Here is a 72,089-nt window from a genome sequence, read left to right on the forward strand (position 1 = left end):
ACCATCTTGGCATCTCTCCAACAAAGCACCTCAAATACTGCTCAATGCCTCGATTAACTACCTCGGTTTGGCCGTCCGTTTGTAGATGGTAAGCCGAACTGAAGTTTAATCGAGTCCCCTGCAATCTGAAAAACTCTGTCCAAAAGTCGCTCATAAATACACGATCACAATCCGAGACAATCGTGTGTGGCATGCCATGTAATCGAGCAATATCTCTAACAAAAATTTCAGCCACCGTCTTAGCTGAAAATGGATGTGACAATGCTGAAAAGTGCGCATACTTGCTCAATCTGTCAACCACCACAAAGATAATAGAATAACTACGTACAAGCGGAAGACCCTCTATGAAATCCATAGAAATGTTCTCGCAAACACGGTCTGGTATAGGTAAAGGCTATAGTAATCTGGCCGGTTTCAATGTGGTTGCCTTAGCCTTTTGAGAGACTTCCCAAGCACGGACAAAACTCCTCACATCCCGTCTCAATCCTGGCCTCTCACACCCTCATGACCAGCCTCTAGAGTTTGGTAAAAGTGCTCCAACAATATCTGCTGCAACCCGTCACTTGCGGGCACTCGAATGCATCCGCAGTCCAGCAGCAAACTGCCTCGATTCTCCAACTCGAGATGGTGCTCCGAATGATGCACCTCCTGCAACAATCTCAAAATATCTGGGTTAGATGTACATGCATACCTCATGGGTCTCCTTTGGACATTCTCCATCATCAACTACCTCATCATCCTCCTCAGGACCATCAATAAGCATCACGCTCCTGATTGGTTTAGAACAGCGATGACCGAGGGTGAAACGCTCATCACATCGAAATCAAAGGCCCTTCGCTCTTCGCTCCTCCACTTGGGCAGCTGTGAGAGTTCGAACGGGGGGTCTTGTGCCTCTAATGTCGGAAGGTCTCAAATGTGGTCGTGGTCTAGTAGTCGCGGCCGCTGTTTTTGAAATCGAAGAATTTCCAATCGACGTTCTAGGTGCAAACCGCCCATCTCGGTTGCCCCAATTGGTTTTCGCTACCATCTTTAGAGCCCTATGCTTTTGTTCCATCCTCACGGCCTTCTCAAAGGCCTCCTCAAGAGTAGTAGGACATAGTGCACGAACATCCGCTTGTATCACCTCTCGCAGCCCTGAAATAAATGTATTCATTAATGTACGTTCGGGCCACGGTGGCTCACAACGACTACTAATTCTTTCAAACTCAGCTTGGTACTCCAATACGGTAGTCCTATAAACCATTTTGCTTAATGTGGCAGCAAAATCTTCATATGCCGCTGTCCCAAATCTGCGTGTAATCCTCCAACAATAATCAGCCTATCCAGTAAATCCACCACCACGAATAACTGACCTATACCAATGCAATGTCGTTCCTTGGAGGTGGAAGCTTGCCATCTGGACTTTTGCATCTTCCGCTGTACCTTGACAATCAAAATATTGTTCAACTTGAAACACCCAATCCGTTAGATCACCGCCTTGGAATTTTGGAAAGTCCAAACGTGTGGTTCTCTCCCGAATAGCATTGTCGGGTTCGCGAAGGATTCTTAGTTCAGGTCTAAACCTTTGTGCATGTTGATCACCTTCTGTAAATCCTCGAGCACGTACATCACCATCTCCATAGGGATCAACCTCATCCTCATAGTGCCAATCCTCCTCATTGACGAAGCGCACCGGCGCCGCACGCCTCTCGGGTTCCACCACCGCCGGTCTTGGGTTTTGTAACGGAGGTAGGGGATGATGTGAAGGCATAGGTAGGAGGGGATCATTGACACCCATATGACGCACCTGTACCTGTGGGGTATCGGTTCTATGGAGTCCCACCATTGGTCCTTGAAACTCCGTTCGTCGTCGAGGAGATGACGAACCTAATCGATTCATGACATATTCCTTGAATTCATTGTGATTCTTTTGTATGTTGTCAACTCTATGCAACAATGTTTGGAACATGCCCCTTAGTTCATCCATATTCGAACCCATGGACGTTGGTTGACTCGATCTTGCCATAGTCACTCTAAAGGAATCGGCCTCACGGTTAGGATCATCGTGCATTGAGTCCTCTCTTGCCGGTGTGCTCTCCATAGGTCTCCTTGTTGATGTCATATTCCTTGTTTCCAACCATTAATGGAGGTCTGAGGTTCGCCTGCTCTGATACCAATTGATAGGCTCTGATACTAATTGTTAGGCTCTGATACAAATTTGATATGATCTGGAACCAAAGATAGGCTACGCTAAGATTCCTTCAAGATCTAAATTTATTACAGAAATCAGTCAACGCAATCGAGGAAAACTATTCGTGATATTCTCCGATTGTCAGAAAATTACGAAACCAATTGGGTTGGATCCGTAACTTCCTAATCTACAACTTTCTACGCCCTTCATAGATTCAAACTATAGCAGGGACGAAAACACAGAATAACGTGGGTGATGGTGGTGGTGACGGGTGGAGTGGATGTTAGGGTTATGGACGGGTATGGAGATGAGGGTGGATTGTGGAAGTGATTAAGGGAAGTAGACGAAGGGAACGAAGTGATCAAGATCCGAAAGAAAAGGTGTGATTCGACAGACGAGGGAGATTAGAAGCGAGGAGAAACTTTGCCAATGGTACATGTGGAAGGATGGTGAAGAGGGAGGAGGGAGGAAATCAAGAATCCAATTTCAATATGAAGTTGGTTGCTATCCACATATTTATAGAGGCTAGCCAACAAGTCCGAACGTGCCCGATCGCACTCAAAAAGCCCCTTCTCTGGGTTTGCGAACGCGACACAGGTGTTCACAAATCGTTCGAACGCGGGCGTTCACAAGGCGTTCATAAACGTGGGTGTTCACAAGGCCTTTCACAAGGCGCTCACAAGGTGTTCACAAGCGTTCGAACACGACCTATAGGAATTTTTATTTTAATGAAAATAAACACGTAATGTAATAAGAAAAGATCCTAAGTGTATACGATCTAACGACCACGATAAAAATGGTAAATGTGAGAATAAGAAAGTAACTAAACTTAATTAATTCTCAATGCTTGGATGATTAAGCCCAGCCCCTCTATATATAGAGGTCGGGTACAATGAGTTCGATTCGGACTTAGCCCTAAAAGCTTGTATAACTCGAATTAGGACTTGCCTTAGAGGCTTATATGACTTAATTAAACTTGCATTAGTGTCTTATATGACTTAATTGAACTTGCCTTAGTAGATTACATGACTTAACTAGACTTGCCTTAAGGGCTTACATAAGCATGAATCAATTAAAAGATAAATAGGCTTGATCTATTGAGGGAGGAAGAAGACAACGTCCAAGATTGGAGGCCGTTGGAGGATATAGAGAGGGTTGGGAAGGATAACTCCAATATTTCATCAATAATCCTCAATTAGGTTGCCTTCCACATATTTAGAGGCTAACCTATCAAATGAAACAATTAAAAGATAACCCTAGGATAAAGAAGTTCGCCAATTGTGCGAACGCGGATTTCGCATTCTCTGTCGTTGCAAACATGTGCAGGTGATCGACTGGCGCATTCGAACGCAGTCGAACGCACTAAACACATTCTCTGTTTTTGCAAATGTATGCAAGCGTTCGATTGTCGAGTTCGAACACGACTTCCTGGCATTCGATAGTTGCGTTCGAACAGGACTTCCTGGCATTCGATAGTTGTGTTCAAACGCGACTTCCTGGCGTTAGAACGCGACTGCCAGAAATCTTATTCTTCCAAAGCAAATGTTATCTCTAAAACACAAAAATAAACAAGTCATAACTAGCTGAAGCATGCCATCTCCAATCATGACATCGAACCCAACAGTAGTTATGGTTAAGCCCAATCCTCACACCATCTTCTCCTCTTCAAAGTTGTGGGTGCTGCCCGAGTCAATCAAAATATCAACTCAGCTTCGTTTGATCATTCCTTCTACCCGTAGTGTCCTAGGAGCACATGAGCCTGAATAGGCATGGAGATTCAACTCAGCGTGCATCATCTCCTCTTCTTCTTCCGCAGCCTCTTCATGTTCTTCATGCTCATCTTCCCATTGTTAAGTTTTCTCCTCCTCATCGGTCACATCAAGTAGCATGATGGCTGCTGGTTGCTTCTTGCACTTATGGCCCGGTGTGAACTGTTCGTCACAGTAGAAGCATAAGCCTTTGTATCTGTGATCGGCAACTTCAGCATGTGTAAGATACCGCTGGCTACTCCTCCTCTGCCCATCACCATTGGTCAAGGGTCCTTGAGGTGGTGGTAGGTGTGCACTCGGTGCTCCTCAGCTCAATCCCGTTCCAAACCTAGGGCTAGATCTGAATGGAGTCAAGCTTGATGTAGGACGTGTGCTCTTCAAATTCGAGGCCATACCTAATTTGCCCCATCTCAGCTCTCCTCCATGACCTCTGCACATGTATAGGTGTCCAAGAGGGTTATCGGATTCATGGCTCTCACCTCAGCTCGAAATTCAGGTTTGCGTCCCCTAATGAAAGCTAAACATACTGCGAGTCAGATCATCCTCTGGTTCGATTGCTGATTCGGTCGAACATAGCCTTGTACACTTGCACTGTGGTTTTCTGCTGGAGTCGGTGTAGAGCCTCCTGTCACGGAGTTTGCGATAGACAAAGACCGCGCGGCACTCAACTTTCAAGTAGCAAAGTTAAGTCAGCCGTTCGCTCCACAAGCGATGCACCTGTTTTGGATTGCGACAAAGCAAAGACAAGCAAAATACAATGTATGGCAAACAAGTTTGCAATTCTCTATTAATTGGAAAAGAAGTTACAAGACATGCCAACGACAAGAATTTAAAGGGGTAGGATAGCCATCGAGGGCAAAATGAACACCATTGAACCAGTGGCACTTCGGTTGCGAAGCTGGCTCACTTAATGCTTCTTGATAGTTCTCCTATACTACTAAGTATGAGCATCCTCAATTCTGCAACCCAGGGGGTTCAAAGGTCTTGTGGGGCGTTACGTTTTGAAAGTAAGCCCCGTTTGGGTTTTGGCCCATGAGTTTTATAGGCACGTTCGGGGAAAAACCCAAACTAGTGTTGCGACGACACTAATATTGCGATCCCAAGGTTGCTTCGCAAGGAGCTCTTGAAGGAAACCAAAAGACACCCAAAAACATAAAAAATACATGGGGTTGGCATCCCATTGACATACTCAAAAAGCGAAAAATACAATAGGACTGACATTGCGAACAAAACAGTCCTAACAGACTCCCCCACTTAGACTCTCGGCGTCCTCGTCGAGGTGATCTTCGGCCGCTACCAAGTGATGTTTGTCTTCATCTTGACGTGCTCGCCAAGTTCTTCTTCCGGTAGGCTTGAACTTTGTCTTCTTCATGCCGCAGAGATTCTTCAAGTTCCCAACTTGCTTCAGACATTGGAAGATTCTTCCATTTGACCAAGTATTCGGTCTCCGTTGCTCTATTGGGTAGAGTTCGCACTCTGTCCGCTAAGATGGTGTCAACCTGCCTTTCAAGCGACGCCGTTGTGGGGTTCAGCCGGCTTGACACATTGCGAGAAGGGTCTTCGCGATCGGCATGATACGGTTTGAGGCAACTCACATGGAAAACCGGATGGATTTTAAGCCAAGCGGGGAGTTGCACTCAGTAGGACACATTGCCTACTTTGTTGATGACAGGAAAGGGGCCTTAATATTTGCGAGCAAGTCCTTTGTGCACCTTGCGAAAGAACTTGAGCGATGCCGGTTGAAGCTTGACCAGCACCAAATCGCCTTTCTTAAGGTCTCGCGGCCTTCTATTCTTGTCCGCCCACTTCTTCATCTTTTGTGCTGCCTTCTCAAGATAGGCTTTGGCAATCTCCGCATTCCGATGCCACTCCTTGGCAAGGTGATATGCCGAAGGGCTGCTGCCTGTGTAACCCACCACCAAGGTATGCGGTATGGAAGGTTGTTGTCCCATGATAACTTCGAAGGGGCTTTTGTTGGATGCAGAGCTCCGCTGCAAGTTGTACAAGAATTGGGCAATGTCAATTAGCTTGACCCAATCTCGCTGATTGGCACTAACAAAGTGCCGCAAGTATTGTTCAAGAAGAGCATTTATTCTCTCCGTTTGGCCATCAGTTTGGGGATGAAGGCTTGTGGAGAAGAAGAGTTTTGACCCCAAGAGTTTGAACAACTCCGTCCAAAACCGACCCAAGAACCGAGGATCCCTATCGCTCACGATATTTTGTGGAACTCCCCAATACTTGGCCACATGCCTTAGGAACAAACGAGCTGCTTCATCAGCGGTGCAATGCAGCGGAGCCGGTATGAAAGTCGCATACTTTGAGAACCGATCCACCACCACCAACACTGAGCCAATGTCCCCGACCTTTGGCAAGCTCGAAATGAAGTCCAAAGAGACACTTTCCCATGGCCGCTCAGGAACGGGGAGCAGTTCCAACGACCCACAAAGCCTTGTACACTTGCACTGTGGTTTTCTGCTGGAGTCGGTGTAGAGCCTCCTGTCACGGACTAAGTCTTTACGATAGACAAAGACCGTGCGGCACTCAACTTTCAAGTAGCAAAGTTAAGTCAGCCGTTCGCTTCACAAGCGATGCACCTGTTTTGGATTGCGACAAAGCAAAGACAAGCAAAATACAATGTATGGCAAACAAGTTTGCGATTCTCTATTAATTGGAAAAGAAGTTACAAGACATGCCAACGACAAGAATTTAAAGGGGCAGGATAGCCATCGAGGGCAAAATGAACACCATTGAACCAGTGGCACTTCGGTTGCGAAGCTGGCTCACTTAATGCTTCTCGATAGTTCTCCTGTACTACTAAGTATGAGCATCCCCAATTCTGCAACCCAGGGGGTTCAAAGGTCTTGTGGGGCGTTACGTTTTGAAAGTAAGCCCCGTTTGGGTTTTGGCCCATGAGTTTTATAGGCACGTGCGGGGAAAAACCCAAACTAGTGTTGCGACGACGCTAATATTGCGATCCCAAGGTTGCTTCGCAAGGAGCTCTTGAAGGAAACCAAAAGACACCCAAAAACATACAAAAGACATAGGGTTGGCATCCCATTTACATACTCAAAAAGCGAAAAATACAATAGGACTGACATTGCGAACAAAACAGTCCTAACACTCCGTTGACATTGGGGTTCCATTGGCCCAATTACCGTCTTGGCCCTCTAGCCCACGGAACTGCTTCTTCTGGTTTGATGTTGAACCGTGCAACTTGTGGCTCAATCCATACGCCTGGTTCAGTAAGGCGAACCCAAGACTGAACTGATTCATTAAGAACCCTCGGCGATGGATCTGGCTTATAGGCTGCACGATAAGATGAACCAGGTGCATCTTGGGTTGGGCCTTAGGGAGCGCGCCCTAAGTTTTGGTCTACACGAAATCCTAGGGGCTCTTGAGTATTTGTTGCAGCCGTCACTGCTGCTGGTGCAAATGTGGAAGGAGATCCTAGATGACCAGAAATGAGGGAAAACATTATTTCAAATTTTCTTTCCAATCGTGCATCTCTTTCCTTCTCTCTCATATCTTGCGCTTGGGAAAGGAAGGCCAGCCACTCCAGTGATGCTGGTCGTGGTGGTGTGACCGGAGGTGGTGCTGCCATGGTCGGAGTTGGCTGGTCTCTTGATGGTGTCAACATTAGGGGAGAGGTATCTTCAGTACCCTGATGATTTATAGGTGTGGGGAACTTCATCTGCTGCTGCCCTTGTTGCTCTAGATTTGATTTGCACCATGGAAACATTCCAAGGAAAGGCTCTAATACCAATTGTAGTGGCCCAAATTCTAGGTGTGGCCACGACCTGGTGGAGTGGTGGAGGGGGGCTGCAATGGAAGTGTAGAGGGAAATTTCGGAGGAGCTACAAGCTATTTAGCTTAATTTACAAGAGTGAACTTATAATAAGAATAAGAATTAGAATAAGAAGACTCAAGTCAGTCTTCGCCAAATCCGCCACGAACTCTGGCTCATCTACAAATCTGAAAATATTTTCACCAAAAGGTGGTAAGCATAAAGCCCAACAAGTTTCTACTTCTACGGTCTAAAAGTAGTGCAATGAATAATGCTATGATAGGTAAAAATGAAAATGCGCATCATGATCAAATTAATCCATCAAATTTTCATACTCAACATGTTCATCTAATGCACACATGGAAGCAATCACTAACCCACCATGCATCAATCCAGACTATCAAGTCCTCAACTAGAGTGCACACTGAGCTCCGTCCAAAGACCACAAAATATGCTTAATCTCATACAACCAAGTCTGTAACATAGACTCATGCAGAGCTCTGCCCGTAGGCCACATCAATCCTTACATCGGACCACACACATACCCCAAGGGAGGGTAGACCCTAGTGGTATAATCGTCAGCCCATCACCCGACGAACAGCATGACCGATGTCTGCCACCGCTGACTAAGGACCTCAATCGTAAACCCATCATAAGGGTCAGTATCGCACATCGATTCTACCATCCAAGCCCTCAGCTCCACACCATCGCCCACCGTGCAAAAATTATGAGCTATCGCTCACGAACGTCCTCACCCTATGTCATCGGGTACCACAAGGCCTATGTCATCCTATCCTTCTCTCTCTCTATCTTAAATACCCTAAAGGCTATGACTCTTATCGATCGATAGTAAATCGCCCATCGCCCATTGCCCAACAAAAACGGCTACTTGATTGTCTGTGATCAACAGAGACTTCAAACGTGGGCCCTATATGTATAAGTATAAGAATATCCCTCATCCCTAGCAGTGGCTAGGAAGGTGCCAGGTACTGTCGAAACGCAACAATCACCCCCTTTATGGTCGTGCACATGTGCAAGTGACATGATATTATTAAACATAGCAAGCATAATGTGACACCCATCATTATCATGTTTTGCATGCTAAACACATGATCATGCCCAATAAATATGCATAGACATCATGACATGTGAAATCTTACCGAACCGCAAAAATATAATTACGATGCATGATGTGCAATAATAACGGTAAGGAAAACATATGCACATGCATGATATGATATGAATGTGATGATTTCATAAGGTATGATATTTCATTCTCTACACTACTCCTAAATTATAGAAGTTTCACTTGCCTGAACCGCTTTCCTGATACTAGCTACCACTGCATCACGAGTCATCTTGATAATAACACTATTCCTTTCACTAATTAGTTAAATAATCTTATTGACATTCACTACAGGCTTTGAGTAGGTCCATCTCATAATTCCTACCTTTATTAATTAGGTAGAGTCGGCACAGCTATACCAAGGCCTGATGTGTTATTCAACGTAATAAAAATATTCTCCTCAAATTATCACCCATATCACTATTATCAAACATACGGAAGATCGCATAAACAATATTTAATTAATAAGCTTCGTCAAAAGAATGCAACTTGCTTAATATCATTTTCCTACATTTATCTGTATTAATTCTCCGATAGGAGCAATTAATATGGATACACCCGGACCACCGACTCTTTTGATAAAATTGAATTAGCCCAAAATTATAATCAGCAAAAAATTTCATATCCAATTGGAGCTATTTCCTGATATGTGTTATTTGTAACGACACTCTCTGGCCATGGTCTAGCTCATTAAGATTAATTTATAAAAATAATTAAAGTAGCGAACACTACCATCAGCTAAAAACATATTGATTAATTTAAGGCTAACGCTTGCTAGCATTAAAATAATTAAATAATGACTTAAATAATCTAAAGAGTTAATCAACGGGTAATTACTCTATTTAGCCAGCACAAAGCCAAAATAAACCCACGAAGAAATTGGCCCAAAGCCCACCTTAACCAGAAAACACATATGGGTTGGGATAGCCCAACCCACCCACAAATTGGGCTGGGTTGCATGTAACCGAGTCACACCCAAGACCATGTGCTGGGCCGCACCCAGTCTAGCCTGGCACACACCCTTGGGCTGGGCCGCACACAACCTAGCCCAGAACGCCCCCCTCAGACTGGGCCACAACCAGCCCAACCCGAAACTCGAGCCCGGCCAAGGCTGCCCCCAGCCCAACCTAGAATGTGGGCCTCGAGCTAGGCCGCATCCAACTTGACCCAGCACTCGAGCTGGGCTAAACCCAGTCTGACCCAGAATAGGGCTGAATGCACCCAACCCCAGCCTGACCTAGAATCGAGCTGGCTGCACCCAGCTTGAGCTCGAGGAGCCACCCCCTCCCTCCTTCGTCACCTCGACTGAAAGGGGGAGGAAGGGAGGATGGCTGTTGGTGGTCATCGCCACTGGCAATTGAAGCCAACAGGCCGGCCGACGCCCTACTGGCAGAGGAAGGTACCTACAGTGCCTAGCCCGCCAGTGGGAAAGATAGCCACCACCCACCAACGGCAAGGACCAATCGATGCCGGCAAACCCTATTGTCGACAAGCTAGCCGAACCCATTGACATGCTCCTCTCGGCAAGCAGAGGCTAGCCGAGAGGAAGCCTAGCTGCTAGAGGCGGTCGGCGGCGAGAATCCACCTCGCCTCGATCATCGGCCAAGGTGAGGGGCTGCTCGACAACTCCGGCCAAGAGAGCCTCAAAGGAAGCCCCCAGGGGCATTCTCGCAAAGAGAGGAGCTCATCGAGCCGGCGCAATAAGGCATGAAGCCTGTCGGCGGTCGGATCATGGTGTGACCGAGAGAGAAAAACTTTGGAGAAGAACTCATATGCTAACACATTTTTTAATTAAATTTACTTGACGAGAGAGGCAGCTCCGGTGCTTCGATCCACAAGGTCGGCTATTCCGGTGGCACTCTAGCGCGGCGGGAAGGAGATGGGGGGAGGTCTGCTGGCGGGGAGAAGAAAGAAGAAAGAAAAAGAAAGAAGGAAAGAAGAGAAGAAAGAAAAGAGAGAGGGAAGGAAAGAGAGGAAAGGGGCGCACGTGCCAAGCAGGTGTGCACCTATTTCTTTTTTTCTGGTTGTTATAACTCCACCTACCATAAAAGAAATTTCATCCTCGAAATTAAAAAATGAACCACTACTAGTGCAAGATTGATCGATAAATCCCGAGTTAAAAGTCCTTTAAGGGCTACTATCTGGAGTAAAAAGTGTTAAACAACTTACCAAGATTAACTAGCGATTAGCAGGAACGTTGACGACGAAATTTACAGATATTAAGAACTTACTCTTATACTACAGGTGACTATAAAAATACTCCACATATTAAAACTCCTCGAGATAGGACAAAACCTCACAACTAAAGGTCTTAACGGCTTATCTATATTAGAATCATCGTTTAAAACCTATTTATAGCAAAAGTGAGTAGACCATTAACTTAACTCTTACATTACGGATCACTACATAGATACATCTAGATTACAAAGTCCCCAATCTAAATGTCGAAAATTAAATTTTGCACATGAATACTCACCCTACTAGAGGCGCAGCTCAGGATACCATACAATAAGAACTTTAGCTATAGGGTTCTACTCGCATTCTACCGACAAATTCATCTATTCCTTCATCATGGACGGAAATCAAAGGTTTAAGATTATTAGGCTAACTAGTTAAGATTGGAAATCACAATCACCCAAACCAATTGTCATAAAGCTTATCCTGATAAAACCAAACTATATGCTTTTCTCACGGTCCAAAATGATCCAAACAATTTGCAAACTTGAGTCCACTTTTACAAGTTGATTATATCCAGTCATCTCCCAACAATATTAATTTACCATTAACGTGTTCTTAATAGTTTGAATATTTCAACGGTCTACTAGAGTTTCTATCAACGAAAATTCACTCTTACTACCAACGAATTAAGGAAGGACCACCCATTAACAGTAAAAATATTGACCTCACATTATAACACCAATTACAGAAGCTCATTTCATTATAACGACTTTCAAATAATTTGCATTGTCTACTCTTCAAAATTTTAATTAATGACTAGTAAGAATAAATTTGAAATGCATATTATGTCGTTACCATACTCAACTTTAGGTGACTCAAACTTATTCACATGTATTCCAATTGCTACATTATGGCAACTCTAGTTGGTCACTAGCTAGCATCTCCTAAATCACAAAATTACTAAGGGATGGTTAGCTCCTCTCTCGAAGGCATTCAATTAATATTTAATCATTTTATACTCATGACCTTGCTATCATATCCCCATATAGTTTTAAATACTAAGCAATATCCACCCCCAAAATTAGGTTGCAGAACACAGCAGAAATAGCACATTTTAATAATCTCATCACGTCTTCAAAAAAACAATAGTCTATCACCGCTATGTAACGCCCCCGCCTGGCACGGGCACGTGCACGCCCACGTGCCCACACGGCACGTGCAGCGCACGTGACAGGTCGGGCGGAGCCCATCACACATAAACACTCTCCTGTGCACATATAATTATGACATCATCAAATAAAACCTGCTAACCTATCCATGATCACATAATCCATCACCAAATAAATCATACTATTAACCAAATAAACATGTTAACATATGAATATCCAAGTCCATAATAATATATATACTAGACCACTACATAATCTGGTGTAACAACCCAATCCCAAAAAAAAAAAAAAAAAATTCATGGGCACGACGCGACCGGCCACACTGTGACCGGCCTCGTGCCCATGCCAGCTGCCCATGCCAGCTGCTCATGCAGCTTGGTGGGGCGCCACGCGCCTGCGGCCGCTGCCGCAGCCAACCAACTGCGGCCAGCTGGCCGCAGTGGGCCCCGGCGCCGCCACTACTCGTCCACCGCCTTCTCTCTCACTCTTTAAATCTCTCTCTCTCTCTCTTTCTTGGCCACCCTCTCACTCTACTCTCTCTATCTATACTGGCACCTTCCCTGGAGTGAGATCTCTCACTCCCCCTCTCTTTCCTTCTCTCTCTCTCTCTCTCTCTCTCTCTCTCTCTCTCTCTCCCTCTCTCTTGCCCGAGGTTGGGATAGTCGGAGCCGAGCTGCCGGCACCGGCCGCTGGCTGGCCAGCAGCGACCGATGCCCTCCCCGCCGGCCCGGATCCGCAACCTCCTCCCTCACTTCCTCTCTTTCTTCTCTTCATCTTCTCTTCTTCTTCTTCTTCTTCTTTCTTTCTTTCTTCTTTCTTTCTCTTTCTCCTTCTTCCTCAGCTCCTCCTCTTTCTTTCTGCACAGTGTTGGGCTCGGCCCAGCACTGTAGCAGACAGTGCTGGGCCGAGCCCAGCACTGATGGCAGATGTAATTAATTTATTAATTAATTAGTTTATTTATGTTATTTATTTAGGTATTCTTCTTCTTAATTAATGCAAATAGATTATTTGGACATTAACTATTTTAATAATATTATATATCCTTCAATATAATTTTATTAATGATAATTTTTATAATTAATGATTAATTAGGAATAAATATAGGTAATACTTATATTTATTTATTTATTTACATATCTACTAGATTAATAGATAGATTTGTAAATTATAATTATTAGATTTATATTCTAATACCCTCATCATATATATTTTAAGTATTTCTATTAATTTTATGATTATTCTGCAACAAATAAAATACTAAGTTTATTTAGTTATTTATTTATTATTTTATTGAGTAAAGACTGCGTTGTCCCTAATTAATCACGATAGTGTATGAATTATAAAATTAATTAAAATTAGACCACCTCTATACTTATTTAGCCTTTTATTTTATTTTATAATTATATATTTAGAAATACTCTTATATAAAAGGAAACAGGCCTCTTCTCCTTATATTATAACTAACATTTTATAATAATAAAGAATTATAATATTTGAATCGTATCTATATTATAGACCTAGTTATGTAATCAAAAATAAAGAAGAGTGATTCTAAATCTAATAAACATTTATATTTTAACTGAATTAATTCTAATTAGATAAACGGCTAACATCATACTACTTAAATATTTCAGATCCCGAACCCCCTTATTTGAGAACCTGTGGACCTTGCTAGCGATGAGTGTCACTTGGTTACCTGACGGACATGAGAGATGCGTGGTTTGTATCTTCTGATCAGACGGTGAGTAGTCTTATCCCTTAGACGCCTTTCTCAAATTAGGTTATATTATATATTTATGTATATGCATGTTTGGCCTTCAGCATGATTATATGATTTTATCTAAAGATAATTATAGTCGAGCATATTTTATCATGCATTCGATTATGCTGATTTGGAATATAAGTACATTGGTGATATATATAGAGATGATCAGAGATGATTCTACTGTTATGATTGTTTACCGAGTTGATATGTAGCATGAGTATGCATGTAATAGATTTGCACGAGTATGCATGTAATATATTAGCATGAGTATGCATGTGTTGACGATACAGTTGGAGACTACATTGCATCATTTTCTTTTGATTCATATTCTACCTAAATTCTTGTTATGCATTGACTTATTATCGTACTGGATATATGCATATGATCTGTCATTTAGAAGGAAAGCGTGAAATGTGATTGATAGGATAGTTGATAGAAAGCGTGAGGATACCCGAGTGGGCGCGAGGGTTAGGGCGTGCCTGGAGATGATTGATCGCTCGATATAGTCGCGATCCTGTTGGCCTTACATCTGAGGTCGTTAGTCTGTGTGCGCAGCAGACATTTGGATACATGCCGTTCGCTAGGGCATATGTGGTGAGTTATCCTCACGAGGTTTCTATCAACTATGTGGGGTGCCCGGTCCGGATAGATGTTGATACCCTAGCGGGTGGCGGGGTATGGTTATATTAGAGATACTCTTGCGGGTGGCGGAGTATGCTCTAAGCCTTTGGACATGATGTTGAGTCTGGGTACCGAGTATTGACTGTGCACAGTGGTCTAGTATGATGATATTATACCGAGATGTCGGTGATGATCGTGATATTAAGAAACGCATATGATTTCATTATTATCTGACATACATGATTATTGAGTGGTCAATATACATCATATATGGTTGCATTTGATATCATAGCATGGCCATGGTCGGCATGCATCATGTGTCAGATTTGATAGAGAGTTATGATGATCATATGACATGGAGATTTGTTTGTTCATTGTCGAGGATTGTATACTTTTATCAGTATGGCATATTATCTACTTTTCATTTATGTATTATTGAGGATACATTCATATACTCATTCATGACATGATATTCTTTCTGATTCATATTATCCAGTATATGACTTACTCTTTGTTTGACATCACTGATTCGGGGTAAGGTCTATTCACTGAGCCTTTTGCTCATGACTCTCTTTATTTCTTTTCTAATCCCCTCAGATATGTGGTACGTGATAATGACTTGAGAAGATATTTTAGAGCAATGATGAGGTAAGCTATAGATGCGAGATGGTATAGATGATAGTTTATATAGAAATTGAGTTGTACCAGTATCTGATACTTGTACTCTTTTGTATTAGGCGATGATTTGTATAATACAGGTCGAATCATAGCATTCTTGTATTAGTTATTTTAGTTGTATCTTGATGGTTTGTTGTGCCCTATGTGGGTCCTGCCAGATTATGTAGCGGTCTAGTGTATATTATTGTGGACTTTGATATTCATATGTTAACAGGTTTATTTGGTTAAGAGTATGATTTATTTGGTGATGGATTATGTGATCATGGATAGGTTAGCATGTTTTATTTGATGATGTCATAATTATATGTGCACAGGAGAGTATCTGGGTGTGACGGGCCCCGCCCGACCTGTCGCGTGCGCCGCACGTGCCGTGTGGGCGCGTGGGCGTGCGCCGCGCGTGCCGTGTGGACGCGTGGGCGTGCACGTGCCCGTGCCGGGCGGGGGCGTTACATCTGGCAGGACCCACATAGGCCACAACAAACTATTAAGATACAACTAAAATAGCTAATACAAGAGTACGCCATGATTCGACCTGTATCATACAAATCATCGTCTAATACAAAAGAGTACAAATATCAAATACTCGTATAACTCAATTTCTATATAAACTATCATCTATACCATCTCGCATCTATAGCTCACCTCATCATCGCTCTAAAATATCTTATCAAGATATCTCAAGTCGCTATCATGTACCACATATCTCGGGGGTTAGAAAAAAAATAAAAAGAGAGTCATAAGCAAAAGGATCAATGATAGACCTTACCCCGAATTAGTGATGCCAAACAGAGAGTAAATCATCTACTGAATATTATGAATCAGAAAAAACTATGATGCCATTCATGAGCATGTATATATGTATCCTCAATGACATATATATGAATGAAATCAATTCTCTTGAATGAGCATATTATATCCTCAACCAAAAATATATCACATGATGAAATTACCATATAATATCACTAAATATAATATCACTAAATATAACAACTACTAGTCATATCAATGATGATGCATGATGCATGCCAACCACTAGATAATCGTATATGTCAAAGCCAGATATAATCGACATATCTCTCACTATCACACTCATCTGTCTCAACTCTGAATATCATCCACCATGCTGGACTACGATACCCAGCCCCAAGCTCGATACACATCATGTCAAAAGCTCAAAGCATACCCTGTCATATGCTAAGAGTATCTCTGTAGATAAATCATACCCTACCATACACTACGGGTATCTCTATAAATAAATCATACCTTGTCATACGCTAAGAGTATCTTAGAAGAAAGTAATAATACCCTACCATACGCTAAGGGTATATCAATGATAGTTGTACTCTGTCATACGCTAAGAGTACAACCATCAGCCATCACCATATTCTGTCATACGCTAAAAGTATGTCTAGTACCAGTCCAGACCAGATACCGTTTCAGCCATCACATCACATCACATACACATATACTTTTATAATTTCATATACATGATAGATCATATGCATATATCCAGTACTGCAACAGATCATGCAACTCAGGAATTTTAGGTGGTAAAGAAGCCAAGAGAAAAATGATGTAATGCAAACTCCAACCATGTATCTAACACGTACATACTCATGCTAATCTATTACATGCATACTCATACTACAGATTAACTGGACATAACATTATAACAATATAATCATCTCTCATTATCTCTATATATCACTAATGTACTTATATCCCAAATCAGCCTAATCAATAATTACTCACTAAAGGTTTAATTATGCACGTAACCCCTTAATTAAAGTTTTTTTCATAGCCTCCTACTTCAATTATCAGAAGAATACAAATACAACAATGTCATAATGTAATACTTAGAAATTTCGCTCGGGGTAATGATCGGGGGTTTAAAATACTCAGCCACACAGAGGTTAATTTCACCCACAAATCTGTACTGTTGCTAGTCTGCTTTCCTTCATCGGTAAAATTATGTAATCCCAATTTAATACTAGACAACTTGAAGACAACTCCTCGAATATTCTTATTAGTGAATAAAATAAAGGCAAGTAAAAGAAACAAATTAACATCTAGACATTTATTATCACGCAACTAAATCTTTTGACAACCAAGGTAATGAATACTCATTAATGTATAAATAAGAAGACAGGCCTATGCCAAGGTGATCACTTAACATCAATAACCCACTCATAGCCAATATCTAAGCTGATCCGGTAATCCTGATGCACGCACTTAGTCACTTGTCATAAAAGCTCGATTCGTGAGAATACACAATAAATTTATTTTTGAAATAAAACAAAAGAAAAATAACATAAAAGCAAAATAAATGAAAACAGTATCAAAACAAATATAGTGCACCATGGAAAATCAGACAAGTGACAATCGTACCGGTTGTGAGTCTTCCACCTATTTTCCATTCCAACCTACTCAGCTCTCAATGGATGACTTGCACAAGCCTACAAATAAGATACTCATCAAACCTCCAAATAAAAAGCTAGACACATTAGGGTATAAAAATGGTCAATTACTGATGTTGACCAAACAAGCATCTCTAACATCAAAACTCCATAATATGAGCACCAACTACTCATTGCACTATAATCACTCATTATACTATTGCGGGATAATTTTAGGTTCATTTAATTATTAGAATAACTGAAAATAAGAATAGGGTCTACACCAGGAACCCCTAATAACAACACATACAAAGGACAAAAATGTAACTTTTCAACTCTCACTTCTTAGCCGGTTACACAAATGACTTTTCAAAGATAAGATAATTAGACGACAATTTACCCAATTTAAATGGCCAATAACACGTTACTTATTTACCAACACAATTTTGAAGTTCTTTTTCAATCAATTTATGAATTTTTTTTACTTTATTTTTTTTTTTTATAGTTATTATTATTATATTATTATCTATTTAATTTTTGAAACAAAACTTAGATGTCGTTATTCCTAAACACATCTATCTATACGCAGTCTCTAACCTTTCCTACACGCAACTCGTATGGATAGTATTTTGGAAGCTTGTCGGATTATTTGGTGAAATTTGAGCTCTGATACCATATTGTAACACACGCCACCAAACACATGCCCCTCACGTGGGTTCTTTCCACGTGAGGGTCACTGTGTTTGGTGGCAGGTGTTATAAAATGCAATAGACCATAAGGTCTTAATTGAATAACTTAAAGGAAATAAACAAATCTAAGATGGATAGTTTGTGAGTCCGATAGTAGAACAAGTGATTTTGCTTGGCTAGACTAGATCAGCTTAGGCTTGGGTCATAACAGATATATTTAATAGGTTTTATTTGATAATGTTATGATTTATTTTGTGATGGATTATGTGAGTATAGGGGTGTATTTGTGCGTGACTGGCCCTACCCATCCTGTCTCGTGCTCCGCACATGCTGTGTGGGCGCATGAGCATGCACGTACCCTTGTCGGGTGGGGGCGTTACAATTCAAGTGGTACCAGAGCTTATGTTTAAGAATGATCTGGCAAACCATCAAGGATACTAGTTGTGAGTGCATGTTAGGATGAGGTTACTAGTCAATTTTTACAAGTTGAATATTGATGGGTTGATATAGAAATCTAGTTGGTTGTAATGTTGAGATTCTTTAGCTTTGATACTAGGTGATGTTGATAGAAATAATTTGAGATATTTGTATATTGAGAATTTTCTGAGCTGCTAATGAATAGGAAGAAGCATTATTCAAGGGAGACGTGAGCAAATAAAATTTGGGTAGATTGTCTAGAAGGTTGTAAATATTTTTTGTTTCTATGAAAGTTATAATTTATATTGAACTAGATTAGGTAGATCCATAGTTTTTTTTCTCTCTCAATGCACTCAGAGGTTTCTCAAGTTAAAAAAATGGTCATTACTTTTGCTGTACTTTTAGTTTTCCTATTTTTACTTGTGTTTCCATCTTCTACCTTTGATTTTCATTCATAGACTTTGTGTTCGGTTTTTGTCATTAAAGTATTATTCAAATTTCTATCTCCTACATGATTTTGATTTTCCGAGTTTGATTCTGAATTGGTTTTAACAAACTAATAGGATTAGATTTTCTTTAACCAATTCGGATCTGATCTTTGACTTTGGACTTTGAGTTTTGACTCAATCTTTTATTTCTCATATCTCTAAATCTAACTAAACTAGAAATCCTATCTCCTCACAAATTTTCACAATCTGCATCCATCTATGTACATCCCAGATATGATAATTAAAATTCACTATCTGTACTCAATTAAAAGGGTCAAAATTTGGCCTGATTCGATTCTGTATCCACGTTTCGCCGTTTACGGGTCAAAAAATTTCTACCAATCAGTCTTGATATTTGAATTTTTGTCAGTCTATTACAGAGATAGGTTGAGAAAAAAATTTCGAATCAATATAAGTACATATATCTAGTTTGAAATATCATGAAAGTGGTGATATGAAAAACTATAATTTTGTAGTTTTTTTAGGATCACTAATACACTTCTCTTACATATTGAAAAATAAATATGAGATCCGTATCTATTTATGTACTTCTCATATATGATAACTAAATTTATCATCCGTTTACTATCCTTATCGTATCTTGAAAAGGAATATGGGTTTGAACATGATTTCTGTACTCGATCCATTTTCATCCCTATTAAAGTGTGGAAGTAAAAATCTCAAAGCATCTTTTTCTTATTACCAATACCAAGTAAACAGTACAAATATCACCTCGGTCGAAGGTATTTATATAATCATTTGTTGCAAGACATAATTAATTTATTTTTAATGTCTTTCTTATTACCAAACTTTGCTTCTTTTTCTTCGCATCCAGACGCGAGTGACATACACCTTCTTTATTTAATTAAAAATGACAACTACGCCAACTAGTACCCTTCTTGTCAGAATGCATGAAGTGGGGAATATATGCAAGGGAATGATTTTAAGAAGTGGCGGATGATGCTGTCAAGAGAGCGACCCAACACCCAAGCTAATTAACTTGGCCTATATAATTCGACGATGCTGAAATGGTGACTAAGCTTCGATCGGGTTGGGTGTTCTGATGGAATCCAAGTCAGACCTCACTCCCTTCTCCGTCTTCATCACACCCCATACCTCTGGGATTGCTTGTCTCAAACTATGGATGCTGTCAATTAAATAGTCTGTTTCTTTGATCTTGCCCTTCTTTCCAACCTTTTAAAAACAAGCAAAAGAAGGTCTTAGTGCAAGAGATAAATGAAGTACTGGAGTCATATGCTCTTGATAAAATAAGTAACAACCTCCACCTTCCTATAAAGTTCTCTATAATCAAAACATCATCTACTATAAAGTTTTCTCTATAATCAAAGCATCATCTACTGTTACGTTTCACGCTATCTTTATCATTTCACTATAAAAATTTGACCTACATTAGCATTTACTATTCCAGTGGTCCAACGTTTACTATTACGGCATTTACTTTTCACTGGCATTTAGTATTGACTGCCAGCATAAGTATTGTTTAAGTGTTTCTTCAATGCCCACTAATTAGCATAAAATACTATCAAAGTTAGACAAACATTTATAAATGTCAAGAAATACCATATATTCCCTTCATAATTTTCGGCATTTCATAAATGCTGATAAAAATATAATTAAGTTATTTTAAAATACTATATTTTGAAGTAAAATACCGCACCATCTATTGTTTAGTGACATTAACAAATGTCGGAATACTACAAATAATTACCGGCATTTAGAAAATATCAGTAAATATTGAAAATAATATATGCATATTCATATGGAGCGAATATGAGTCAAATGTACTTGGATCCGTATCTGGGCTGGATCAAAAAATAAAATCCCTCTAGAATAAACCCCTAAAATTTCAATCCCTAGTTTGATCTTTTGTTCCTCTCCACTCCTCTTCACCATCATCGCAACTGAGCTCGATCATCTCTCATTCCTCTCCCTCCTCGCTCATGCAAGGGCTACTTTAGTGGACATTTTCTTAATGTTAGTATATCCTCAATTTTTATCATATTGGACTTCGAACTTCAATCCTGTGTATTCTTATTTTACTTAAGAACGCTTCTTTCCTACCCTAGAGATGTCTAATAGATATTTAAGGGTTAAGAGTCTCAAGGGTATAATAGGAACACAAAAAATTAATAGGTATTACCTATTCAATAGTTAATTATTTATTTTTAGAATATATTACTCTATGCCTTATTTTTTGACAATTATATTATCTTCATAATTTATCAAATATATATATATATATATATCATAATAAGGGCATTAATATCTTTTTATAATTAACTTGATGAAAGTTCCATTAAGTTCTATCTCTTTGGTTATTTTTTTATTATTTACATATATCTCTCCTTAGTTTAATATTAATTTAAACTAAAATTTAATAACAAATAAAGATAGGGAATCATATTTAAATTATTTAGCATGAAATGTTATCTCCTATAATTAAAGCATAATCATATCTATCACAATCATAGAGATAAATTTTAACTTAAAAAAAGAACGTGTAACCTATTAAGCGCATTGATATTCTTGACTAATATACTATTTTTATGTAATGTAATTTTAGAACTGATACCAAGTATAAAAGTGGCTATTATAACATTAGATTAGAATTATGAATTTTAGAGAGGCATGAAAATATTTACCTTTAATTAATACTAATTTCTTTTTTCTTTTAAGTTTTAGTTTTATTTTAAAAAATGAAAATATAACAATGTCAAACTAAATACTGATGTTCCTAAAATTCGAATCCAAATGCCCTTACACAACATAAGTTTTTGACTAACTAAATTGGCAGATATTTCAATACCCCTCTAAAATTTATAATCTTAATCTAACGTCTATAATAGCTAGTTTCCACACCCATTACCGATTTCTCGGTACCGACTCCAAAATCATATTACGTAAAAAAAATAACATATTAGTAAGAAGATTTGATTACGTGTGTCTAACTTTGGGATTACACGTTCTATTTTTGTTAAGATTTCTCTCTCTTATATATAATTGTGATAGATATAATTATGCTTTAATTATAGGAGATATAATTTAACATTAAACCATTTAAATTTGATTCTTTGGAGATAGACTTCAATTTAAATATGATTCTCTATCTCTATCTGTTATTAAATGTAATTTAAATTAATCTTAAACTAACGAGAGAGATATATGTAAATAATAGAAAATAATCAAATAGATAAAATTTAATTATAAAAAGATATCAATACCCTTATTATGATATATATGCATTACTCCGAGTTAAGGATATATATGTTTTTACTTAATAAATTATTAAGATAATATAATTATTAAAAAATAATGTGCAAAGTAATATATTTAAAAAATAATAATGACCTATTGAATCGGTAATATCTTTTAAAATTTTTACATTTCTATTATGCCCTTAAAAATCTTAACCGTTAGATCTTCATCAAATCGATTAATAAATAATTTCAATAGTATCTGAAAAAATTGCTCAACTAAGTTTTATCCTATTGATTATAATTTTATTTTATTTTTTGGGGGAAAGCAAAGGGTACTTTTAGTAGCATAGTACGAACAGCGTCCAACCTACCTTTTTCCTGGGATCAAGCACCAAAACGTTTGGTTGAACAATATAATCAACGAGGGATATATTATGAGACTACAGCTCTTATTGATGCGATTTTATTTAAAGAAAATTTTAAAATATAGCATAGCGTCCTAATAAGACGATAACCACGCATTCTTCGAATTTGGACAAGTGGGCAATTATAATCCACATGTATAGAGATCTTGCTTGTTTGGATCATTGGCTATAAGAAAACAAATGAATTGTTCCGTTCACCAAACCTTTACAATATCTTTACGAATTGGCAGAACCCTAAAATATTTTTGCACGAAGTAATTTATAAATGGAACGTAGTCTAACTGTATTATCAGGTCACTATGTCGTGGCTTCTGAATAATAATCAAATATTTTAAATGGAATATGGCTTTTAAGTCTAGACAGGATAACTAATACTAAAAGTGCAGACAGGACAAGAAAGAAAGAGGAAATGTGCATTTTTACCAGGGCAGTGACAAGGCCCATAGCTTTCGCTGCCGCGATGTTCCTCTCACTATCATCTAGAAACAGCTGTTAGAAGAAACCAATCCATTAGCCTACGTACAACAAATTAATTAATTAACGAAAAGACTTTTATTTAATTCCTCGAGTATTTGGTGGCATACGTACAATTTGATGCGGATCAAAACCAGCAGATCGAACTGCGGTTTCCATGGCTGCAAGGGATGGCTTCAGAATCACCTCCGTAGAAGAGACAGCATCTTTCGTGCCCTTCTCATAAAGATTGGGGTTCAAAGTCTCAAAGCAGACGATCCCATGGAAGCACTCCTCCTTAATTCCCAATCTCTCCAGTACTTTCTTCATGTGCATCCGATCCGAGTTGGTAAATAGCTGAAACAAGCACCGATAGAACATTACAAAAGAGCAATACTCGTCGCCCCTGGAAGATTTTGGATTAATTTACTTGAAGTGCTTACAATTTTGGGCTGCGGAATTGTCTTTAGCAGTTTGTTTAGCTGCGGGTCTGGTGCGATCCGTTCGTACGGCAACCTACCGTGCACATAGCTATATGCGGAGAAAGAGCAAAAGGTTAGATATGCTTTCATTAACTTTCGAATTCTGATTTCTTGTGTGTTAATTTGCAGAACCTGTGATACTCGTCCGGGTGTACATCATAACCGAGTGCCTGGTAAATTAACATCACGAATTTAAATCGTGAAACAAATCTTTCTACAGATTAAAATAGCAATATTGATATGATCAAAACTGTAGAAGTTGTTCAATCAGAGAAAAAAATAGAAACAGAAAGAGAGAATAGTACAATGAGACCAGAGAGAGAGCTGCCGTAGGTATGAAAGAGTTCGACACGGAGCGAATAAGCTCGGTCAGCAGGCACTCCGCATTTCATTGCAAGAAACTCTGCATATCTCTACATCAGAATACGAGCAACCAAACAGCGTAAAGTATTTAAGTGCCTATTATTAATACCTTCAATGTTCCTCTTGCAAGCCAGTGAGATACCAGCGGTGGAGGGATACAGTGTGTCGTCGAGATCTGTACTCAATTTACAAAGCGATCTTTAGCATACTTTGTGATTAAGAATCAATTGGATTGTGATATTGAAAGGTGTGATGAGTTCACCTATAAGAACGCAGTGGAATGGGCTGTGGAAATCCATCACAATAAACTTGGATAGGTGAGAAGGCGAAGAGGAAGGGTGGGCGCAATGCAGGGTATGCCTTGCGAACATAAATAGCTAGCCGACGGCGCCTTTCACAAATGACATGATGATGGGTATTTAGATATTCCTCATATTTCCGTGTACCTTAATGGGGTTCCACGTCATATAGCTTAATCCTTATTTATTTGGACACACTTCGTCACGATGACCTGTAAGATAAGCGCAGAGGGCCACAGAAGCAATTGGGAGGCATCAGCTCCGTCGTTGCTAGTGCCGTGTAGCTTTTGCACATGTTTAACGCATCGTTTTGAATTGCTGGGGGCTGGTCGGTGCTTCCAATAAAATGAGAAATTTGGCGTCCAACATCTTTTTATTTGGGTCTAACACGCCTCTATTATTGGATGAAGGCATTCATTAAGTAGCTCTCCTAATCATCCAGTAAGAAAAGTGTTAAATAAAGGGTCTTTTAAGATGCAATAAATGAAAAAACTTTCAGGCGACTGGCCAAAAGAAAAACAAAAAACCAAAAAATATTTAATTCCTTTACTTCCAAATCACCCACCATATGATACTCAAACATAAGTAGTTTTCTTGATTCTCACACTGATATGATCTTTTCACCGTGAATCTCAGATCTCAGTTAGCCCTAAGGTTTCTATAGTTTAGTATTTCATTTTAATGGTACCAAACACTATGTTTAATGCATTATTTTGATCAAACAAGTGTTTTATAATAGAATTAGCAATTGAGAAACATTATTTTAATTCAAGAGCTGAAATTATTCTGATTATGTGTTGATATTTCAGACATAACTTTAGTTGGTATATAATATTAAAGTGACTTTTTACCTAGAAAAATTCATTTATTGTAATACCTCAAAGATAAATAATATTGTTTGCAGTACCAAGGTATAAGAGGCTCATATACACGTTCCAACTACCAACCAACACTTGTAGATTAGTTTGGTATATTTCTCTATGGCTAAGGAGGTGATAGGATTGACTTCAGCCTCGAATAATAATTGTGGAGAAAAGTATTCAGTAGTTTGGTGGCTTGACTCAATGACTTTAACAATTTATCCTTACAAAAAAAGAAAAAAAAAAGAAAAATCTATTATGGGCACGACGTGGCCGGCCATAGTGTCGCTGGCCATGTGCCCATGCAAATAGATGCGGCACGGGGGATGCCACGCACCCCCTAGCGTGACGCAACCAATCGGTTGTGGCCAGCTGGCCGCGACGACCCCTAGCACCGCCGCAACCGCCACTAACCCCCACCGCCTCTCTCTCTCTCTCTCTCTCTCTCTCTCTCTCTCTCTCTCTCTCTCTCTCTCTCTCTCTCTCTCTCTCTCTCTCTCTCTCTCTCTCTCTCTCTCTCTCTCTCGCTTGCACTCTTAGGCTCGGGCTCGCCGGAGCTGAGCCACCGGCGAGAAGCCGGCCACTGGTTGTCCACCAGTGGCTAGTGCCCTCCCCGCTGGCGCCAAGTCCTCCTCCTCCCTTCCTTTCTTTTCTTCTTCTCTTCTCTTCTTTTCCTTTCTTCTTTCTTCTTTCTTCTTCTTCCTTTCTTCTTCTCGATTCTCGGTTCCTCTCCTCCCGTAGCAAAGGGGATTATTTTTTTATATATAATTATTTTCTAATGTTAGGTAAATTAGTCTATTTAGATAATTAATTATTTTAATAATTTACACTCACCAATATAATTTTACTAAGTATTTTTAGTATAATAATTTATAATTTTAATTATAAATATTGCCTATAAATTTATTTATAGTTTAGTTATTATTTATTAGATTAAAATATGTAGTCTCATTCATAATAATCTTACATTTATATTTATATTTTATATAACTATTTTTAATATATTATTATTGTCTAATAGTTTGTATAAAATGGAATACTAGACTTGCATATTATTTTTGTATAATAGGATAATAACTATTTTGCGTATAATTTATGATTAATTAAATAAGTATTAATAATATTTTTATTAAATCATATATATATATATATATATAGTCGTCTTTGTTTATTTTACAAAAAGGAGATAAATTTCTATTTACTTATTACTTATTCTATAATTAGCAAACTAGGATTTTTAGCAAATAAATATAAATTATGGTAATCACATATTAATATTATCACAATTAAACTTTTCCTATGAATCTAATCAATTTTAAATCTAATAAAATATTATATTTTACTCGAACGACTTATAATCGGATAAACAACTAACTTTATTTTAAACATTTTCAGACTCCGAACCCCCCTTATTTGAAACCCTGTGGATCTTACTAGTGATGTGTGACGGTTGACTGATGGATATGAGGGATACGTGTGTTGGTGTTTTGATCAGAAGTGAGTAGTCTTATCCCCTAGACGCCTTTCTCAAATTAGGATTTATTATATAATAATGTATATGCATGTTTTGGCCTTCAACATGATTATATGACCTTATTTAGAGATGATCAGTTGAGCATATTTTATTATGCATTTGATTAGACTTATCTGTGATATGTATGTTGATGACTAGGGGTGGCAATCGGGTCGGGTTAAGCGGGTTCGGGTCGGGTCAACTTTACTTTGACATGAACATGACTTGATTAATAAACGAGTTGCATTTGGTAAACATGAACACGACTCGATTAATAAACGGGTAACACGATCCGACCCGTCTAACCCATTTAATAAACGGGTCGAGTTAACACGACATGCTAACATGACTCGTCTAACCCGTATATTTAAACGAGTTGTGTCAACCCGACACGTTAATACGACCCGTCTAACCCATTTAATATAAATCTTATATAAAATTTAATATTTACTAATTTATCATAGATAAATGATTTATTATACAAACAAAGTAATCCATTTTCAACTCAAAATTCATACAACATTAAAATTACAATCATAATAGTTCACCATAACAAAAATCCATACAATGAAGTTTAGAACAAACTTCATACAATAAGTTTTGGTTCCAAACTCTCAAATTCTCTGTTTACATACAATAAGTTGACCATAACTGTTATACTTCAATAGGAGTACTAGTAACATGTATAGCAAGAGGTCTGACTTAAGAATGCTTTCCATGCTATGATGAGGGAGTTGCCGCTAACTACTTCGGTGGTGGATTTTCTCTAGCAAGCAGCACATATGAATAGAAACAAATCATTATGGCACTGCAATCATGTTAAAAGAAAGTTTCTTGTGAGTAAAATTATAACAAACCTGTCCTAAATAAATAAATAATAAAATAAATAAATAAATAAATAAATAATAATAATAATTTGGGCACAACGTGGCCGGCCACACTATGGCCAGCCTTGTGCCCATGTAAGTTGCATGAGCAGCTTGCGTGGTGAGGCACCATGCGCCCACCGCCGCTGCCGCAGCCAATCGGCCACGACTAGCCGGCCACACTATGGCCAGCCTTGTGCCCATGCAAGTTGCATGAGCAGCTTGCGTGGTGAGGCACCATGCGCCCACCGCATGCCCACACTTCTTCTTCTTCTTTTCCTCTACTTCTTTTTCCTTTCTTCATTTTACCTTCTCTCATAATAAAACACGTCTAAATTAATTATATTATTTAGTTAATCTAAATTAGATTTTTAGTTTAATTTTTCAAGAATAGATATATTTAGTAACATGGTCATTAGATAAGTGTAATTAGTGTAATTTCAGTTAATTATAATTATAAGTATTTGTACATAAATATATTTTTAACTTCATATATTTTTATTAGATTAATACATGTCTTTATAATTAGGTATATATATATATGTGTACAACTTATTATACATTATTATGCATGTAATATAATAGTAGGCTTACTTAATATTTATATTACATGATTAAGTAAAGATTATTTTATATGCAACTCTTAATTTGTTTAGTAAGGGTAGTAGTGACAAAATAATTAAAGTATAATTATATAATATTATATAATATAGGTGCTTGTATTTTAAATTATATTATTGTACATGTAGCTCTTTTATGTTTTTTTTTATCAAAAGAGATTGACTATTATATACTTAATATATAATTAGCAAACTATGGTTTTATAAATAAATCTACAATTAGAATAATAACATATTAATATTATTATAATTAGATATATGATATAGATCAAATTATTTAATAAAAACAAAAGAAGACATTTTAAACCTAATAAATTATCATATGTTACACAAACGGATCCCAATTGGATAAATAACTAACTTTATATTACTTAAACATTTTTAGATCTGAACCCTTAATGTGAGACCCCGTGGACCCTGACGATGAGTTGATATTGGACTGACGGAAGTGAGAGATGCGTGGTTCGTGTCCTCCGATCAGAGTATGAGTACTCTTATCCCCTAGACGCCTTTCTCAAATTATGTTATATTATATATTATGTACATGCATGTTTTAGCCTCCAGCATGATTATATGACTTTATTTAGAGATAATTATAGTTGAGCATATTTTATCATGCATTTGATTAGGCTGATCTAGGATATGAGTACATTAGTGATATATAGAGATGATGAAAGATGATTATAATGTTATGTTCAGTTGATCTGTAGCATGAGTATGCATGTGTTGACTACACGGTTGGAGACTACATTGCATCATTTTTGTCTTAATTACTGTTCCACCTAAATTCCTATTATACATTGACTTGTTATCGTACTGGATATATGTGTATGATCTGTCATTTAGAAGGAAAGCATGAAATATGATTGATAGGATAGTTGATAGAAAGCGTGAGGATACCCAAGTGGGCGCGAGGGTTAGGATGCGCTTGGTGGATGATTGATCGCTCGACATAATCGCAATCCTATGGCCTTACGTCCGAGGTCGTTAGTCTGTGTGCGCAACAGACATTCGGAACATGCCATTCGCTAGGGCATATGTGGCGAGTTATCCTCATGAGATTTCTATCAGCTAGAAAGGTGCCCGGTCTCGATGGATGTTTAGACTCTTAGCGGATGACAATGTATGGTTATATTTGAGATACTCCTTGTGGATGGTAGAGTATACTCTGAGCCTTCGGGCATGATGTTGAGATCGAATATCGGGTGCTGATTGTGCACAGTGGTCTAGTATGATAATGACATATAGAATGGATATTGATGACTAAGATGTTGGGAAATATATATGATTTCATTATCATCTAATTACATGATTATCGAGTAGTCAATATACATCATATATGGTTGCATTTGATATCGTAGCATCGTCATGGTCGGCATGCATCATGTGTCATATTTGAGAGAGAGTTATGATAATAGTATGGCATGGAGATTTGTTTATTCATTGTCGATGATTATATAATTTATCAGTTATGGCATGTTATCTACTTTTCATTTATGTATTATTGAAGATATATTCATATATTCATTCATAAAATGATGCTCTTTCTGATTCATATTATCCAGTACATGATTTACTCTCTGTTTGGCATCACTGATTCGGGGTAAGGTCTATTCATGGCTCTCTTTTTATTTTTTTTCTAACCCCTTTAGATATGTGGTACGTGATAGCGACTTGAGATATCTTGAGAAGATATTTTAGAGCGATGATGAGGTGCATTATAGATGCGAGATGGTATAGATGATAGTTTATGTAGAAATTGAGTTGTACGAGTATTTGATATTTGTACTCTTTTATATTAGACGATGATTTGTATAATATAGGTCAAATTATAGTGTACTATTGTATTAGTTATTTTAGTTGTATCTTGATAATTTGTTGTGGCCTGTGTGGGTCGTACCAGATTATGTAGTAGTCTAGTATATATTATTGTGGACTTGAATATTCTTATGTTAGCAGTTTTATTTGATTAATAATATGATTTATTTAGTGATGGATTATGTGATTATGGATAGATTAGCAAGTTTTGTTTGATGATGTCATGATTATATGTGCACAGGAGTATCTATGCGTGACGGGCCCCGCCCGTCCTATCACGTGCACCGCGTGTGCCGTATGGGCGTGTGGGCGTGCACGTGCCTATGCTGGGCGGGGGTGTTACAATTCAGTTGGTATCAGAGCTTAGGTTTAAGGATAATCTGGCAAACCATCCAATATAGTAGTTGTCGGTTTATTTTAGGGTTACGCTAGTAATCGATCTTTACAAGTGGAATATTAATTGGTTGAGATAGAGATCTAGGTTGTGATGTCGAGATTATTAAGTTTTGATACTTGACAATATTAATAGAAATAATTTGTGATTTGGTATATTGAGAATTTATTTGAGCGACTAATGAATAGGAAGAGATATGTGATGATTTTATATAATGAAAATAATATTAGGTGATGTAATATAGATGATTGTAGATTGTAGATGGAAAAGAATTTTTGGGATGACTAGTATGATAAATTATGTTTGCAAGATACTTGTGTAGTAGGTATAAAATTTTGATTGTACCAACAAGATGGATGATTATGAATGATTTAATAGGGATATATTTGTCCAATAATAATACTAGTGGATTAACATCTTGTTTAAATCTCTAAGTTCATGACATATATGACAGTGAAAGTATATTTTGATTATTAGTTTAGTTTTGGACATTGATTTAGAGGATAAGTATTATAGCATGATGTTCGTGTGTTTTGGTTGATGAGTTTTAATTACAAATATACAGACTTATTTTTTTATGATTATTAGGTGATGTTAATGATGTTATGGAAAGATTTTTGATGATGCAATAAGATTAAATTGTTCAGTATATGTGGTGGACTTTGTATAGAGGATGTGATAGAATATTAAGTTGAGACTCTTCATAAAATATAAGGTTTAAGTGATTTAATTAGAATGAGATATGTTGGTTTTTAATCATAGACGTTAAATTGAGATATTATGTGCTTTGACTGGTTAGTTATTTTGATGATACTAATTGGAGAGATAGTTTGATAGAGTTATTCATAGAGCCTATAGATATGATTATTTATTATGACTGATAGATAATTTAGAAGTTGAACTAATTGCTTCATAGGACGGTAATGAAGGGAATACAGAGGGCTATGATATTTTATATACAGTGTATCAATGGATGTTTATTATATTGCTAGATGATAAATAGATAATGATGTATAGGAAAGTGATTATATTAGCATTTGTTTATCTATTGGCTTACATGTTCGATTATTACTAGAGGTTATTGAGTTGGCCTTTTAGAATGATGAGATTGATCTTAATAATTGTAAAGATTTACAGGTTTGCATTTGAGTTTTAAAATAAAGATACTTGATTGGGAGATAATGATTCCATGATTGGTTCCATTATAGTTTGTGAAAATTTGATATTTTAATGAATTGCAAAGTTAAGGTTGTGAGTTGATCTAAAGTAAAATGGAAGATATACTTAGTAAGGTTGTAATTTATATTTTTGGATGTCATCTAATCTATATGAATCAATTAGTGTCAGTTATTTTATTAGCAGATCATAATAGCATTACCAATTCGGGAGATTAATCTTACTAGCTTTAGTTCAAATACAATGATTTTGTAGATTTGTCTAATATATGTTTATGTATTCTTAAAGATCAAGTATGATGGATTAGTAAATATTTGTGTGGCAATGGATTAATATTATAAATTGAATACTATATCTGTCGAGATATTGAAGAGATTATTGGATTACTTAGTAGAACTCAGTAGATAGTCTTTGAACCTGAATATCGATATCATTAAGTGATATTTTGGTGGATATACTAGTAATGATAGTAATTAAATAGATAATGATCAAACTGGAATTATGTGAATCGATGAATGAATAGATCGGATACAAAAATGATTGATAGAAAGATCATTATAAAGTTTATCATGTATGTTTCTTCAGATAGTTTGAATTTAATCTTTCAGATATTGCAGATTAAGACGGAAGATAATGTGGAGAATTAGAAGGGGGAGGTATAAATTCATTTGAGGTTGCATTAGGATTAACATTGATAGGTTGGATTTGATGAACTGTATATTATTTTGAAGAATGTATTATGAATGCAAGTTGATATTGTAGTCTTATATGAATAGGTGTGACCTCTTATTTTGATTTATTTTGTAACTTCTATGATGGTTTAAGCAAATGAGCAGTACACTTTAAATAAGAGAGTTTGTGCTATTGCTTAAATTTTATGAGGATATCGGATGATGCTGAGTATGTTTAGATTAGTGACAGTATTTGTCTAGAAAAGAAGCATGAATTAAGTATTTCGGATGTTCTTAAAATAATTTGTATTTATCGTTCTATCTGGTATTGGTGATAGTATTGAGGGATAATTCACTGAGCATGTTTGGGATCGAATTATACATTCAGTAGATTGGAGATAATTTAGTTAAATAAGTTACATTGTATTGTCATAGGTGGTTATAGCATTACGTTGTTATATGGTTGCAGTTAGCAGAATAAATGATAGTTTTGGATAGGTTCACGTATTTTGGAGTAGAACATAACACTTTTTATATTGTAGAACGAATGTACTCTGTCTTGCAGACCAGTGGTATTATTGATGTCTATAGACATAGTATATTTACTAAATCTAGAAATTTTATTTTTGTAAGGGAGTTACTTGTGGTTATCTAATATTACGAGTTAATGAGTAAACGAAGTATAAGTTATGGATCTATAAAAAAGTGAGATTGCACGATTATCGATTTGATTAGAGGGTAGTGGAACTAGATATGTGGATGTTTTTACAATACAAGTGTGATTTAAATTTCGGGGTCGAAATTTTCGTACGAGGGAAAGGAAAATGTAACAAACTTCCCTAAAAATAATAAAAAAATAATAAGAAAATAATAATAAAATAATAATAAATAATAGTAATAATTTGGGCACACTATGGCCGGCCTCGTGCCCATGCAAGCTGCATGAGCAGCTTACCTAGAGAGGCGCCACGTGCTCACCGCCGCTGCCGCAGCCAATCGGTTGCAGCCGCGGCGGGCCTCGGTGTCGTCGCTCCTCCCTCTTTCACCGCCTCTCCCTCTCCTTCTCTTTCGGTCTCTCTCTCTCACACTTATTTTCTTTCTCTCTCTCTCTCTTGCTGACATCGGCCTACTACTGCCGTCGCCGCCGCAACCCCCCTCCACTGCCTCTCTCTCTCTAACTCGCGCGTTGTCTCTCACTCTCCTTCTTACCTCCTCTCTTTCTCTCTAACACCTCTCTCTTTCTCTCCTTCTCGCTGACGGCTTCTCGCCGTCGTCACCGTCGCACCCCTCACCGCCTTCTGTCTCTTTAGTGCTCTCGCTCTAACTCTCTCATTCTCTCTCTCTCTCTCTCTCTTTCCCTTCTCTTACCGATGCTAGCCTGCCGCTATCGCCGTCGCCATCGCTGCCGCCACTATGGCAGCCTAGGTGAGCCTCCCTCCCTTCCCTTCTCTTCTTCTTCTTCTTCTTCTTCTTTTTCTTCTTCTTCTTCTTCTTTTCCTCTACTTCTTTTTCCTTTCTTCGCTTTACCTTCTCTGGCAATAAAGCATGTCTAAATTAATTATGTTATTTAGTTAATCTAAATTAGATTTTTAGTTTAATTTTTCAAGAATATATATATTTAGTAACATGGTCATTAGATAAGTGTTGATATTGGATTGACGGACGATGAGTTGATGTTGGACTGACGGAAGTGAGAGATGCATGGTTCGTGTCTTCCGATCAGACTATGAATAGTCTTATCCCCTAGACGCCTTTCTCAAATTAGGTTATATTATATATTATGTACATGCATGTTTTAGCCTCCAGCATTATTATATGACTTTATTTAGAGATGATTATAGTCGAGTATATTTTATCATGCATTTGATTAGGCTGATCTAGGATATAAGTACATTAGTGATATATAAAAATAATAAAAGATGATTATAATGTTATGTCCAGTTGATCTGTAGCATGAGTATGCATGTGTTGATTATATGGTTGGAGACTACATTGTGTTATTTCTCTCTTGATTCATGTTCCACCTAAATTCTTATTATGCATTTACTTGTTATCGTATTGGATATATGTGTATGATCTGTCATTTAGAAGGAAAGCATGAAATGTGATTGATAGGATAGTTGATAGAAAGCGTGAGGATACTCGAGTGGGTGTGAGGGTTAGGACGCGCTTCGTGGATGATTGATCGCTCGACATAGTCGCGATCCTGTGGCATTACGTCCGAGGTCGTTAGTCTGTATGCACAGCAGACATTCGAACACATGCCATTCTCTACGGCATATGTGGCGGGTTATCCTGGTGAGATTTCTATCAGCTAGAAGGGTACCCGGTCTGGATGGATGTTGATACCCTTAGCAGATGGCAGGGTATGGTTATATTTGACATACTCCTTGCGGATGGCAGAGTATGCTATGAGCTTTCAGGCATGATATTGAGACCGGGTATCGGGTGTTGAATGTGCATAGTGGTCTAGTATGATGATGACATATAGAATGGACATTGATGACTGAGATGTTGAGAAATGCATATGATTTCATTATCATTTGATTACATAATTATCGAGTAGTCAATATACATCATATATGGTTGCATTTGATATCATAGCATGGCCATGGTCGGCATGCATCATGTGTCAGATTTGATAGAGAGTTATGATGATCATATGACATGGAGATTTGTTTGTTCATTGTCGAGGATTGTATACTTTTATCAGTATGGCATATTATCTACTTTTCATTTATGTATTATTGAGGATACATTCATATACTCATTCATGACATGATATTCTTTCTGATTCATATTATCCAGTACATGATTTACTCTCTATTTGACATCACTAATTCAGGGTAAGATATATTCAGTAAGTCTTTTGCTCATGGCTCTCTTTTGATTTTCTTTTCTAACCCCTCAAGATATGTAGTACGTGATAGCGACTTCAGATATCTTGAAAAGATATTTTAGAGCAATGATGAGGTGAGCTATAGATGTGAGATGATATAGATGATAGTTTATGTAGAAATTGAATTGTACGAGTATTTAATATTTGTACTCTTTTGTATTTGACGATGATTTGTATAATACAAGTCGAATCATAGTGTACTCTTGTACTAGTTATTTTAGTTGTATCTTGATAGTTTGTTGTGGCATGTGTGGGTCGTGGCAGATTACGTAGTGGTCTAGTGTATATTATTGTGGCCTTGAATATTCTTATGTTAGCAGGTTTATTTGGTTAATAGTATGATTTATTTGGTGATGGATTATGTGATCATGGATAGGTTAGCATGTTTTATGTGATGATGTCATGATTATATGTGCACAGGAGTATTTGTGCGTGACGAGCCTCGCCCGTTCTGTCGCGGGGGCCGCGCATGCCGTGTGGGCGCGTGGGCGTGCACGTGCCTATGCCGGGCGGGGGCGTTATAAAAATTCTATAGAACAAATCAGTTTTAAAAAGAGCAGAGGAAGAAGTACCTGATGAAAGCATAAAAACCCCAAGGAAGGATTTTCTATGTAATTTTACAACTTTTGCATCTTGAGATGTTGTGGCTTTTAAATAAGAAATATTGCAACTTTAAATCAATTTTTTTGTGCTCCACCAAGAATAAGGTTTCTCAATCCCAATCAGATCGGTAAAGAGTGAAAATTCCCTCCAGGGTACCAAATCATCATACCTGCTCGCCCCAATATGAACGGTAAGCTGGATGTTTCACCCCTCCAAACCTTTAGACTAAGTACCACTAGGGACAATACAGCAACCCCAGGTGCAACGCCTAAAACAAGACTAATAGGACTTCTCCAAAATAGAAATCCAAGAAGCCCCATAGAAAATTAAAATCCACCTGTGGAATGAAAATGAAAGATAAAAAGGTTATCAACCAGGTCACTATAGGAAGAACAGAAGAAATACTTATAGAAAACCTTGCAGAGCATTTTACTTATCAGGTCCCAACCACTGGAGAGAGCACATCAATCTAAAATCAAGAAGAAAATATAGATTTGAAGCTCAGAAGTGTTATGATAGAAAGACAAAACTGCTATGATTGAAAATGTAACCGTGAAACTCAAGGGGGCGACGGCGTGAGGAATGAGGGGTAAGGGGCGACGGCCGACAGCGTAGTGATCGGGCACTGGGCATGGGTAAAGGGGCGACGGCCGACGGCGCTTGCCTCTTTGGAGTTGGGGAGTGGGGGCACTTGTCATTATCATATGTATTGGGTGTTAGGGTTAGAAAAACTTAGATATATATATATATATATATATATATAGAGAGAGAGAGAGAGAGAGAGAGAGAGAGAGAGAGAGAGCTGGTTAGCGGGTTGACCCGACCCATTTACCTAAACGGGTTAAACGGGTCAAGCATGTCAAAGGTATAAACCCGAACACGACCTGATTAATAAATGGGTTAGACAGGTTGACCCATTTATGATCCGAACCGGATTAGACTAAACCCAAACCCGATTAACAGTCGGGTTATCGGGTCAGGTCAATTTTTGCCACCTCTACTGATGACATATAGAGATGATTGGATATGATTAAACTGTTATGATTTTATCTCGAGATGATTTCTATTGTGTATGTATGTGATAAACTAGTAGGGATATGTATGTTTTAAATATATGGTTGAAGACTGCATTGCATTGTTTTCCTCTTGACTTCCTTACCACCTAAATTTCTAATATGCATGACTTGTTATAGTACTAGATATATACATATGATCTATCATATAGAAGGAAATGCATAAATTTTATTGATAGAAAAGTTGGTAGAAAAAGCATGAGAGTACTCGAGTAGGCGCTAGGGTTAGGGGTGCCTCGAGTGATGATTATATTGCTGGTATGCGATATCTCATGGCCCATGTTTGAGGTCAGTTGAGTCTGTGTGCATAGACAATCAGATACCTGCCGTTCGCTAGGGCATGCGTGTGGCGAGTTACCATCATGTGATTTCTATTAACTGGTGGGGTACCCGATCTGGATGGATTTTTATATACCTTAGCATTTGGCAGGATTTGATTATGACTGAGATACCCTTAGTGTATGGCAAGGTATACTTTGTAACTACGGGCAAGATGTTGAGATCGGATACCGAGTGTTGACTGACACAGTGGTCTAGTATGATGATGATTTTTTAGAGTTGACATTGATAACTGAGATATTGAGAAATGCATATGATTTCATTATCATCTGATTACTTGATTATCGAGTGATCAATATATATCATGTATGGTTGCATTTGGTACAATAGCATAGTTAAGGTCGGCATGCATCATGTGTCATATTTGAGAGAGAGTTATGATGATAGTATGACATAATGATCTGTTTATTTTTTGTCGATGATTATATACTTTTATCAGTTATGATATGTTATTTTCTTTTCATTTATATATTATTGAGGATATATGCATATACTCATTCATAATATGATGCTCTTTCTGATTCATATTATCCAAAATATAATTTACTCTCTATTTGGCATCATTGACTGAGTAAGGTCTATTCACTGAGCCTTTTGCTCATGACTCTCTTTATTTCTTTTCTAACCCTCTCAGATACATGGTACGTGATAGCGATTTAAGATATCATGAGAATATATTTTAGATTGATGAGGTGAGCTATAGGTGCTAGACGGTATAGATAAAAGTTTGAAAATATTGAGTTGTATAGTTGTTTGTTATTTTTGTACTTTATTGTATCAGACGATAATTTGTAGTATATGTCAGATTATAGTGTACTCATGTATCAGTTGTTTAGTTGTATCTTGATGGTTTGTCGTGGCCTGTGTGGGTACTGCCAGATTATGTAGTGGTCTAGTGTATATTATTGTGGATTTGGATATTCATATTGTAATAATCCAATCTAAAAAAAAAATTGTTCTACATGGGCACGACATGGCCGGCCATAGTGTGGCCGGCCTCGTGCCCATGTAGCTGGGCATGGCGTGGGGTTGCCACGCACCCCCTAGCGTGGCCACAGCCATTTTGCTGCGGCCAGTTGGCCGCGGCGGGCCCCAGCGCCGCCGCCAAAAACCCCCCCAACCGCCTCTCTCTCTCCCCCCTCTAAATATCTCTTCTCTCTCTCTCTCTCTCTCTCTCTCTCTCTCATCGAGGCCAGACTATCGCCGCCTCCGCCACCTCCACGAGCGCCGGTGAGCTCTTTCTCCTCCTCTCTCTCTTCTTCTCTCTTCTTCTCTCTCTTTCTCTCACTATCTCTTTCTCTCTCTCTCTTTCTCTTTTTCTTACCTTGGGCTCGGCCCCGTCGGAGCCGAACCGCCGGCGAGAGGCTGGCAGCTAGCTGGCCACCAGCTGATGGTGCCCTCCCCGCAGGTCGGGTCCACACCTCCCTCCCCTCCTCCCTTCTTCTTCTTCTTCTTCTTCTTCTTCTTTTTTCTTTCTTTCTTTCTCTCTTTTTCTCTTCCCTACACAGTGCTGGGCTCGGCCCAGCACTGTAGCAGTGTTTTAATTAATTATTTATTTGATATTATTTATTTAGGTTTTTCCTTCTTAATTAATGCAAATAGATTATTTGGACATTAATTATTTTAATAATAATATATTCTTCAATATGATTAGTATTAATTGTAATTTGTATGATCAATGATTAATTAGGTATAAATATAAGTAATACTCATTTTTATTTATTTATATCTCTATTAGAGTAATATATAGATTTGTAAATTATAATTATCAAATTTATATACCAATATTTTTATGAGATACATTTTAAATAATTCTAATAATTTATTATACATTATTATTTTGTAACAAATAAGATAATGACTACATAGTCCCTAATTAATCAAGATATAATTTAATTATAATTAGGTTTTTATCTATATTTATATTTTTATTTATAATAAAAATCTAGCCAATTATAAAATTAATTAGAAATTCTAAAATCTAATAAATCATCATATTTTACTCGAACGGATTATAATGGGATAAACAACTAACTTTATGTTACTTAAACATTTTCAGATCCCGAACCCCTTATTTGAGACCCCATGGACCTTGCTAGCGAGAAGTGTCACACGGTTGATGGGCGGATGTAAGGGATACGTGGTTTGTATCTTCTGATTAGTGTGAGTAGTCTTATCCCCTAGACGCCTTTCTCAAATTAGGATATATTATATCTTATGTACACGCATGTTTTGACCTCCAGCATGATTATATGATTTTATCTAAAGATGATTGCAATCGAGCATATTTTATCATGCATTCGATTATGCTGATTTGGGATATGAGTACATTGGTGATATATATAGAGATGATTAGAGATGATTCTACTGTTATGATTGTTTATCGAGTTGATATGTAGCATGGGTATGCATGTAATAAATTAGAATGAATATGCATGTGTTGACGATACAGTTAGAGATTACATTGCATCATTTTCTCTTGATTCCTATTCCACTTAAATTCCTATTATGCATTGACTTGTTATCGTACTGGATATATGCATTTGATCTGACATTTAGCAGGAAAGCATGAAATGTGATTGATAGGATAGCTGATAGAAAGCATGAGGATACCCGAGTAGGCGCCAGGGTTAGGGGTGCCTGGAGTGATGATTATGGTCGCTGATATGCGATATCTCGTGGCCCATGTCCGAGGTCAGTTGAGTCTGTGCGCACAGACAATCAGACACATGCCGTTCGCCAGGGCATATGTGGCGAGTTATCCTCATGAGGTTTCTATCAACTATGTGGGGTGCCCGGTCTGGATGGAGGTTGATACCTTTAGCGGATGGCAGGGTATGGTTATATTTGAGATACTCCTTGCCGATGGCAGAGTATGCTCGGAGCCTTTGGGCATGATGTTGAGACCGGGTACCGAGTGTTGAATGTACACAGTGGTCTAGTATGATGATATTATTATACCGATATGTCGGTGATGATCGTGATGTTGAGAAATGCATATGATTTCATTTTTATCTGACATACCTGATTATTAAGTGGTCAATATACATCATATATGGTTGCATTTGATATCATAGCATGGCCATGGTATGCATCATGTGTCATATTTGATAGAAAGTTATGATGATCATATGACATGGAGATTTGTTTATTCATTGTCGAGGATTGTATACTTTTATCAGTATGACATATTATCTACTTTTCATTTATGTATTATTGAGGATACATTCATATACTCATTCATGACATGATTGTGCTTTCTGATTCATATTATCAAATACATGATTTACTCTCTGTTTGGCATCACTGATTCGGGGTAAGGTCTATTCACTGAGTCTTTTGCTCAAGACTCTCTTTATTTTTTTCTTTTCTAACCCCGTCAGATATGTGGTACGTGATAGCGACTTGAGAAGATATTTTAGAGCGATGATGAGGTCAGCTATAGATGCGAGATGGTATAGATGATAGTTTATATAGAAATTGAGTTGTACTCTTTTGTATTAAACGATGATTTGTATAATACAGGTCGAATCATAGTGTACTATTGTATTACTTATTTTAGTTGTATCTTGATGGTTTGTTGTGGCCTGTGTGGGTCCTGCCAGATTATGTAGCGGTCTAGTGTATATTATTGTGGACTTGGATATTCATATGTTAACAAGTTTATTTGGTTGATAGTATGATGTATTTGGTTATGGATTATGTGATCATGGATAGGTTAACTGGTTTTATTTGATAATGTCATGATTATATGTGCACAGGAAAGTATCTATGCGTGACGGGCCCCGCCCGACCTATCGCGTTCGTCGGGCGTGCCGTGTGGGCGCATGGGCGTGCCGTGTTGGATTATGTGAGTATGGATATGTTAGCAGGTTTTATTTGATGATGTCATGATTATATATGAACTGGAGTGTATCTGTGCGTGATGAGCGCGTGGGCGTGCACATGCCCGTGCTATGCGGCGGAGTTACAATGACACGGCTTGACTAATAGCTCAGTTATGTGGTTGGCTTGGAGGAACAGCTTGGTGCAGGTCTTGGTGAAATTTAGTTCGACGACGTACACAACTTGAAGCTTACACTAGGCAACTTACTATATTAATTAAAGCTTAGTAGCCCTTTGTCCATCCCATATCTAGCCTTTAGGCTCTTGAATGATAAAACTGTACACCTTCTCACTCAATCTCCTCCCTTGTCTTTTCTCCATACCATTTATGTTCTCTCTCTCTCTCTCTCCAAACCCCTTCTCGTTCTCTCTCTCTCTCTCTCCAAACCCCTTCTCGTTCTCTCTCTCTCTCTCTCTCTCTAAACCCCTTCTCGTTCCCTCTCCCGTTGCTCTCTCTCTATCGGTGGAGCTTCTCAACCTTTCGCATCCAAAGGAGGCAAGTAGGAAGACGGAATGCTAACCTCCTTACTATCACTATCAGTCCCCTCTCTTCAAATATAATTGAAGCTGAATCCAAGTCCAAGCCCGAGTTAACTTGAACTACGGGCCAATTTAGTTGGTTGAAAAGATCAAGTCAAGTCTAAGTTGAGTCCATTTCTACTATGTTTGGCCTAGTGATTTACTTAAGTTTGAGTCAAGTCTAGGGATTATTCCAAACCGAGTTATGATTTGTTTTAGTTGCATTTTTGTCGAATTGGTTAGTCAGATCACACTGGATGACATTAGACTCGGTTGATTGAGTCTAATTCACTTATTTATATATATGCTAGTTTCATTAATTGCTTGAGTAAGAGTCATAGTAGGATATGCATGTGCTAGTTTTCAGTGCAAACTGATTGATTCGATCCATAACGGTCTCTGGATATGATATATGATGGAACTTCCGAAGGCATTTTCAAGAAATCCGCCCTTTAAATCCTTCTAAAATTTGGACATGTTGCTCTGGAAGAGAACTTTCCAACTAGTCCAAAAGCTAAGGTCGAAACTAATAGATCTTGAGATATCAACCAAACAATGTGAAAAGTCGGAGAAGGACTATCCTATGGGATAGATGTTTAGCTATTGTACGGGCCGAACTAAGGTGGATAGTAAGGATGAAGTTAGTAAATAGAGGAAGGGGGAGAGGAAATCACTTCGACCCTTAATTAGGGACAAGAGTGGTGCAGCCAGATGAAGGGGGGTCCAGCGACCAAGATAGGCGGCCTAGAAGGGACGAATCAATCGAGTGAGGGAGGAGATAGCATTGGAGATGATAAGAAGCTCAAGCTCAATGATCTCTTTTTTTTTTTTTGCTGTCTCAAATGGGTTCTCACCACACCTATATATAGGTGGCTACCCAAACTATCTTTGACCCTTCGGTTAACCCGTGGGTGGAACGCAAAGCAGCAAATAAAGAGCGTCTAACTCTTGGGTTGAATACAAACAATAATAAGAGCCAAATTCCAAGAGATGCAAGCAATAAAGGGGAGACTCTTCGGGTAACACAGAGAGTCTCTTGGCTAACCCAAAAAGGGACTCTTGACTATCCCAATACAAACAGAATTTAAAGAGTTAAAAGCAATAATTAAAGTACAAAGCGGGTCGGTTCAATTGAAGCTTGTCGGATCATTCGTCCGCATCATTTTCTTACTTACTTGAGTAAGAGTCCTAATAGGCTAGGATTAGATTAATTAGTTAAATCTAGTTAAGTTAAGTTAATTTAAGTCTAAATTGGAGTCAGGTTAGCTTCTATGAATAGGTGGAGAGCAGATGTAAGAATGAAATTATTTTTCTCAGCCCTAGCTCTCTTTCTCTCCCTCTCCTGCTCTCCCCCTCTCCTTTCTTTGAACATCCGAGCCAACCCACACCTTAGGGTTTTGGCCACCTACTCCCTTTGTCAACATCCCCCCTAGTCCCTTAGGATCGACCAGCTTACTCCCATTCTTTCCTTATACTACTCAACTAACTCTAGTACCCACCAACACTATCACCACGTCTCTGCCATTATTACCATCACTGCCACCTCCACCACCACCACCTCCACTACCACCACCACCACAACTCAGTTGGGCCTTCCATTTTCGGCCATCATCCTTCCACCAACACCACTACCTCAAACTAGCAATCCCCCCCAACCCTCCACACCTCAACTAGGCATTAGCCATTAGCCCTCAAGCGATCGCTTAACTAAGCAAGGTATTGCGTGCAAGTTAGGGCTTTCTACTATTAAGCCTTGTTCTATGGCCTAATCTGAATTCAAATGCTAGCCATATCTAACCAAGGCCCTAACCTACTTCCACACTAAATTGCAGCCTCAGAATCCACCCGTAAAAGCCCGAACTAGCCTAAAGCCCTTGTCAGACACAATGAATCCACGTGAATCTATCAAGTTCAGGGCTTTTGTCTATTTGACCTAACTAAATGCCAAATGCTCAAGCCCTTTCCATAGCCACCTCTCTCTAGGATCCTTACCCATCCTCTAACCGGGTGACAAGGCCAAAATTTGATATGACCCTAAGAAGAGCAATTTGGCCTTGGGTGGACGCCCTAGTCATTCACGGATTTAGGTTTGACCAACTAGAGCTTTTGAGTGTGGTAGACAATAGGTAGCATGTCTGAGCTTGGGATTAGGTTTGCTGGACAGATTTGGATATTAGGAAAGTTGAGAAATTGAGAGGGCTCAGGAATTAAGTGTTTTAGAGGGTCAAACGTGAGAAAACCCTAGACTCATCATCTGGCTTGAGTATGATTGGATTAGTTGGGGCTTTTATCTCGTATGACCATGTGGGGAGGAGTCCGAGGCTGAGATTTCGTCTATCGATGGATTAGGGTCTTACGAAGATAATGGCAAGGTTTTGCTGAGGTTATTGCCTTGGATAAGGCTTATATGGGTAAAAGCCCTGAACTAGTGCGTGGGCGTGTTCTGTGAGCTAGCTTGAATCTGGTTTAGACTTAGATGGGGGAAACACTAGGTAAGGTTTTCATAGGTTTTGGAGCAAGGTGATAGCTACGCTTTCAATCAGTGTCTAAAAATATATCCTACCTCCCGAGTTTGAGGATCCAAATAAACTTTGGGATCCGAGTTTCAACTTTCACAGTAGGGCTGTTAGGCTTGATGAGCAGCTCGAGCTTGGCACGCGCTCCGCTCGGGTGAAGCTCGAGTCCGGCTCGAGCTCGGGCTCAGCTCGGTTAGAGCTGAGCCGAGCTCGAGCCATCATAATAGGCTCGAAATTAATATCGAGCCGAGCCTGAGCTAGAGCCGGCTCCCTCAGGTTCGGCTCGAAATTAATATCGAGCCGAGCCTGAGCTAGAGCCGGCTCGCTCAGGTTCGGCTTGATAGGCTCGATAGCCTGACTACCTATAACTAAGGACACATGGCATAAAGAAAATATTGCCACGTGTCCCTCACTAACCCATCCTCACCCGTAACCTATTGAATATTCATCTCTCACCTACCCCACCCTCATCTACCCCACTCTCATCCATCACCCTCACCTACCCCACTCTCATCCATCACTTCACCTTGCCCATCACGTCACCTTCCCCATCCTCAATTCCCTCACCCACCCCACCCTCACCTTCACCCTCACTCTCAACCTCACCATCATCCTCACCCTCATCCACCCGATCACCACTCCTAACCTCACCCCACGCGCCGCCACCTCCTCCCTCCCCGTCGGCCTCCATCGGCAACGATGGCAAGCCACCACCACGGCGCCACGCCTTCCTCTCCGTAAGCCTCCTCCTCGTCCACTACGTTGGCTTCCTCCTCCTCCTTCTCCTCGTTGGCCTCCTCCTTGTCCACTCCGTCGGTTTCCTCCTCCTCCTTCATTCACCATCTCCTCGTCGTCGCCTCCTCCTCCATCCGTCTCCGACTCCTTCGGCAAGCCGCTGTCCATGTCGCCGCCACCCACGCCGCCACCGTCTCATCCTCTAATCAAGCCCGAGCTCGGCTCGGGCTCGGGCTCGGTTAGGCTCAGCTCGAGCTCGGCTCGAGTTGAGCTGAGCCGAGCCTAAGCCTAAGCCTGAGCCGGCTCGCTCAGGCTCGGCTCGTTACACCCCTATTTCAACAGTGAAAGTCGAACCTTCCTTAGATACTTAAGATTTTGAGATGCAATAGTGAGAATGGCTTGAGATTTGGAAAGTAGGTAGATCAGCGATGTAGGACAGGATCTACTGGGCTGGATAATGGAAAAGGAGGCCGAGGTGATAGTGGTGGTGGTCAGCCTAGTGCTAGTGGTAAAGATAGTGGAGTAGGTCAGCAGCTGATGGTGGTTTGTAGTTGGTAAAAGAAGTAGATAGAATAGAAATAGTTCCTTAGGGTCAACGGGTGCCTTTAGATGAGGAAGAAGGCATCAATTGTAATACCCTAAAAGAAGGCGGGCTTGGGGGGAGATGGGGTTGCAGCCGCAACATCCCTTCGTTTTCCTCACTAGGCTGAGGTCGAACAATGTGAAGACATCATTCTCATAACAGCCTAGGGGAGAGTAAGGGTGCTTTACTCTTTCAAAACCTTTAACACCTAGTTCCAATCACGTGCACACCACGAGCCCACAAGAAATAATCAAGAGCATCTCACTATTACATAGGCACAACAATTGTATACGGTAATACATCAAGTACAAAGCTATCTATAAGAGTAACAACAAAGATAAAGACATCACTATGAATAGTCTGATACATCATATAATATAAACTCATCTAACATATAACACTATCCACACTCAACTCCTTAATCACTGGAAAGGTCTCTAGTGGATTATCTGGCTCAATCTGTTTACTTGGGTTTTTGTGAATGAAAATAAAAAGGTCATGAGGCTTTGTTTTTGTGAATGAAAACAAAAAGGTCATGAGCTAAAGCCTCAGTGAATAAATCTGACCCCAAATTAGTGATGCTAAACAGAGAGTAAATCATGTATTAGATAATATAAAATAGAATGAGTACGTATATTTGTATCCTAAATAATAAATATATAACTGCAATCAAATAATCATACTATAACATCACCCAATATAACAATGTTGTGGTTTGGCTAGACCATGCCTAGACAACCTATGACACAACTTGAGTACCTAGTTGTCTTGAGCAGAATCACCTTTGCTTTCACAGAATAAGAAATTCTGGCTGTCACGTTCGAACGTAGGGAAGTCGCGTTTGAACGCTTCGTTCGAATGCCTACATACGTTCACAGATACAGAGAATGCGAATTGCCCGATCTCGTTTGAACGCGGTCATTCGAATGCATGCATACATTAGTAGACATAGAGAATGTGTTTTGCCCGTTCGAACTAACTTGATCTCGTTCGATCGGCAAAAATCCATTATTTTCAAGGTTATCTTTTGTTTGTTTCGCTTATTAGGAGGTTAGCCTTATTGGAGGATCAATCAATGAATGAATGAACTTGTCTTCTTTCTCCCTCTTTTCACCTAGCTCCTCCCTCCTCTCTCAACCCAAGTGAGTTTAACCATTGCTGGTTACTGAGCAACCTACCCCTTCACCTAGTTGCCCCTCTCATCCCGAGGACACGACCCACTTCTCCTCTTCTCTGCCTTGTGCAGCACCAGTATATTCATCACACCATCCATCATTACTCATCTCCACCTTTATCACCTCCACCCGTCATCAACACCTCCACCAAAACTTTGCCCAATTTTTCCCTAGCTACAGTTCGAATCTGTGAAGGGTATATACCAAAAATGTAGATCAGGAAGATACAAAACAAACCCATCTGGTTTTGTAATTTTCTAGCTATGGGAGAATATCTGACGAATATTTTCCCCTGACTGCGCGAACTACTTTCCTACACCTGATTTTTATCGGATAGTTCAGAACTGGCTTTATCATTTGGTATCAGAGCCGGTCGGACCTCAGAACTCCACTAATGGCGAATGCAAGGTCCATGGTGAGAAGGAGACAACATGAAGATACACATGGAGAAGACGTGACCATCGGAACCTCAAGTCATTGTACTCAACCAACTTGCGCGACCACATATGACCCTAGTTGGCCTACACCACATGGAGGAGATCTTGCGATCAAGTGACTCAAGACCTATCAAGTTAGATTGAGTACAGCACGAGAGACAGACTCGGGCTCAAGTGGGACCGAACCCTAATCCCAACTACTGCAGACTTGCGGACTGCTTTGATTTGCCACTTCTATGACTCACCCATTGTGGGCCACGAAGGCATCTTTTAGACCCACAAGTGACTGGGCCTGAATTGCTGGTGCATCAGCATGAAAAAAGATGTGCACAACTATATTCGCACATGTGAAGTATGCCAATGAGTCAAAGCAGATTCGACTCGACTAGCCGGCCTTCTCCAACCCCATCCCGTGCTTGAGTGAATCTGGGAAGATATTTCAATGGACTTCATTGAAGGCCTACCAATCGTCCAAGGGCGATCGGTTATTTTGGTGGTGGTCGACTGCCCCTCTAAGTATGTGCACTTCTTAGTGCTCAGCCACCTTACACCACGCGGAAGGTCGCGGAGGTCTTCATTCGCAATGTCGCTAAACTTCATGGGATACCTAGATCTATCGTGTCCAACCAACATCCGGTGTTCACTAGTCTATTTCGGCAAGAATTATTTCGTTTACAAGGCACGACGTTCCGAATGAGAGTTTGGCATAGCATACCATCCTTAGACGGATGGGAAGACAGAGGTCTTGAACCAGTTTTTGGAGCATTGTGGTACGTCGGAGAGCGGCCAAGGCGGTGGCTCCAATCCTTTCCATGGGGAGAATGGGCCTACAATGCTGCCCACCACTCAGCCAAAGACACCGCGCTGTTTGAGGCCGTTTACGGTAGGCCACCCCTTACCTTGGTCTCCTACGCACTGACCCCACGAACAGAATGTAATGACAACGAGGAAACCCTAGTGGATAGGGATTCTTAGATCCAAAGGCTGAGGGCCAACTTAGTGGCTGCCCAAAATTGGATGAAGCAGACCTACAATCAACAACAACAAGATCGGATGTTTGTAGTAGGAGATTGAGTCTACATCAAACTCAAGCCATAGTGTCTAACCTCAGTTCAATCCATTCTGAACCAAAAGCTAACACACAGTCACTTTGGCCCGTACCAAGTGATTGAACGGGTAGGTGAGATGGCCTACTGTATTGATCTTCTAGATGACTGGCAAGTGCACCCAGTGTTCCATGTTTCGGTCTTGCGAGCCCAAGTTGCAGCAGAGACAGCTATTGCGACCAACATACCCGATACAACGGCACATGACCAAGAGCCCATGCCACTTCAGATTCTTCGAGTTCTAGCCAAGAGAAGGATTCATGTGGACGGAAGATTGAACATACAAGTACAAGTGCAGTGGTCGAACATACCAACGAGAGATCCAACTTGGGAGTCTAAGTTTGAGTTGATGCAGCGCTTCCCAGACTTCTCACCTTGAAGACAAGGTGGTCGGAACTGTGGTGGAGTGATGTGATTTGGATTTGATCGTATCGATTCGTGGGGACATTGGGCTCGATTGATCGAGTCTATTTATCCTTTAATTATTTCATGATGTAAGTCTGTTTGGTCAATTGGTACTTTGGCCCCTACCAATAGGTCATGGAGCCGATGCCACAGTGGCCCCCTCTACGGGGCAAAAGGGATCCACACAGGAAATGAAGAGATGCAATCCAAGAAGATGGGCCATTTGTAGGGGCTCAAGTTCGAACCATACAACATGATTTCCCAAAGTTCGGTGGAGGCGATCCACTAGGCTGGCTCTATTGAGCAAATAAGTTCTTCACCTACCACAGGACGCTAAACCATCAAAAAGTCCTAACAGCCATATTCCACTTGGAGGATGTCGTGATCAGATTGTTCCAGGCGGCACAACAAAGTCAACTACTTTCCTCTTTGGATGAGTTTTTGTCCGCCATATGTACTCGGTTCGGTCCGACTGAGTATGAAGACTTCTGAGCAATCTTGACTAGTTAACTCAAGACCACGATACGAGCTTATCAAGAAGAGTTTGAGAGAATTTGCAATCGTGTACCGTATTGTTCAGACTCAGCCCTCCACAGCACCATCATTAGTAGACTCAGATCTGACATACAAGCAGAGGTTAAGGCCATGAGGCTTAGGACACTGTTGGAGGCCTTTTGAAACACCCACTTCCAAAAATCACGTGTTCCTCACGTGGAGAAATTCCTCGTGATTCTCACGAGACCCGTAGTGAAATGATCTCAAAAATATCTGGATAAGTCTAGAAATACCATAATAATTCAACAAATAATCCAAAGTTACAATGTCATAGACCTCAACAAGCCTCTTGGAGTACAAGTCCAACACAAGTTTTAAAATATAAATACCCTTGCAGGGGCCAAGTCCAACGAAAAATAATAGAGTAAACAAATACTAAAATAGAGGAATGAATCTGCTACTCCTCGATATCCGCATCCTCCATAATCAGCTCTGAAACATTTCCACTAAAATGGCGGTGAGCACGGGGCTCAGCAATTAAAATCCAATAGTAATCTAAGAATATTACATGATAAATAGAAATGCAAACCCGTAACATGTCAGGGAAAGTGTACATTATGACTTTTAATAACTTCTTCACTATAGTTTCAATTACATAGAAATCCACACAAAAACCGAATCACAAAGACATATCTCACAAAGTACCATAAAATCGACGGGGACTAGTCATCTAGCAGTAATATCGCCCATACATGCCTGGTGACGCTGCATATGACCGGTTGTTTGTGGCCATCAGACTAAGGACCCGAGTCGTAGGCCCATCAACACCGCTCTAGTAATCATCGCTCAGAGCGGAATCATCACATACAATAGTTAAGAGCACACAGCTCGATAGACGCCGTGACCCTACGTCCTTGGGTACCGCTAGGACTACAATCCCTACCTCTCAATCATCTTTTCTAATATCATACTAGACTAGCCTCCAACTAGGGCAGTGTAATCACCTGAATGCTCCACCAGCTACCGACCTCAAGTGTAGACCGCTAATATAATACTATATAACCCTTAACCCCGGGTTGAGCGAGTGAAAGGGGCACTGCCTAGTTGGGACTTGACTAATAATGATCATTTAACATAATCATCAAATAATAGGAATTATAATCAAGCATAGAGTCTATCATACATGTGCGTTAAGTGATAAATAATGCAAGTAAGAATTGACATGTAATTAAATGCAAGAATGAAATATCATGCAATTTTTGCAAGTACTAAACGACATTTTATTAATACAGATAAGAAAATGACATAAATATGCATTTTCGTAGACTATTATAGAATTCTACTCGCCTGAGATATTTCTGGAATCCGTCTTACTCTCCTAATCAGTCGGCTCTTCTTGATTTTCGAGATCCTTCCCGCAGAATAATGGATCTAATAATTTATAAATAAAATAAACATAAGATTAATGGACTTATAGATTAACTATCTTGTTGTATGAATTAAGTTTGATTTTCTAGGTCCGAAATATAATTTGTCTTAATTTAAAAAAAAAGGTCATTTAGAGTCATTTACAATGTAAGTGTCGAAGATAATTGAAAAGACTAATAAATTCAAATACCTAATTTAATTATGTATAAATACTAATTTTATTAATAACATGGTTGAGAAAATTAAAATAATTACCATTTATGTAGCTAACAAAATTAAAAAAAATAACACACTAATAATAAATAAATTGGTCTTAGCGTTAATGGTTAGGCTGGGCTCAAGGCCTAGCAAATTTGGTGAGAGAGAGTGGGCTACAGACCTACCTACAACCCACTAGACTAGAGACAGTGGACTAGGCTCAAGCCCAACAATTCTAAGGCGCACTGGACTGGGCTCAAGGGACCAGTCCAGCAAGGTGAGCTGGTGGACTGGGCTCTAGAGCGTCCATCGAGGCCTTAGTGAAGGTCCGAGGACATGGGTTGCAGCCCACGCCACAGCCCAAAGAGAGAGCGGTGGGGGTGGGAGTTGGCCCAACCCCCACCTTCTCCTCGTCTCCTTGCTAGAGAAGAAGAACAGAGGAGAAAAGGTGTTGCTGGTGATCCCCATCACCGGCAGCCCCCAGCTCCAGCAACTCCTCCCCAAGTCAACTAGGTCGACTTGGGTGCAGGAGTGATCTGAACCTCCGGCCAATGCGGCCGGAGAGTGCGAATTGAGGAATTTAGTGCTAGGTGGGCTCGAAGCCCTCATCTCGAGTACCTACCTCTTCCATGTGAAGAGGTGGGTCAGTCGAGGCTGACGAGCGAGGCCACCACCGCCGGTGGTGGCCGCTTGTTCCAAACAAACCCCGCGGTGGGAGGCAACCTGGCATTGTCTCCCTCGCACCCCGTGGCGTGGGTATTCAATTTGGGTACCCACAGCAAGGGCTTGAAGCGGGGAAACTTCCCAAACCGGTGGGTGGTCGACTCGAGGTCGCTGGCTGGCGAGTTTCTCCGGTGAAGGCAGACGCAAATAAATTCCTAATTACGCATGATTAACTAGGCTAATTTCAAATTAAACTAAAGAGGGGATGGAGGCTAACTTGAGGATCGAGGTGAGGGGGTTTTGGTTGGCTGCCGGCGCTCCGGTGACTCCTGCCTGCGACCTAAGCTTCGGTAGCTCAGGATAGAAAAGAGAGGAAGGAAGAATGAGAGAGAGGAATTTCGAAGAGTGAAACCAACCTAGAAGCTGATGGGGGAGGGGGTTTAAATAGGGATGAGGCGGACAGTGCAGCGGAGTGGAGTTAGCTCCACACCGGCGCACTTCTCTCCCACGCACATGCGCTGCGGCGTTAGAGTGCACGCACATGGCACGTGCACTGAATTTTTTTTTGTTTTTAAACATGGGTGTTACACCTTTTCTATAGCAGCGATGATGGAGGAGAAGGTCAAGGAACTATGAAGAAGCTCCAAGGTGCCATGGAGCCCTACGGACTGGACTGGAGAGGATCCGAGCTGGCTCCATCGAGGAGTGTTGCATTTTGTCCTCCCACTCGGGCGCAAGGGGGGAAGTCCCTACTACCTAGTGCTCCTCTCACTGATATCGAAGGGCAATGGAAGAGCTTCTCCTGATCGCTAACCCTAGCACAAATCGAGGAAACGAGGGCCAAGGGTTTGTGCTTCTATTGCGACAAAAAGTTAGCTTCGGGCCACAAGTGTGGCAAACAACCAATGATGATCATGTTCCTTGGAGGACATGATGAGGGAGTAATGGAGCCATGGGGCGATGAAGAGGAGGTAGGATATGGAGGTCGTAGACCACATGGAAGAGGTGCATGCCGAGTTGAGCTTACATTCCTATTCGAGCTCGCGAGCACCCCAAGCCCTATGAGTTGAGGGTTCGATTAAGATTCAGCAAGTCGAGATACTAATCGACTCATGTAGCACACATAATTTCATGGATGAGAAGTTGGTTTGGCAGATTGGGTTGGGGGGTGATTCCAACCATCGGATTCAATGTAGCCATCGGAGATTTACAATCTTGCATAGTGAAAGTAGGTGCGATGGAGTTGAGGTGCAGATCCAAGGTGAGATGTTCCGGTTGGACCTTAACCCATTGACACTCAAGGGCCCCGACTTAATCCCCTAGGAGTTCAATGGTTTCAGGCAATTAGGCCCAATCCGAGTTGTGAGGATGAACTTTGAATATGAGGGGAGACCAATCCAGCTCGAAGGGTTAAGGCCAGCCCCTAGGGCTAGCCTTCAAGCCCTAACCCCGTTACCACAAGCTGTCTGCCACGGCTTGTTATGCAGTTGGTCTCAACCACGGAGGAACCGAACCCAAGTAACACAATAGTTGTACGGACTACTGCTGATTCAAGACCACGATCATCGGATCGAGATCACACTAAGAGCCAAACTAGTGAACGTGAATCCCTACCAGTATCCACATGCTCAAAAGGATGAGATCACTTAGGTGGTACGAGAGATGTAGGGCCAAGGCATCATCTGGCTAAGCCACAGTGCGCCTACAGTTCGCCGGTCTTACTGGTGCGGAAGTAGAAGTGATAGCGATTCTGTGTGGATTACCGAGCACTAAATGCCATTACTAGCAAGGATTGGTATTCGATACCGGTAATCGAGGAATTATTGGACGAGTTAGCCGGTGCCACCATCTTCACCAAGCTAGATTTGTGGGCCGGCTATCACCAGATCAGGGTTCGGGATCGGTACACTTTTGATGCAGGAAGGGTGACTTATAGCCTACATGAGCAAGGCCCTATTGCAACGGTCATGCCAATTGTCAATGTATGAGCGAGAGATGTTAGTTGTGGTCCATGCTGGTAGAAAGTGAAGCCCATACCTAACCGGAAGGCAATTCATAGTGCACACTGATCAAAGAAGTCTGCCCTACTTACTCGGGCATAGGATCCACACTCCAGCGAAACAAAGGTGGCTCTCCAAGTTGCTCGAGTATGACTATGACTTGGTTCACAAAAAGGATTTGGAGAACGGCTCAGCTGATGCACTCTTGTGCCAACTTGGTGCTGCTGAGCTAGCAACCTTGTCGATTCCAACCGTCTCTTTATTGGACTGGATGGTACAATTTTGATAATGGTTCGGAGAACTTGCTACTAGAGTGACTCAAGACCAATCAAGTCAGATCGAGTACAACATAAGAGATAGACTCGTGCTCAAGGGGGACCACATCCTAATCCAAACTAATGCAGACTTGCGGACCGCTTTGATTTGCCACTTCCATGACTCACCCATTGCGGGCCACGAAGGCATCCTTGGGACCCATAGGATACTAGGCCTCAATTGCTGGTGGATCGGCATGAAGAAAGTCCTAGTGGATAGGGATGCTCAGATCTAAAGGCTGAGGGCCAACTTAGCGGTTGCACAAAATTGGATGAAGCAGATCTACAATCGAGGACTACAGGATCGTACATTCGCAGTAGGAGATTGGGTCTACATCAAACTCAAGCCGTACCGTTAGACCTCGGTTCAACCCATTATGAACCAAAATCTGGCACATAGATACTTTGGGCGGTACCAAATGATTGAATGGGTAGGCGAGGTGGCCTACCAACTTGATCTTCTAGATGATTCGCGAGTGCACCCAGTGTTCCATGTTTCAGCCTTGCGAGCGCAAGTTGCAGCTGAGACAGCTGTTGCGACCAACATACCCGATACAACGACACATGACCAAGAGCCCATGGCACTTCGGGATCTTAGAGTTCTAGCCAAAAGAAGGATTCAGGTAGACAGAAGTTTGAACATACAAGTACAAGTATAGTGGTCGAACATACCAATGAGAGATCCGACTTGGGAGTCTAAGTTCGAGTTAATGTAGTGCTTCTCAGACTTCTCACCTTGAGGACAAGGTGGTCGGAAGCGTGGTGGAGTGATGTGATCCGGATTTGATCGGATCGATTCGCGAGTACATTGGGCTCAATTGATCGAGTCATTATAGCAAGTCCAAAAAAGTCATGACAGCACTTAAGGCAAGTATACTTAAGTTAACTAAACCTTTAAAGCAAGTCCAATTAGGTCATGTAAGCATTTAAGGCAAATCCTAATTCTGAGCCGTCTCAGCGTTTAGGGCTGGTCTTAGTGGGGCTTATTGTTTCCAACCTCTATTTATAGAGGGGTTGGGCTCCTTTATTAGGCATCCAAGCATTGAGAAATTACTCTAGCCTTGAGTTTATTTTTGGAGTAAGAGTAAGATAACCTAGGACTAGAAGTAAATTAATCTCCCTTCATCATCGCCATTGCTGCTCTTCATCTTTGTCACCCTCACCACTGCCGTCATCCCTCCTTCCACCCACTCTACCAGCCATAATTCACCCTAATCGAAACCTACACTCCCTTATTATGGATCATCTCTAGTCGGTTAGTAACAGATCCACCGCTGGTAACAAGTACCCGACTACCCGAAAACACAAGTCCACCACCGGAACCGCCGATCCCACCACCCTCGACAGCTCAGCTGGAGGTGCTGCCATCCTTGCAATCAATACAAGCATTAATGGCTGAGATGGTTTTCCGCTGTTCGCGAACTCCATGATGAATGGACACAACGAGCACAAATGGAGAGGAGTGTTGTGGCTCTCGAACTGATGAGCACTAAATCGGTTGAAGAGTAGGATGGTGTAGGGTTTGGAGTGGATCCATCCCGTTGGCATGCACACCAATTGGTGAAGCTACTACTACTATGGTTTGACGCATGAGATAGAGTTGAGCGCACCAAAACTCCACCACATTCAACAGCTTGGACTTGGTCTGACCAGACGGTGCCTAGAGCTTGACCCGAACCAGCACAACCCAAGGCTTGCACTGAGCCACCCGCAGTTATGGTTTGGCCTGAAACAGAGCAAGGTAGACTCTAGCATGAACCGTCTACACCAAGACCAAGGCTTGAGCGACCCGCAGCTGGAGATTGACCCGATCTTAGACCGAGCCACCTCTGGTTAGGGCAGGCGGGCAATGGTCCGAAGCAATGGATCAGGGAGTCGATGCTATAGTGGCTCCCCTCCACAAGGCAAAAGGGATCCAAGCAGGAAACGAGGACTTGCAATCCATGAAGATGGGCCATTTGTAGGGGCTCAAGTTTGAACCATACAACTTGACTGGCTCTATTGAGCAGATCAATTCTTCACCTACCACCAGACCACAGACCATTAGAAAGTCCTAATAGCCTAATTCCACATCGAGGATGTCACGGTCAGATGGTTCCAAGCGGCACAACGAACTCAACCATATCCGACTTGGGGTGAGTTTGCGTCCGCCATATGTACTCGGTTTAGTCCGACTGAGTATGAAGACTTATGAGCAATTTTGACTAAGCTAACTGAGTGGACCATGGTACGACCTTATCAAGAAGAGTTTGAGAGAAGTTGCAATCGTGTACCGTGTTGTTCAGACTTAGCCCTCCGTAGCACCTTCATCAGTAGACTCAGATCCGACATACAAGCAAAGGGAGGTTAAGGCCATGAGGCTTAGGACATTGTTGGAGGCCTTTTCTACAGCGGCGATGATGGAGGAGAAGGTCAAAGAGCTACGAAGAAGCTCCAAGGTGCCATGGAGCCCTACGGACTCGAGAAGATCCCTACTGGCTCCATCAAGCAGTGCTGGATTTTGTCCTCCCACTAGGCCACAAGGGGGGAGGGAAGTCCCTACTACCTACTGCTTCTCTCACTAAGGAAACTAGGGCCAAGGGTTTGTGCTTCTATTGCAAAAAAAGTTTTCTCTGGGCCACAAGTGTGGAAAACAACCTGCGATGATCATGTTCCTTGGAGGAGACGAGGAGGGATTAATGCAGCCATGGGGCGATGAAGAGGAGGTATTCCGATATGGAGGTGGCGGACCACGAGGATGAAGTGCATACCGAGTTGAACTTACATTCCTATTCGAGCTCATGAGCACCCCGAACCCTATGAGTTGAAGGTTCGATTAAGAAGCACACATAATTTCATGGATGAGAAGTTGGTTCGACAAATTGGGTTGCGGGCTGACTCCAACCATCGGATTCGATGTAGCCATCAGATATTTATAGTCTTGCGGAGCGAAAGTAGGGTCGATGGAGTTGAGGTGCAGATCCAAGGTGAGATGTTCTGGTAGGACCTTCACCCATTGGCCCTCGTCTTGGTCTTAGGCGTTCAATGGTTTCAGGGCTTAGGCCCAATCCTAGTTGCATGATGCGGATGAATTTCGAGTATGAGGGGAGACCAATTTGACTCGAAGGGTTAAGGCCAGACTCTCGGGCTAGCCTTCAAGCCCTACCACAAGCTGGCTGCCACGTCTTGTTATGCAGTTGGTATCAACCACGGAGGAACCAAACCCAAGTAACACAATAGCCGCTGATTTGGACTCACTTCTCCAAGCGTTTGATCAAGTCTTCAAACAGCCGTACGAACTACCGCTGATCCAAGACCACGATCATCGGATTGAGATCACACAAAGAGCCGAACCAGCGAACGTGAGGCCCTACCGGTAACCACATGCTCAAAACAATGAGATCACACGGGTGGTATGAGAAATGTTGGATCAAAGCATCATCTAGCTAAGCCATAGCGTGCCTACTCTTCGCCGGTCTTATTGGTGCGTAAGTAGGACTTGATGGCTATTCTGCGTTTATTACAGAGCACTAAATGCCATCATCATCAAGGACTAGTATCCGATATTAGTTATCAAGAAATTATTGGATGAGTTAGCCGGTGCGACCATCTTCACCGAGCTATATTTGCGCCGTATCACCAGATCAGGGTCCAGGCAACCAACATTCACAAGACAGCCTTTCGAACCCTTGACGGACATTAAGCGTTCCTTGTAATGCCCTTTGGCTTGACCAATTCCTCAGCAACTTTTCTACGGCTGATGAACGATGTATTTCGCCCACTCCTTTGACGGTATGTTTTGGTGTTTTTTTGATGAGCACCTACACCACCTATAGACAATCATGGAGATACTTCAGGCACATGGGCTGAAGGTGAAGAAAAGCAAGCACCTTTGGGGCCAGCCACGAGTTGAGTACCTAGGGCACTTCATCTATTCCGCAGGTGTGGAGGCTGATCCCGCGTAGGGGGCTAGCGTGATGCATCGGCCCTAACTGAAGACATCCAACGAGCTCCGAGGCTTCCTAGGTCTCACCAGCTACTACCGCCAATTCATCTAGGGCTACGGGAAGATTGCAGCCCCACTAACCTCCCTACACCGCAAAGACTGGTTTCAGTGGAACGACAAGGCGGAATGGACATTTGAAGAACTCAAGCAAGCCATAACCATGGCGCTCGTTTTAGCCCTACCAGATTTCACCCAAGTCCTTTGTTTGAAGTATGATGCATCTTGCTCCGAGATCGATACAATTTTGATGTAGGAAGGGTGGTGTATAGTCTACATGAACAAGGCCCAATCGCAACGGTCATGCCAATTGTTGATGTACGAGCAAGAGATGTTAGTTGTGGTCCACGATGTTAGCAAGTGGCGCCCATACCAAACCAGAAGGCAATTCATAGTGCGCACCGATCAAAGTCTGTCCTACTTACTCGGGCAAAGGATCCACTCTCCAGAGCAACAAAGGTGGCTCTCCAAGTTGTTCGGGTGTGACTACAACTTGGTTTACAAAAAGGATTTGGAGAACGGCCCAGTCGATTAACTCTCATGCCCACCTGATGCGACCGAGCTTGCTACCTTGTCTATTCCAACCCTCCCCTTATTGGACTGGATCAGTACAATTTTGATAATGATTTGGAGAACTTGCAGCTCGATTGACTCAAGACCTATCAAGTTAGATCGAGTACAGCACGAGAGACAAACTCGTGCTCCAAGGGGACCCAATCCTAATCCCAACTAATGCAGACTTGCGGATTGCTTTGATTTGCCACTTCTATGACTCACCCATTGCGGGCCACGAAGGTATCTTTCGGACCCACAAGTGACTAGGCCTGAATTGCTGGTGCATCAGCATGAAGAAAGACGTGCACAACTACATTCGCGCATGTGAAGTTTGCCAACGAGTCAAAGCAGATTCGACTCGACTAGCCGGCCTTCTCCAACCCCATCCCGTGCTTGACTGAATCTGGGAAGATATTTCAATGGATTTCATTGAAGGCCTACCAACCGTCCAAGGGCGATCGGTTATTATGGTGGTGGTCGACCCCTCTCCATGTATGCGTATTTCTCAGTGCTCAACCACTTCGGACGGAAGGTCGCGAACGGTCATCGTGCACGATGTGGCTAAACTTCACGAAATACCTAGATTTATCGTGTCCGACCGATATCCAGTGTTCACTAGACGAACGGGCAGATAGAGGTCTTGAACCAATTTTTCGAGCAATACGTACGGTGCTACATCGAAGAGCAGCCAAGGCGGTGGCTCCAATTCTTTCCATGGGCAGAGTGGGGTTACAACACTGCCCACTACTCAGCCATAGACAGAATGCCATTTAAGGCAGCTTAGGAAAGATCACCCTATACCTTGGTCTCCTATGGAAAACCTAGTGGATAGGGTGATACGATCTCCCCTTAGGCTAAGGTTCGATCTATTCCAATTCTCTGATCCGGGCTAGATCTGCCATGAAACTTTGAAATAAGATCCCGAAAGAAGCTGCCGTCGGATCGACATGAAATTTGGATAGGTTATCCAGAAAAGAGCTTTCCAACAAATTAAGTTTTAGGTGAATCGGATATGGGGATCTCGAGATATCGTTCGATTAGTTGACGAACGTCAGGTTGGTTTATTTAGGATCCGTGGATGGAGGCACGAGATCGTAGGATGATGGTGGTTGGAGGTGGACCGGCGTTTGTGGGGTGGCACTGATGAAAAGTGGTGATGGAAAGGTTATGTTTGATGGAAAGGTTAGGGAAAGTGTTGGATAGATTAGAAGAAGGGGAAGGAGAGGGCCACCCTTAAGGGACTAGGGTGATTGGCCAGTCGAAGGAGGTTAGAAGCGACGTCGCTAGGGATTGAGAGAACGAGAGCGAAGAAGACGAATGAGGCAAGGGAAAACTCAATTCTTCAAAAATCAATAATGACCTCTGGTTGCCATCCACTTCCTTTTAGAGGCTAACCAACAACTCAAAATTAACTCTAAACAATACAATTTCGCCAACCGCGTTCGAACATTGCCAATCGCGTTCGAACGCACTGAGTTTGCTCTTCTCCAGATTTGCAAATGCGGTGCAAGCGTTCGAACGCGCAATCGAACGCGCAATCGATAACCTCTAGATCTACAACTTTGATATTCATGACTTCTCCAGATTCAGAATATATCTATAACAAAGCGAAAGCTTAATCCAAAAGGTATTCGGAGAAGATAAGGAATACTGGTTTAGTTGGTTTGTTTGGGTTTCATATTGTTCTAGGACTTGTTGGCTAGCCTCTATAAATATGTGGTTGCCACCCAACTTTATATTGCTATTGGATTCTTAATTTCTTGCCTCCTATCTTCTCTCTAGACTCCTCCCTCCCTCTTCACCATCCTTCCACCTCTACCGTTGGCAAGGTTTCTCCTCGCTTCTAATCTCCCTCGACTGTCGAGCCACCCCTCTTCTTTAGGATCTCGACCACTTCGTTCCCTTCGTCTACTTCCCTTAATCACTTCCACAATCCACCCTCATCTCCATATCCATCCATAACCCTAACATCCACTCCACCCGTCACCACCACCATCACCCACGTTATTCCGTATTTTCGTCCCTGCTACAGTCGAATCTGCAAAGGGCATAAATACGAAAGTTGTAGATTAGGAAGATAAGAATCCAACCCAATTAGTTTCATAATTTTCTAACTACCGGAGAATATGTGAAGAATATTTTTCCCACGATTGCGCCGACTGCTTCCTGCCATAAATTCAGATCTTAAGTAATTGTTCCGTAGCCGATCTTTTGGTTCTAGATCTCATCAATTTGGTATCCGAGCCTTAACAAATTGGTATCACAGACTATCATTTGGTATCAGAGCTTAACAATTGGTATCAGAGCAGGCGAACCTCAGACCTCCATTAATGGTTGAAACAAGGAAGATGACATCAACAAGGAGACCTATGGAGAGAACACCGACAAGGGAGGACTCAATGCACGATGATTCTAATTGTGAGGCCGATTCCCTTTGAGCGACCATGGCAGGACCAAGTCAACCAACGTCTATGGGTTCGAATATGGATGAACTAAGGGGCATGTTCCAAACATTGTTGTATAGAGTTGGTGGAACCCGAGAGGCGTGAGGCACCGATACGCTTCGTCGATGAGAATGATTGGCACTATGAGGATGAGCTTGATCCCTATGGAAATGGTGATGGACATGCTCGAGGATTTAGAGAAGGTGATCAGCATGCACAAAGGTTTAGACCTGAACCAAGGATTTTTTGCGAACCTGACAATACTATTCTGGGAAGAACCACACGTTTGGACTTTCCAAAATTCCAAGGCAGTGATCCAACAGATTGGGTATTTCAAGTTGAACAATATTTTGATTGTCAAGGTACAGCGGAAGATGCAAAAATCCAGATGGCAGTTCGTTGCGGCTGACCATGAAGTGTAGATGTTCGATCTTGCTGTATAGTCAAATTCTCCCCTATTTTTGTGGGGAACGGGAAGGCCATGGAGAATGTTGGGTATGCTACGGAGAGCTCCCCATGCTGCCTTGCAATTGCCATGCTTGTTGAAGAAGGTTTCGACCATGCTCGTATTTCCCGAATCATCTTCATCATCATCTGGTTGTTGATGGCCATTTGTTCGGAAAGATACCCCGACACTTCTTGAACACTAGGTTCTTCCGTATTCCGATTAGATCGGGTGGTTCCGTGGGTGGAAGTCCCCGCAACTGTTTCCCCCTCCTCTATTGGGAGAATCTCTTCGTCATCTTCTCACCGTGCAGCCAAGGCTCTGGTGGTCGTCATAGGAAGCGCTTGTCCGAGGAACGGTGGCTCTAATACCCACTTGATACTATCTCCCCTTAGGCTAAGGTTCAATCTCTTCCAATGCTCTGATCTGGACTAGATCTGGCACGAAACTTTGAAATAAGATCCCGAAAGATGCCGCCGTCGGATCGACGTGAAAATTTGATAGGTTGTAGCTCCAGAAAAGAAATTTCCAACAAATCAAGGTTCAGGAGAATCGGATGTGGGAATCTCGAGATATCATTCAATTAGTGGATGAACGTCAGGATGGTCTATTAAGGATCCGTGGATGGAGGCACGAGATCCTAGGAGGATGGTGGTTGGAGGTGGGCCGGCGTTTGTGGGGTGGCACCGGTGAAAAGTGGTGATGGAAAGATTATGTTTGATGGAAGGGTTAGGGTAAGTGTTGGATAGATTGGAAGAAGAGGAAGGAGAGGGCCACCCCTAAGGGACTAGGGTGATTGGCCCGTCGAGAGAGGTTAGAAGCGACGTCGCCAGGGATTGAGAGAACGAGATCGAAGAAGACGAAAGAGGCAAGGCAAAACTCAATTCTTCAATAATCAATAATGACCTCTGGTTGCCATCCACATCCTTTTAGAGGCTAACCAACAACTCAAAATTAACCCTAAATAATACAATTTCGCCGACCGCGTTCGAACGCGCTCGATCGCATTCGAACGCACCAAGTTCACTCTTCTCTGGATTTGCGAACACGATGCAGGCATTCGAACACGTGATCGAACGCGCCTATTTCCCACTTCTCTGGATTTGCAAACGCGATGCAAGCGTTCATAGTGCGTTCAAACGCACAATGCACACTCTCACAACCCGTTCACAACCGCGTTCACAACTGCGTTTGAACTCACTCCACCGGCGTTCGAACGCGACTTACAGAAAACTTATTTTTTTAGAAATTAAACATTAAAACAAGAAATAAAGACACTCCTAACGTGTGAATCCATGCTCGAGACGACATCGGTGAAGTCTATACAAGCGGAGGTTAAGGCCATGAGGCTTATGACATTGTTAGAGGCCTTTTCTACAGCAGTGACGATGGAGGAGAAGGTCAAGGAGCTACGAAGTAGCTCCAAAGTGCCATGGAGCCCTATGGACTGGAGAGGATCCCAGCCAACTCCATGGAGTAGTGTTGGATTTTGTCCTCCCACTCAGCCGCAAGGGGGAAGTCCCTACCACCTAGTTCTACTCTCCCTGACTTCAGAGGGCAATGGAAGAGCTTCTCCTGATGGCTAACACCGGCACAAATCGAGGAAACCGGGGCCAATGGTTTGTGCTTCGACTACGACAAGAAGTTTGCTCCAGGCCACAGGTGTGGAAAAAACCTACGACAATCGTGTTCCTTGGAGGAGACCAAGAGGGCATAATGGAGCAATGGGGCGATGAAGAGGAGGTAGAGGATATGGAGGGCGCGGACCACGAGGATGAGGTGCATACCGAGTTGACAGTTCGATCAATAAGCACCGAGTCGAGGTACTAATTGACTTAGGCAGCACATATAATTTCATGGATGAGAAGTTGGTGTGACAAATTGAGTTGGGGGGTGATTCCATCCATCAGATTCAATGTAGCCATCGGAGATTTACTGTCTTGTTGAGCGAAAGTAGGTGTGATGGAGTTGAGGTGCAGATCCAAGGTGAGATGTTTCGGTTGGATCTTCACCCATTAGCACTCAAAGGGGGCGACTTGCTCCTAGGAGTTCAATGGCTTCAGGGCTTAGGCCTAGTCCTAGTTGATTTCGGCATGATGCGGATGAACTTCGAGTATGAGGGGAGACCAATTGACTCAAAGGGTTAAGGCTAGAACCTAGGGCTAGCCTTCAAGCCCTAATTGGGTTACCACAAGCCGGCTGCCATGGCTTGTTATGCGGTTGCTATCAACCATGGAGGAACCGAATCCAAGTAACACAATAGCCGCTGATTTGGACTCACTTCCAAGGGTTTGATCAAGTCTTCAAACAACTGCATCGACTACTGCTTATTCGAGGCCACAATCATCAGATCGAGATCACACCGGGAGCCGAACCAGCAAACGTGAGGCCCTACCGGTATCCACATGCTCAAAAGGATGAGATCACATGGGTGGTACGAGAGATGTTGGACCAAGGTAATCCAGCTAAGCCATAGCGCCTACTCTTCACCGGTCTTACTGGTACGGAAGTAGGACAACTGATGGTGATCCTGCGTGGATTACCGAGCGCTAAATGCCATCACCATCTGATACCAGTTATCAAGGTATTATTGGACGAGTTAGTGGGTGCCATCATCTTCACCAAGCTAGATTTGTGTGCCGGCTTTCACCACATCAGGGTTCGGGTGGTCGACGTTCACAAGACAGCCTTTCGAACCCATGACGGGCACCATTGCCTTGGCAATTTTTGAAGGACTGATGAACGATGTATTCGCCGACTCCTTCGGCGGTACATCCTCATTTACGGCCAATTGAGATACTAATTGACTCCCCCCCTGCTCAAATAATTTTAACGATGAGAAGTTGGTTCGACAAATTGGGTTGGAGGTGACTCCAACCATTGGATTCGATGTAGCCATTAGAGATGGCAGAGTCTTGCGGACCGATAGTAGGTGCGACAGAGTTGAGGTGCAGATCCAAGGTGAGATGTTCCGGTTGGACCTGCACCGTTTGGCGCTCAAGGGGGGCGATTTGGTCGTAGGAGTTCAATGGCTTCAGGGCTTTGGCCTAATCCTACTTCATTTTAGAATGATGCGAATGGACTTCGAGTATGAGGGGAGAACATTTGACTCGAAGGGTTGCAGCCAAACCCTTGCCTTCAAGCCCTAACCTGGTTACCACAAGCTAGCTGCCATGGATTGTTGATGCAGTTGGTCTCAACCACGGGGGAACCGATCCCAGGCAACACAATGGTCACTTATTTGGACTAACTTCTCTAAGTGTTTGATCTAGTCTTCAAAGAGACGCATGGATTACCACCAATCTGAGACCACGATCATCAGATCAAGATCACAACGGGAGCTGGACCAACGAGCATGAGGCCCTACCGATATCTACATGCCCAAAAGGATGAGATCACATGGTTGGTACGAGAGATGTTGGACCAAGGCAACATCCAGCTAAGCCATAGCGCCTAGTCTTCGCCGGTGCTCCCTATGCGGAAGAAGGACAATTCATGGAGATTCTGCATGGATTTTTGAGCACTAAATGCCATCACCATCAAGGACCGATATCCAATACCAGTTATTGAGGAATTATTGGACGAGTTAGCTAGTGCCACCATCTACACTAAGCTAGATTTGCTGGCCGGCTATCACCAGATCAAGGTTTGGGCAACCAGCGCTCACACGACAGCCTTTCGAACCCATGACGAGCATTACGAGTGCCGTGTAATGCCCTTTGGCCTAACCAATGCCCCAGGAAGTTTTCAAGGGCTGATAAACAATGTATTTTGCCCACTCCTTTGAATTATTTTTTTTGTATTTTTTGACGACATCGTCGTTTACAGTCGATCGATAGAGGAGCAGCTACACCACCTATGAACAATCATGGAGATATTACAAGAGCATGGGCTGAAGCTGAAGAAAACCAAATGCCTTTGGGGGCAGCCACAAGTTGAGTACCTAGGGCACTTCATCTCTTCCACAGGTGTGGAGGCCTGTAACACCCAAACTCTAAACGCGTGCCTGACACGAGTGCACATGGCAGGTGCAAGGCACCGGACAAACTCGGTTAGATGCCGACAATTATATAAACTTGTATCAACACCATAATCTTATTCACGTCTAAACCAAAACTAACTCAAGACTACCAATAGCATATAGATAATTTCTAATAGGGCCCCACACAGGCCACAATACAACATCAAGAGCATTTCACTATTACATACACATGACAGTGGTATATACATAATTTAACAAGTACAAAGTCACTTGCTAAAAATATAAGATAGAGATAAAGACATTCTGAAATGTCAATTGATACATCATAAAACATAACGCATCTAGCATATAATAGTAATCACACTCTACTCTTCACCCACTCGCAAGACCTTTAAGAGAGTATCCTGCTCCACTCGCTCACCTGGTTTTAGTTTTGAAAAGGAGAAAAACAAAAGGAGTCATGAGCTAAAGGCTCAGTGAATAGACCTGACCCTGAATGAGTGATGCCAAATAGAGAGTAAATCATGTACTAGATATTATGAATAAAAAAGAAGCATGATGCCATGTATGAGCATGTATATTTGTATCCTCGATAACATATATATAAATGTAATCAATTCTCATGAATGAGCATATTATATCCTCAACCAAAAATATATCTCATAATGAAATTACAATATAACATTACCGAATATAACTACATATGTTGTATAATAATCATGATCTAATGATACTAGTCATATCAATGATGATGCATAATGCATGCCAACGACTAGATAATCGTATATGTCAGAACCAGATATAATCCACATATCTCTCACTATCACAATCATCCGTCTCAACACTGAATATCATCCACTATGCTGGACTATGGTACTCGACCCCAAACTCGATACTTCTCATGCTACAAGGTCAAAGCATACCCTATCATACGCTAAGAGTATCTCTAGAGATAAATCATACCCTACCATATGCTAAGTGTAACGCCCCCGCCCAGCACAGACACATGCACGACCACGCGCCCACACGGCACACGATAGGTCAGGCAGGGACCGTCACGCACAAATACACTCCTATGCAGATATAATCATGACATCATCAAATAATACTTGCTAACATATCCATGCTCACATAATCCAACAACAAATAAATCATACTAACAACCAAACAAACTTGTTAACATATGAATATTCAAGTCTATAATAATATACACTAGACTACTACATAATCTTGCAGGACCCACACAGGCCACGACAAACCATCAAGATACAATTAAACAGCTAATACATGAATACACTATAATCTGACCTGTATTATACAAATCATTGTCTATACAATGAAGTACAAATATCAAATAATGGTACAACTTAATATTTAGTTAAACTATCTTCCATACCATCTCACGTCTATAGCTCACTTCATCTTTGCTCTAAAATATCTCATCAAGATATCTCAAGTCGGTTTTACATACCATAATATCTGTGGGGATTAGAAAAGAAATAAAGAGTCATGAGCAAAAGGCTTAGTTAATAGACCTTACGCCGAATTAGTGATGCCAAACAGAGAATAAATCTTGTATTGGATAATATGAATCTGAAAGAGCATCATGTCATGAGTGAGTATATGAATGTTCCTCAATAATACATAAATGAAAAGTAGATAACATGTCATAACTAATAAAATATACAATCCTCAATAATGTATAAATAAATCTCTATGTCATACTATCATCATAACTCTCTCTCAAATATAACACATATGATGCATGCCGACCATGATCATGCTATGATACCAAATGCAACCAATATGATGCATATTGACCACTTGATAATCAGGTATATTAGATGAAAATGAAATCATATGCATTTCTCAACATCATGATCATCACCGACATCTCGATATAATATAATCATACTAGACCATTGTGCACAGTCAACACTCGGTACCCGATCTCAACATCTTGTCCATAGGCTCAAAGCATACCCTACCATATGCTAAGGGTATCTTAGTCATAATTATAGCTTGTCATACGCTAAGGGTATAACAAAATCCATCCAGATCGAGTACCCCTCCAGTTAATAGAAATCACATGAAGGTAAGGGCCACGAGATATCGCATATTAGCGACCATAATCATCAATCCAGGCACCCTTAACCCTAGCGCCTACTTAAGTACCCACATGCTTTTTTTATTAACTTTCTTATCAATGAGATTTACGCATTTCCTTCTATATAATAAATCACGTGCATATATCTAGTATTATAACAAGTCATGCATACTCATGCTTGGGATCATTTCAACGTAAAGTTATAACAGTATAATCATCTTCAATCATCTCTACATGTCATCAGCATACTCAACTGAAATTATCTCTAGATAAGATCATATAATCATGCTAGATGTCAAAATATGCATATACATAATTATATAATAAATCCTAATTTGAGATAGGCGTTCAGGGGATAAGACTACTTACACTTGATCAGAAAACGCAAACCAAGTATCCCTCACATCCGCCAATTAACCAAATGACAACTCATTGCTAGCAAGGTCCATGAGATCTCAAATAATAGGTTCAATGGCAGCAAGCCAGCGGGACGGCGGCGGTAGTAGAGGGAGAGAGAGAAAGAGTGTTTGAGAGAGAGAGAGAGAAGAGACTGAGAGAGACCAAGAGAGAGAGAGAGGTAATGGGGAAGGAGGCCGCCGCGGCGGCGGGGCCCACCACGTTAGCTGGCCAAGCCATTGGCCGGGCCGGTGGCTGGGGCCCGTGGTTCCCTCCCCTCCTACAATTGCATGGCACGAGGCGAGCCACGTCGTGTCATGCAATAATATATATATATATATATTTTTTTTTTTTAAGATAGGTTGTTACACTAAAGGTATCTCCAAAGAAAATTGTAACACCCCTGCCCAACACAGGCACGTGCACGCCCACGCGCCCACACAGCACGTGCGGCGCACACAACAGGTCGGGCAAGGCCCGTCACACATAGATACTCTCCTGTGCACATACAATCATGACATCATTAAATACTACCTGCTAACATATCCATGGTCACATAATCCAACACCAAATAAAACATACTATCAACCAAATAAACATGTTAACATGTGAATATCCAAGTCCACAATAATATACACTAGACCACTAATTAGTCTGGCAGGACCCACATAGGCCACAACAAACTATCAAGGTACAACTAAACAACTGATACAAGAGTACACTATAGTCTAACCTGTATTATACCAATTATCGTCTATACAATGAAGTACAAATATAAAATAATGGTATAACTCAATATCTGATTAAACTCTCTTCTATACCATCTCGCGTCTATAGCTCACCTCATCATTCTAAAATATCTCCTCGGAATATCTCGAGTCGGTATCACGTACCATATTATCTATGAGGGTTAGAAAAGAAATAAAGAGAGTCATGAGCAAAAAAGGCTCAATGAATAGACCTTACCCCGAATTAATGATGTCAAATAGAGAGTAAATCATGTACTCGATAATATGAATCAGAAAGCAGCATGATGCCATGTATGAGCATGTATATATGTATCCTCAATGATATATATATGAATGAAATCAATTCTCATGAATTAGCATATAATATCCTCAACCAAAAATATATCACATGATGAAATTACCATATCACATCACCTAATATAGCAACATATCATGTATAACAATTATGATCCAATAATATTAGTCACATCAATGATGATGCATGATGCATGCCAACCACTAGATAATCGTATATGTCAGAGCCAGATATAATCCACATATCTCTCACTATCACAATCATTTGTCTCAACTCTGAATATCGTCCACCATGCTAGACTACGGTATTCGGCCCCAAACTTGATACACATCATGTCACAAGCTTAGAGCATGCCCTATTATACGCTAAGAGTATCTCTATAGATAAATGATACTCTGCCATACGCTAAGGGTATCTTCATAGACAAATCATACCCTGTCATATGCTAAGGGTATCTCAGAAGAAAATAATGATACCCTACCATACGCTAAGGGTATATCAATGATAGTGGTACCCTGTCATACGCTAAGAGTACAACTATCAGCCATCACCATACTCTGCCATACCCTAAGAGTATGTCCAGTACCAGTCCGGACTAGATACTATTCCAGCCATCACATCATATCACATCACATACACATGTATTTTTTTATGATTTTCTATACATGATAAATCATATGCATATATCCAGTACTACAACAGATCATCCAACTAAGGAATTTAGGTGGTAAAGAAGCGAAGAGAAAAATTGTTGCAGAATAATAAATAAATAACTAGGAACAATGCAGAATAATAAATAAATTGTTGTAGAATAATTATAATTAATTTTATAATTCATACACTATCTTAATTAATTAGGGACAATGTAGTTTTTACTCGATAAAATAATAAATAAATAACTAAATAAGCTTAGTATTTTATTTGTTACAGAATAATCATAAAATTAATAGAAATACTTAAAATATATATGATGAGGGTATTAGAATATAAATCTAATAATTATAATTTACAAATCTATCTATTAATCTAATAGATATATAAATAAATAAATAACTATAAGTATTACCTATATTTATACCTAATTAATCATTCATTATAAAAATTATCATTAATAAAATTATATTGAAGAATATATAATCTTATTAAAATAGTTAATGTCTAAATAATCTATTTGCATTAATTAAGAAGAAAAATATGTAAATAAATAACATAAATAAAATAAATAAATAATGAATTAATTAATTCTGCCATCAGTGCTGGGCTCGGCCCAGCACTGTGCAGAAAGAAGGGGAAGAAGCCGAGGAAGAAGAAGGAAAAAAAAAGAAAGAAAGAAGAAGAAGAAGAGGAGAGAAAAAGAGCAAGAAGAGGAGGGATGTGCGGACCCGGGCCAGCGGGGAGGGCACTGGCCACTGCTGGCCAGCCAGTGGTCGGCGGCCGGCGGCTCGGCTCCGACGAGCCCAAGCTCGGGGCAAGAAAGAGAGAGGGAGGGAGGGAGAGAGAGAGAAATAGAGAGAGAGGAAGAAAAGGAAAGAGGGGGGAAATAAGGGATCTCACCGGCGGCGGCGACTTCAAGGGAGGTGGCGGCGGGCAGACATCGGCAATGAGGAGAGAGAGTGGATTGAGAGAGAGAGCGAGAGAGAAAAATAATGTAATGCAGACTCCAATCATGTATCTAACACATGCATACTCCTACTAGTCTATCACATGCACACTCATACTAGAGATCATCTCAATATATCACTAATGTACTCATGTCCCATATCAGCTTAATCAAATGCATAATAAAATATGCTTGATCGTAATCATTTCTAGATAAAGTTATATAATCATGCTGGAGGCCAAAACATGTATGTATATAATATATAATATATCCTAATTTGAGAAAGGTGTATAGAGGATAAGACTACTCACCACCATTGTATTTACCAAACAATCACTCGTTCACGTTGCTATGACAACGATCAGGCCTCGATAGCAAAGTCCACGGGGTCTTGAATAGGGGGGGTCAGAATCTGAAATTATTTATAATATATAATGTCAGTTTTTCTATTAATTAAAATTAACCCGGCTAAAAAATAATTTCTCGTTGTAATCATATACTCTTCATTCCTATATTTATTTTGTTATTTATTAACCATAATTATATTATCTAATAGTGTATTTAAAACAAAATTATGTGTCTATTATTCTCTTTGATAATTAAGAAAATAAGAATTAAGTTACAGCAAATAATTACGCAAGAATATACATACATAACCCTAATAATTACTATACCTAGCTAGGATTAATATAGTAATTTATGTTGTAGGTATTTTGCTAAACATGATATAATTAGATTTAATTCATATTAATTAAATAATTAATAACATGATTAGATATAATTTAAATAGTAATCGATAATATGCATATATATATTTATATATTTACATTTTTTGTTAAAAGAAACTATACACAATGCTAGGTTTAGCGCAGCAACTTAACATAGCAAGGGTGCTGGAGGAGGAGAAGAAGGAGAAGAAGAGGAAGGAGAAAAGGGGAAGAGGGCTGGGCCGTAGGGGAGGGGTACGGCCACTAGTGGCCACTCAGTGGCCGGCCTCTCGTCGGCGGCTCAAACCTCCGGCGATCCCGAGAGAAAATATATAGAGAGAGAGAAAGAGAGAGAGAGAGAATGAGGGGAAGAGCAAGAGAAAAAATTAGAGAGAGAGATGGTCATGCGGCGGCGGCGGAGTGGCCGGTGGGCCGAGTCCCACCTCCACGCATCGCCGCGACGTGGAGAAAAGTGGCTGAGTCTGCCATGGCATGCATAGCATGCTAAGCACGAGGCCGGTCACGTCATGCTTAGCAATTTTTTTAGACTACTTGTGTTATTACATTTTCCTTCCCCCTAATAAAAAATTTTGACCATGAAAGTTACTGTAACGCCCCCGCCCGGCACAGGCATGAGCACGCCCACACACCCAAACGGCGCACGCGACAGCTTGGGTGAGGCCCGTCACACAGAGATACTCTCCTATACACATATAATCATGACATCATCAAATAAAACCTGCTAACCTATTCATGATCACATAAACAATCACGAAATAAATCATACTATTAACCAAATAAACCGATTAACATATGAATATCCCAGTCCACAATAATATAAATTAGACCACTACATAATCTGGCAGGACCCACACAGGCCACAACAAACCATCAAGATACAACTAAAATAACTAATACAAGAGTACACTATGATTCGACCTGTAATATTCAAATCATCGTCTAATACAAAAGAGTACAAATATCAAATATTGGTACAACTCAATATCTGGTTAAACTATCATCTATACCGTCTCGCATCTATAGCT

The 72,089-nt window shown here is 40.8% G+C and overlaps 1 protein-coding gene across 1 annotated transcript; it reads right to left on the reverse strand.

Moving 5' to 3' along the window:
* Nucleotides 1-19,922: 19,922 nt before the first annotated feature.
* LOC140786535 (uncharacterized protein C24B11.05-like) lies at nucleotides 19,923-24,680 on the reverse strand. Its single transcript, XM_073135029.1, has 8 exons — nucleotides 24,454-24,680; nucleotides 24,301-24,366; nucleotides 24,134-24,231; nucleotides 23,961-23,998; nucleotides 23,790-23,877; nucleotides 23,482-23,703; nucleotides 23,317-23,382; nucleotides 19,923-20,444 (listed from the first exon to the last, which is right to left on the reverse strand). Exons 1-8 carry the CDS (start codon nucleotides 24,560-24,562, stop codon nucleotides 20,286-20,288), a joined length of 846 nt encoding a protein of 281 aa, XP_072991130.1. The 5' UTR covers nucleotides 24,563-24,680; the 3' UTR covers nucleotides 19,923-20,285.
* Nucleotides 24,681-72,089: the final 47,409 nt, after the last annotated feature.

The sequence above is a fragment of the Typha latifolia genome, chromosome 4 (assembly GCF_019914945.1).
Source record: "Typha latifolia isolate L0001 chromosome 4, TyphaL0001v2, whole genome shotgun sequence".
Taxonomy (NCBI): Eukaryota; Viridiplantae; Streptophyta; class Magnoliopsida; order Poales; family Typhaceae; genus Typha; species Typha latifolia.

Excerpts from the sequence above, each read along its gene's own strand:
- LOC140786535 (XM_073135029.1), bottom strand. The coding sequence starts at position 24,562 with ATGTTCGCAAGGCATACCCTGCATTGCGCCCACCCTTCCTCTTCGCCT. Across the intron at positions 24,232-24,300 it reads TTGCAAGAGGAACATTGAAG|AGTTTCTTGCAATGAAATGC; the intron begins GTATTAATAATA and ends AGAGATATGCAG. Across the intron at positions 23,878-23,960 it reads CACCCGGACGAGTATCACAG|CTATGTGCACGGTAGGTTGC; the intron begins GTTCTGCAAATT and ends CTCCGCATATAG.